The sequence below is a fragment of the Microtus oregoni genome, unplaced genomic scaffold, assembly GCF_018167655.1.
Source record: "Microtus oregoni isolate MIOR12 unplaced genomic scaffold, Mior012 000013F_ref0000133, whole genome shotgun sequence".
Classification (NCBI taxonomy): Eukaryota; Metazoa; Chordata; class Mammalia; order Rodentia; family Cricetidae; genus Microtus; species Microtus oregoni.
The window spans coordinates 4,999,385-5,070,906 of record NW_024543072.1 but is presented as its reverse complement, the minus strand read 5'-3'; the positions used below and the strand labels follow the sequence as shown (position 1 = coordinate 5,070,906).

General features: G+C 46.6%; 1 protein-coding gene across 2 annotated transcripts; it reads left to right on the top strand.

Annotated features, from left to right (window-relative positions):
* Positions 1 to 11,945: 11,945 nt before the first annotated feature.
* Wnt5a (Wnt family member 5A) lies at positions 11,946 to 32,751 on the top strand. Of its 2 annotated transcripts, none has more exons than XM_041662941.1 (5): positions 11,946 to 12,566; positions 18,263 to 18,396; positions 19,536 to 19,786; positions 24,308 to 24,600; positions 27,936 to 32,751. In XM_041662941.1, exons 1-5 carry the CDS (start codon positions 12,561 to 12,563, stop codon positions 28,392 to 28,394), a joined length of 1,143 nt encoding a protein of 380 aa, XP_041518875.1. In that variant the 5' UTR covers positions 11,946 to 12,560; the 3' UTR covers positions 28,395 to 32,751. The 2 variants fall into 2 exon arrangements, with proteins under 2 accessions (XP_041518875.1, XP_041518874.1); XM_041662940.1 differs by lacking the exon at positions 11,946 to 12,566 and adding an exon at positions 17,870 to 17,881.
* Positions 32,752 to 71,522: the final 38,771 nt, after the last annotated feature.

The window sequence follows — 71,522 nt, the reverse complement described above, 5'->3', positions numbered from 1 at the left end:
CATAGTCCTGAATGCGTGATAGTCACTGCGTCTCTCCCTTATGTGATGAGCACTGGCTGGTCCTTCCTCACCCCATGCTCCCCTCATCAGAACTTGTGCTCATCAAGAACCTGGCTCTCGGACAGCCACCCACTAACAGCCGCCTCATTCTGTGAGCCCTCCAGATTTAGGAAAATGACCAATCAGAAGGAAACAATTTTGTGTTGGGGATTTGTGCAAATTCCCACAGTATATTTTTCTGTCGTGACTGATTTACCCCAATCTCTCGACTCTCCAGATACAGTACTACACTGACTAAGAACAAGATTTACGCCAAATATTACACTGAACCCTGCCAGCGGGCTTTCTTATTTCATCCTTACAGAAGCCCTAGGAGCTGATACCTTTATTGCCACTCAAGGTACTGCCCAGTGTGTCAGTCAACTCCTGTTGTCTTCAAGATTTAAGTCACTTGGCTATTTCTCCAGTACCATGCCTGCCTGCATGCTGCCATGCTCCCCACCATGCTGGGCTGAACCTCTGAACTGTAAGCGAGCCCCCACAATTAAACGCTTTCTTTATAAGAATTGCTGTGATCATGGTGTCTCCTTACAGCAAGAGCAAACCCTAACTAAGACCCACTGCTAGCCACATACCTCACCGTGTGGCATTAAAAAGTCTTATTCCGATCACCATTACCGTGCGTGCCTGGATACTCATTTTACTTCTAGTCCTGAAGAGGAGAACCCCGGTTCATCCTCTCTGCATCACCAGTATTTACGTGTGTAGTAGATAAAGGATGAGGCACCTGGAAATCAAGATTCTCCCTTGGGTGACATTCTTCAAAGGTATAGCTACAGATGAGAATTCTATACTGTGAAGTGACACACCTCAGGAAAGTATGGCAAGCAGAAAGAAACTGAGGAATAGTGGACCATGTTACAACCACACAACTGGCTTAAAAGAAAAAGACAACCTAGTTCCAGCACCATGCATCCTTTGTCATGTGTATGAAAGACATATATGACTCGGGTTCTGACTTAAGCATCAATGATTGCCATCTGTAGTCATAGAGAAGGCAGCAGATGGACTTTCTTCCTGTACTCTCCTGGGGGGATTGTCTTGGTACCAGAATCTGTCCTACCTCCCCATATGTTCCTCTCTTTCTGCTTCAGCTCTGAGGAAGAGGGACTCGAGTTAAAGCTCTTGCAGCTCCTTAGGTGAGCTGCTTTCTTTACTTCTTTCAGCTTGCTTGCTCTGCTCCCCTGCGATGTCAGAGTGACCAAGGCTCTTACTAATTTCAGTGGTTGGAGATCAAAGACAGACTGTATGCAAAATGAGTGCTCCTCACAGATGAAAATGGGTATCTCTGGAGAAAAGCGGGGGGGGGGAGTTAAAGTTTTTGGTTATCTATCTATCTATCTATCTATCTATCTAATCTATTTTGAGACAGGATTTCTCTGTAACTTTGGAACCTATCCTGGAACTAGCTCTTGTAGTCCAGGCTGGCTTTGAACTCACGTATCTCACGTATATCCCCCTGCCTCTGCCTCCCAAGTGCTGGGATTAAAGGCGTGCACCACCATGGCCAAATTTTAATCAACCAGACAGATACACACACAGAGAGGAAGAGAGAGACCATAGCCATAAGTTATTCTCTATCACTAGACTGTTTCTGCTATGCCCAGACTACCATTTTATCAAAACCTTCTCTTTGATAAGTAAGAAACAATCACTCTAAAGATTCCTCCAAGGGCGTCAGACCCACTGTCTGGATGAACATTGTTTGGAAATTTTCTAGGGTTTGCCAGTCAACAAAGCAGGACCCCAATGATGAACTTAAACTGTGAACCTCTTTGTCCCCTTTCCAGCACACCCCTCTTAGCTGTGATCTCAACCCAGCAGACATACCAATGGACGGTAGTATCCAGAATGTGCGTGCCCACTTCCGTGAGCTTTTGCCCCACCCATGCATCGGCAGCCTCCTTCTACAATTCTTTCCACCCCTGGCATCTAGTCGCTACTCAGTCATTATTGCTGGACTAAAGCGGCCAAGCCATGAGGATCTGGCCAACCCAGTCCTAATTCGACAAGGAGAGGCGTGGTATGCCATTAGAGCCTGATGAGCGAGCGGCTGCATATCTGGAGTATGTGCTGAGTTAGCTAACACTAAATACATGAATGGAGAGAGAATGGCACACCAATGGCATCTACAGCCATTTCTTCCCGTGGGTTTTAAGCTGCTCTGTGATTTATTTTTTTGTATCTGTAATACAGCCCCAACAAACTGACTCGCTAAATTTATGATTTGCTTTTATGTTCTGTTGCTGGATTTTGAAATAGAGGCTGGCTTCCTATGCATTGAATCCTGTTTTCAAATAGTCAAGAGATATTTTCAAACCTCCCTGAACGGAGTAGGCAAGACAAGGGAGGGATGGCCCTTATGTACCAGCTAATCTCTGTTATGACATATCTGCATGAGTAAGGAGTGGGGGCCATGGGGGTAGGATCGTGCCCCTGGGCTGAGTAGAAGAGGCTTGTCCAGCGATGACACATGAGCGGAGCCATCGTGTTCCTGTATATACTCGGTAGATATATGTACCCGCCGGAATAGGTAAATCTAATCCTTTGCCATTTTTCATTTCACTTTCTTGAATTCTGTGGTCTTACCAAGGAGCAACTGCTTTTCTTCTGGGTGAAGTAGAGATCTTTGCTTAATTCAAAACCACTTACATTAATACATGCAGCCACACAGGGATCTTTTGCAGAGGGAATGTTAGTGATGCTTTTCAAAGTCAATGAATCGTCACTTGACCTTAGTGGATACATAGAGATCACTGTATTGAGGATTAAACTAAGTAGGAAAAAAAAGCAGCTTTAACTCAAAATTAAATTGTTTATTGATATATATTTGGGAAGTCATAACATAGTCTCATTTTTGGACACGACAATGGCAAAGTATACAAAATTAAAATGACTCAGAATTCATTCTGCTACTTAGAATTATGTGACATTCCTCCAAAGTAGGCTGGAAATATTCATATAAACTAAAAATGCTATTAAAATAACTCCACCTAAAATTCAATTAAATATGAACTTGATGTAATACATCATAATTTTAAAACAGGACAAGTTTTAAAATACAGTCTACTTCCTGGATATTTTGCATAATGTTGGGGGTCAAGAAGACCAAATATTTGACCCAAATGTTGCTAGTGTGTGGCCCTCTTTTAACATTTTTTTCTACAATGGACTTGGTTCCAAAAATTAAAGGTCGAGACTAGAAAGATGCTCATTCAAACACGAGGAGCCAAGTTCAATCTCCGAAACCCATTAAATGCCCAGGCACTATGCATCTGGAATCCTAATGGATCCCAGGGCTCACTGGTCGACCAGTTAGACTAGCTGAGGTTTAATGAGAGACCCTTTCTCAAAAAATAATGTGGAGATTGAGGAAGACAGCTGTCATTTTTGGCTTCTGCATGATTGGACCCCTTTTCACACACACACACACACACACACACACACACTCACACACGCACACTCACACACACACACGTGCGTGCACACACGCACACACACACACACAGAAATTAGTAACTGGAAGAGATATCTGAGCTCTTATGTTCAGAGCAGCAAAAAATAGTCAAGATACAGAATCAGTCTAAGTAGTCATCAGTAGAAGGGCTGGGGATGTTCCCCAAAGATATAGCGCTTGCTTAGTATGTGTGAGGCTCTGGGCCTATTTCCTAGTACTGTAAACTAAGAAAGAAAGAGAGGAAAGAAAGAAAAAAAGAAAGAAAGAGAAAAAGAGAAAGAGAGAAAGAAAGAGAGAGAGAAAGATAAAAAAGAGAGGAAGGAAGAAAGAGCGAATGAAAGGGTGCATACGTGCATATGGAATACCTTTCTGTCCTTATAAACATTGCCATTTGGCACAGGATGAACCTAGAGGTTGTCAGTCAGCCACAAAAGACAAAGAGCATATGATCTTACTTACATGAATATTGTTTTTGTAAAAAAAAAATCAGATTTCTAGAAGTACTGTGGAGAATAATGATCATAAGCTCTTATAATTTGGCTCCAAAGGTTCATGAGTTGAAGACATGATCTCCAGTGCAACAGTGTTCAGAGGTGACTGGACCTATCAGAGCTCTGACCACACCAACGTATTAACCTGTCATGGGCACAGCGAAATGGACCATAGGAAGTAATAGAAACTATAAGAGGTGAGGCCTTATCGGAGGAAGTAGGCCATTGATGGCCTGCCTGTTAGTAGTATATCTTGTCCTAGCCACCTGTGGTGGTTGAAAGAAATGACCCCCAAAGGGAGTGGCACTATTAGGAGATGTGACTTTGTTGGAGTAGGTGTGGCTTTGTTGAAGGAAATGTGTCACTGTAGGAGTGGGATTCCAGGTCTCCTATGCTGAAGCCATGCCTAGTGTCAATCACTTTCTGTTGTCTGAGGATCAAGATGTAACACTTTCAGCTCCAGCACCAGGTCTGCCTGTGTGCTGATATGCCCTGCCATGATGATAGTGGACTAAACCTCTGAATCTGTAAGCCACCCCAGTTAAATGTTTTCCTTTATAAGAGTTGACGTGGTCATGGTGTCTCCTCACAGCCCTGGAAACCTAAGATCCCACCCTCTCCACCAGCAGCTGTGATGTGAGCCGCTTTATCTTGCCACTCCCTCCCTGTGATGGCCTTCTTCCACCCCACCTCAGGCCTAAAGCAAAAGACCCACCCGAATATGTATGGCGCCCCCTGAAACTGTGAACCGAAGTGCAACCTCCTCCTTAGTTTTCAGACAGTTTGTCCTAACAATGAAAAGTTGGCCAACTTACCAGGCTTGAGGAGAAAGAGTAGCCTGGGGAGATGTCAATCAAAAGATATAAAATTTCTATTATACTGGGGAAAAAATTCAAGAGATACACCGTATAATATGTCAGTTATAGTTAATAATGTATTTTATGCTCTAAAATTGCTGAGGACAGATTGTTTTAGAGGCTTAGGCTGAGGTTGTAGCATGGTGGAGAACACCCAGCTAGCATGAGTAGAGCCCTGGGCTAGATCCCCAAAAGACCCAAAGGAAAACAATGATGTTTCCTGCACAGGAGAGAATGATCTCTCTGCACCTGCTACGTAGCTTGACTTAGCCATAACATACAGACACCACAACATGTATGCACTGCAACTGTGTACAATTTCTATTTGTCAATTAGAAATAAATAAAATTTAAGTCTAATATTTAGAGATTACGTCTCAGGAACGGGACTGGTGAGGAGAGACGCTCCTGTTCATCAGCACTGGCAAATGCCTGTCTCCCAGGCTGAGTCTGTTTCAGAGCCCGGTTTAGCATTCACTTCAGCTTGTCTCCAAGACACCTTGACAGGTAAGACGGGCCATTGCTTCCTCTGGGGAAGGGATGAATTTGACCTTTATGAAAATCTAGTTAGAACCAGACCGACACAGTCGCAGCTGTTTCCCAAAGAGTTCTGATGCTCCTGCCAGCTGGTGTCATGACATGTTCAAGTCAGAAAAAAATGTGAGATAAAGTCCATGTATCTTGATTTCCCTTCTAAAGAGGGAGCTTAACTAAATGGTAGAGCAACCTGCTAATACCTACCCAGAAGTGGCTATGTATTGGGTTTTGGGGGGAATGAACAGAATTTCTGAAAAAAGCTCGCCCCGACTTCCAAAGACTCATGGCACAGATATAGACATACAACACTCACAACAGGCTAACAACAAAATAGAACAAAATCAAAACCCAGCCTTTCGTTCTCTCTAAGAAATCCAGTGGAGAAAAGGACCACCCTCTGCCTGGATATGGTCAGTCTGTGCTTTCCTCAACTCAGCTGGTGACTTCTTGGTGGCCCCCAGGGAATAAGAAGCAGGTTGCTTTCAGCGGCCTCCCAGACACAGCCACGGTGTTTGCCTTTCGGAAGCAAATGCCAACTCAGAGGACAGACTCAGAGGTCAAGGTGATGAGACGAGCAAGTGGGATAGCACGTATCTGTAGAGGAAACTTATTTCTCTTAGTGGACTCTTTGCACTTCAGGGAAAGAGGCTGAGGGAAAAGCGGGAAAACATTTAGGGTTTCTGGAGCTCAGAGGGCTATCTTTGTCCTTATAAGGTAGATGATCTGTAGCCGTTATGTCCTTGTCTCTCAGGCCAACAGTCCTGAATGAATATTCATTCATATTTCAGAGCATGTTCACCAGGGCAGCCATGGGGAATCACAGCCTTGAGCAAGATAGAGACCCCTGCCCTCCTGCATTTGCGTTCTAGTGCAGGCAAATGGAAAACAGGCGAATATGCATGTAAATTAAATAAGGTTCTTTGTGATCAGGAGGGAGGGAGAAACCCATCCCCAGAGCAGAGACAGGGGTGGGAAGTCGTGGAGACAGAGACGACAGAGACTGCTTCAGATCAATAGGTCGTGGAGGAGGTGACCCCAAGAGAGTGAGGAAATCCACATAGGAAGCCACAGTATCTCATGCACGTGGAAGAGCAGACACAAAGGGCACACCCAGAGGAGACTTGTGACCTAGTAAACTTGTTTAGAGCTGATCCATAAGGTCTGGGGAGGCCCTGAGGAACTTTAAACAAGATAGAGACAGGGCCTGAGCTGCAGGATGAGAGAAAGCATCCCAACCCTGTCCCCTCCCCGCACCGCCAGGGTCACTTGCTGTTTCCAGAAAGCCAGGAAGAAAGGTAAGAACTCAGGGGTGGGATGGGGGGAGGGGACTGCTGGATCTGAGTGTGTAAAGGGAAAGGGAGTCCTGGCTTTCAAGTCAGCTAATTCCTGATAGAACAAAGCTCTGACACTGCCATAAAACTCAGCTGGCATGGGGGTGTGTGGTGGTTCTGGGGTGGCCGATCCGGTGTCGCCTGCAGTGAAGCGTGAATCAGAAGTTCCAAATCCTGCCCCTAAAAACGTGGGCTTTGGGGAATCTGTGACTTCCTTTGGCTTTTCCCTTTCTTCCTTCTCAGCTACTATGATCTACTTCCCGAAGAGAGGACAAAGTAAGGCGATAAGTATGAGCTGAGGCAGGACTGGCATCTGGCAGTGAGAGCTGGGTAAGTGTTCCCGATGGAATTATCATTCAGTGCCCACCAGTATCCCAGCACCTCTGCACTGGCCTTAGAGATGCCCCCCACCATGTAGCAGGCCACAAGATGCTGAAATGCCTGCAACATCCCACTCCACCTTCCTCAGGATGTCACCCAGCCACCATGGTGGTGTGAACTCACAGCATCTGCCCTGCACCAGCAGTCACCATTGGCACAGTGGGACAGAGGTAGACTGTGGCCTTCTGTACAGTCACAGTGGTCGGACCCACCTCAGTCCTGTTCCTTACTGTCCCTCTTTATATGTGAGGACACCGAGACTCACAGGGACATATGGCCACTGTTGGCCAACAAAAACCAGAACAGAAAAGTCACACTTTTTTTCTTTCTGTCCCTGCTATCCCCTAGAAACCAACAAGCCACAGTAACGAACAAACAGCAGCAATGCAGACAAGAACAAACTATCCATTCAAGGCCAGGGATAAGTACCACAAGTATAAGAAAGGGCTTCTGGAGAGGGCAAACAACATGTTCTTGTTTGTTTGTTTGTTTCGTGAAATAGGGTGTGTGTAGAGCTCTGGCTGTCCTGGAACTCTGTAGACCAGGTTGGTGACACAGAGATTCTCCTGCCTCTTCCTCTGCATCTGAGTGCTGGGTTGAGATATGTGTGCCTCCATGGCCACCAAGCCTGGCTGGGCTGGAGATTCTTAAGACATGTCCTTGAGTCTTCCCAGAGACCCAAATGGCCTCTAAGCTCAAGGGAGCCTTTGTCCCTCACAGGCCAGTGGCCAGTGGCAGCATTATGTGAGGGATTACTTTGACTGTGGCCATGTGGTGCTGAGGAAGCCTCCTGGCTCCTTCCGGCCTCTTTGTCCCCTCACACAGCCCTCCTGCTCTTGACTCTGAAGCAAAGAGGTGAACATCTTGGGGCCCTTTATTAGTTTATTTCAGAAGATGGAGCCTGTTTGTCCCTGGGGCCCAGCCCTCTTTTATGGCCTCAAGGCCCTCTTGACAAATTCTAGGGACTGGAGAGAAAACCCGCTTTCTACAGCAGATCATTAAAACACCCACCATAAACCCAGGGCCATAAAACATTATTTGCCAGGCATAAAAGGAGGGTAGATTTTCCCAGAATGACAACCCAGGTCCTGCTTTCTCCTGCTGGGAAAGGCGGCACACGGATGCCGTCCTTCATAAATTCCTTATCTTGCAACTGTGCTTCAGGAAAGGACCCTGTTGGGAAAGCAGCCAGAAAATATTGATTTATTTGTTCGACGGAGTCCAAAGCATGTTTAATGAGAGAAGCATGGTGATGCCCTGCCAGCATGTCTTCAGATGACTTAATCTGAGAACACACGCCCAGTGCAGGCATTGTTTGCCAAGAGATGCAGGACTTCCACACAGGCTTTCCTTCCAGAACCTTCCCAGGTCTCCACAGGTTTTCCCAGGCATTGATTTCTCCAGGTTCTATCTGTTTCCCAGTAACACTAACCAACAGCACCCATGGGGGAACTGGCTCTTAGGAGATCCAGCTTTCTACCCTAGGGCTCACAGGGGATTTCCGGTTTCTGTAGGCCCCATGTCTGAAGGATACAGCTAAGGTCCTGTGTACTTGGAGCTCAATGTCCCAGTGACGTAGCTCTCTGTGCGACCATTGAGTCACCAGCTAAGAAACTCTCATCCCTTTATCTGAAGTCATTGGGACCAGATAGGCTTGCTGGAAATCTTGCCAAATTTTTTTCTTGAGCAATAAAATATAGTATATAACTCAAATAGCATGGGTGATGTCTGGGGAAATAGCCAATAATCAAATGTGTTGTGTTTCTTCAGTGAAAAGTATGAACATTCTCTGGCAGTGAAGTAAGGAATAGCTAGAAATGGTCCAGTCAAAATTTGTATGCCACAAAGAGGGTTTGAAAACTTCAGTTTCTCAGAGCTGATTTTTTTTTTTTCCAAAAAGAGTCATTGTCTAGCAACAAGTCCTTTTGCTGCATCCTTCCTGCCCACTAATTGTCAAAGCCATCCTATCCATTCTAAGTGCCCTTTGAGTGTACCATCAAATTTCTGGCTGGTTTTGTTTGTGTGTGTGTGTGTGTGTGTGTGTGTTTCTCTCTCTCTCTCTCTCTCTCTCTCTCTCTCTCTGTGTGTGTGTGTGTGTGTGTGTGTGTGTGTGTGTGTAGGTATGCCTGTGTGTCTCTGTGTGCATCTTGGAAGCTATGGAGGTGCTTAGAAGTCTTTTGAGCAACAAGAAAGTAGCAGAGGAGGAACTGGGACTCCAGGCTTCATCTTCCACTGGAGGATCAAGGCATGAAGCACCGAGGCTGAATCTCACCCACAAAGGCAACTGTAGAGAATCAAGCGATTATCCAGGTAACTCAGACAATAGCTAAGTAAAACAAAGAAAATGCTCAGGACTGAGAAGCCAGAGTTTTTGCTTTGACCCTGTTCATTTATGTAGCCTGTGTCTGGAAATCAGGGCACTTGGGTGCCAGGTGGCTTCAGTGCCCTTTGGGAAGCTCTGTTCAGAGTTCATAGCTACTCTCTGCTTGTTCTCAGCAGCCACTGGAGAGTTCTATCCTGGAGATGTGCTACCCCAGGGCAGAGCTGGGGACACCTGGACTGGGGGAGGGGGCATGGGAATATCTTTGCAGCTGCTACAGAATGGAATTGCTGGAAGGGGAGTGAAGGGAGGAGCCGGCGCCTGGAAGCAATTCTCCTGATGTAAAAATCCCCCATTTTTATTCCTTTTCCTCAAGTGTGCAAAATCTAAAGCTACATGAAAAAAAATTGCAAAATGCCCGCAGATCAATAAGGAGTGAAAGCTTAGAAAGGGTTGGAGGAAAGGAAATCCAAGAGGTGAGGGGAGTTTTCAGATCTTCTGGCTTTCCTTGGGGTTTCAAGCATCCTTAGCAAAAGAAAGCCAGTAAGGGGCTGGGGGCGGAGCATATCCCTCCATCTCAGGCAGTTTGCATACCTTACAGAACAATGTTTGCATTCCCAGCAAAGGAACCGGGACGAAGTGATGGGGAGGCAATCAGTGGGTACAAATATGACTGGGCTGATGGAGGTGTGGTCACCTATCTGAAACTGAACATCTCTGGCTTTTGTATGCACAAAGATGGGCTGCCAAGGATGTGGGTTGGGTGTGGAACCAGAGCAGCAAGCTCAGACTGCCAGTGCCAAGGGCTCAGGTCAAGGGCAAGCCTGGGGATGAAGAAAACTGACTCTGCTGTGGTGTGTGTGTGTGTGTGTGTGTGTGTGTGTGTGTGTGTGTTCCCCCTTGGCCTTTGGAGATGGGAAAGATGGAGGAGATAAACAGCACTATATCCCCATGAGACAGACACTGATGGTGACACCCGTGGCATGCTGTAGGCTAGGGTGGAGCACATCCACCAACTCTGCTCCGAAATCTTAACGTTTCAGATATCTAGAAGTGTCTAGAAGTTCCCGAGTCCAAATCCCGGTTCAGTTCAACTTTGCGGTCTTCTCACCTGAAAGCAGCTACGTGGGCGGCGGCATGACCTTCTATTCTTGCCCGGCCTCGCAGGGTCTCAGGCAGAGAAGCAATCCTGTCTACTAAACCCTGAGGACACCGGGGGACTTTGCTGGATGCGCGAACCCACCCTACCCTTCTCGCCCAGGCTTTAAGGACCCTTCCCCGGGCGTAGGAAGGAGACAACCCTAGGAGGGTCTACATCAGGGAGGTCGTTTCTGCTGTTTGGGATAGGTGAGCCAAGGGTCTGGCTCGGAAAGTTGGGGTTCAGGTTCCCATACTGGTCGATAGCTTTGGAAGAACCAGTCAGGAGGCTGGCAGGCAACAGCGGCCAAGTGGACGTCGTTCAACAGACGCCTGGGGGATGGGGAGCCTTGAGGAGGGGGCCCAAGGAGGGAGCGTACCCCGCCTCCCAGCACCCCGGGCCCGTAGTACAGCTTTAAAATCCTGCGAAGTTTGTCATAGGACAGCCTCACCACGCATGCGCATAGGCAAAGTTGACTTTTTTCTCCCCCCCCCCCCATTTGCCTCTCCAGCCGGGTTTGGTTCTGCAACTTTAAAAAAGTATATATATTTTTTTCGGTTGAGTACACCAGGGGAAAGAGGAGTCTGGAGAGAGGGAGAGCAAAAGTGAGGGAGCTGGCAGGGAGTGGGGGGGACACGGAGTCCCCGAGCTGGGGCAGTCAGTCTGCGGGGCACCGCATCGCAAGGAAAGTTGCTGCAGGCTCAGAGGCGCCGCCTCCGCCGTCCGGAGTCCAGTTTGTGCGGCCGCTGCTTCTTGAGCTCCTTCCGCCGCCTCCTCTGGGCCCCACTACCGCCTCTCGGACCCCATTCGCGACCGAGGAGGTGGACAGCCTCGACCGCCATGGACCTCTGGAATTGAGTCGCCGCCGGCAAGCTCCTCGCCCACCGTCCCCTCGCTCTTCTGGAAAGGCTGGGGTTGGAAAGAAGAAGGTTAACCCGAAGAAAGAAAGAAGGGGACCAAAAGGGGGAAGCCAACGTTCCTCACCGGCTAGCTGTCCATTAACGGCTCAAGCCACCACGCGGCGGAAAGTTCAGGGCGGACTTGCACCCATTTTACGCCCGGTTTGTGCCAGACCTTAAAATGAAAGGACAAAATTTGGCGCTGACTCTTGCAGCTCTGATGGCGACTTGTGCGATTTCCGCGGCATCTCCCAGAGAAAAAGCCATGCGTGCCTGATTGTTCTGTGGCCCCAAAGCTGCTGTTGCTGCTGCGTGTGTGTGTGTGTGTGTGTGTGTGTGTGCGTGTGTGTGTCTGTGTGTCTGTGTTTGCGCGCGTGTGCGCGTGTTTGTGTGTGTCTGTGTTTGGGTGTGTGTCTGTGTGTACATAGACGTCCACTAGCTAACTCAGCTGCAGGAACAGCCCCTGGAAGCAGACGTTTCGGCCACAGACCCAGAGAGGAGGAGCTGACAATCAGGAGGCGTGAGCCGCCAAGAGTCGGCAGAATTCGTGGTGTGAATGAACTGGGGGCACCTTGGGCACAGGGATCGCCCCCCCCCTTTCCCGCCTCGGGCCACAGTTGAGTAGTGGGGCATTTTTTTCATCCTCTTGTGAAGAATTTTTTTTTATTATTTGTTGTAAAGTCTTTTGCACAATCACGCCCACATTTGGGGTTGGAAAGCCCTAATTACCGCCGTCGCTGATGGACGTTAGAGAGGGAGCGCCTAGCCGCGGAACAGTCGCCTGCGCGCCCTCGTCGGACCCGCGGCTCCTGCACCGTGTACCGGCTCGGCCCTGCGCTTGCTGCTGGCCCGCGCGCTGCGCCCCCTCGGTTCCCGGACGCATCTCCAGGCTATACCAGCTCGACAGCCGGAGCCCGGGCGCCAGTGCTGGCTTCTGCTTCGGGTCGCTGCGCCCACCCGACGCGCCCAGGAGGACTCCACAGCTCTGCTCTGGTTCGTCCCCCTAGGCTTAACCCGGCGTCTCCGCTTGGATTCCTAGGCCGCCTTCGCTCGGGTGGCGACTTCCTCCCCGCGCCTCCTCCCCCTCGCCATGAAGGTAAGTGTTTTGTGCGCACCGACGCTCGCTACTTTTTTTTTAAAGTTAACTGAACTCCATCCATTTATTCCTACCCCCTCCATCTCTCCGACCGCCTAGAGAAACCTAAACCCCAACAACGTTGGCAGGGACTCCTGATTCTTCGTCCCTTGCCCTGGGGACACTGCCTCTGCGCCCTTGGAGACTTTTCGCACGGGCTATTCTTCAAACCTTTTCAACTATGGAGAAGAGCAAGGGCAGGAAAAACAGTAGGGGTCACAGACGGCGTTCCTTTTTATCCCTAGAACCTGGAGTGTAGTTTACTTAGTGTGTTTCAGCAACAGGATAATGATTCGATTCATCAAATATTTATCAAACGCTCACTTCACGGGCACGGGGAGACTGTGGCTGGAAAATTGAGGGGCAAGAGGACTCCTGGGTTAGGAGAAACGGTTTCGGGGCTAGGGAAACTAGGGGCCACCAATCCCCCCCCCCCCCCCCCCCAGCAATGCACTTCCCACTCCTAACCTCCGACCAGGGCTGGGTTCTGGGCCATCCAGGTCAAGTAACCCGAGCGTTCCAGGCCCCTGTGCCTTTAAGAGTGCCTGGCGGGGGGCCAGCGCGCACCCAGCGCGGGGAGCAGGGTCGCGTTATTAGCATTATTAGCGGCCTCTGGGTGAGCTCAGGCCCTTTACTGCAGCAGTGGGGGCGGGGAGTAGTGGTCCTAGTGGCTTTAATCCTGACCCCCGAGCAGAGTCAGCCCGGTGCTTTAGAGACTCAGGGCTTCAGCGTTGCGAGAGCGGGCGGGGGCTAGTTTGTGAACTCGTGTTTGTTTTAATTGTCAGTTGTATGTTAAAGCCGAGTCACACACTCTGAGGGTCACCGAGAGTTCACTTTTACAAAAAAAAAAAAAAGTTAACGTTTCGTCTTGGAATATAACTAGCAATTTTCCAAACTTTTCCTCTGTCTGCCCTCCATATCTCAATAACAAATTCCATTTATACTTCCTATCTCTCGTTTCCAGCTTTCTAGAGAATAAGATAAAAACTGGAAGGAAGATGCTTCCTAAAAGCAAGTGGCCTTCTTCCCTCAAAGAAAGGGATTTAAACCCTGGTGCTCCAAGGCCCCGTGTTACCTCCATGCCCTGTCCAAACCACTGCTCCCGGTCGTACTTTAAAAGGACTACTTGCTTTTGGGGAAATAATCTGGGCCCTGTGGCGAGGTCGCAACTCCTTAGCCTTTGCCCTCTGGCTGATATTAGCACATCCGCCGCTGTCCTAGCCAGATTTGATTTTAAGACCGTTTCCATCAAGGGAGATTTGGGGGGGTCAGTAGGAGGAGACAATTGAGTACCCAACAACTGGGAAGTGATGGAAAGTGGAGTTATGGGTGGACACGTGGGGACCCTTGCTCTGCTTTAGAGGGTGGGGGGGGGCAACTGGAGATCAGTTGTTCTAAAGTCTTGGACAAGCTGGCTTTAGTCTTCTCTGTGGTTCGGCTCAAGATCCTCCGGAGGAGGCCCAGCCCAGGCCCCTGGTTTTCCCCTTCAGAGGGTTCCTGTGCATTCAGGGGTGCGCTTTGAGCCCGCAAAAACTCGGAGCCTTAACCCGGCCTTTCCTAACCGACCGCGCGGTGCCGGCTGCCCCCTGTTGGCCATCTGGAAGCAGGGCGCCTCCGAGTTCCATTCCTTGAGTTTGCATCCCTGGCGACCACTAGATCCCTCTCACCCACCATGACCCCTCTGAGATCTCCGCCAGGGGACAATTTGTGTTGCTTAGAGCTACGAATAGGAAAGGGCCATAGGTGTAACCCAGCAAAAGGGCCTCAGGAAATTGTACGAAGGATTTCTACCCTTTCTGGTTACTGGAGAGGGATTGTCACAGTAAGAGGCCTCGGGTGTGGCCTTGGTCGGTTCAACAATTCTTTCTGTGGTGCTTTCCCTACCTCAGCCTGTTTCTTAGTCTATTAAAAAAACCTGTCTTTGTCTATAAACTTTGTCTATTTAAAAAAAATCCCCGTGAAGATTGGAGAATGAACTGATCTGTAGTTTCTCACTCTCATGCTCGACCTGAGTCAATACTCGGCTCATGTTTGGACTGAGTCCTTGCTGAGTTAGGAGATGTATTTGTGTATTGGTTCATCGCTCAGGCTCAGGAAATGGAGGGGAATCAAGCTAGAGTAATCTTCTTCTGTGTTATCACGGTTCCCGACCTTCTAGTCAGTATTGGTGGCTTCGGGACTGTTCAAGTTTCCTTGTCCCATCTGCAGCTCCAGACAACCTCTGACTTAGAGCATTGTCTGCGTGCCTGCTGCACGCGTGCATACACACACACACACACACACACACACACACACTGCCCTGGTCACACATTCTCCGTGTGGGGCAGCTATAGCTCATCTGGGCCCAGGCCGGAGAGGTGGGGAGCAATGTTTCCTTTGTCTAGCCCCCTTAAGTAGACTCCCTACTGGTCATTCTTCAGGGTCTTCTCTCTGGCTGCTCCTGAAGCCCAGGAACCAAATTTGTGTCTGCAAGTTTCTCCATCCCTCGTCTTGCGTCAGAGAAAGAGCAAACCGAGAAACACAGTTCATTTTCCACCTCTTCAAGAACGGAGATCTTCTGGGAGTTTCCCATCTTGCTTTTCGCTACCAGGAGCCTGGGTCACTCTCTTCCGCCTAGTTGGCATATCTCATCATTTCCACTCCCAGACGTGGGCCCTAAATGTAGAGTCTAGTAGAAGGCAATGACTAAACAGTGAGGTACGGGCGTGGGGGGTGGTGAGACTCTGCCTAGCCTCTTTAGTGTTTGTCTTGAGGGACCGCCTGTCTCTGCACTTGATGACTGGATTTTTTTTTTTTTTTGCCTTCGTCCTGAATCTCTAGACCGAGGAAGTCTCTTTTTCCTTAACTTTCTTCTCCCTCTCCTGTCGGCGCCTTTAGAACAGCACTTACAGTCTGCACCTTTGATCTAGTACATCCTGAAGGCTTTGGGGTTCGCTTATGGGGAAACAGCATCATCGAGATTCAGCTATCCTGGCTCCCAGACCAGCGAACGCCTTTCCTTTACCTCACCCACCCCTTCGTTTAAAAGCCCGCAGCTTCCTCTGCACGCGCACAAGGACAGATACCCGGCTTCTCAGTCTGCTTTCCCGGGGGCCCCTGTTGGAAAACATTTTGCTCATTCTCTGGATAAGTCTGACCAGAACTTTTGTTTTAGCCCCGCTGCGGCAGTCTCACGAAAGTTCTCCTTTCAAACCGTCTTCTTCGCTTCCGATCTCTGATAAACACACCCGGACGGATGTTTTACTCTCTAACGTGGAGGTGTTCCTTAGTGCGTTCACTGTGAGTTCCTTGAATTGCTCAAATTGGTGGGGCTGCGACAGAGTGGAGAGGGAAGAAAACCGAGGTGTTTCCAGGCAAGTGCAGGGGGTCCAAGGCAGAATCTGCTCTCGGGGCTCTCCTGTCGATCTCATCGGGACACCCCTACTCTGGAGCTGAGGAGACAGGAGTTGAGGAAACCGGGTGGCTCCACTCGCAGTTGGCGAGGGTTCTGGGAACTGTGGATTTGCCTCGGGGGCGTCAGGCCGGGAGAGGGTTCGGTTTGTGTGGTTTCGGCTCTAACAAAGAGATTCCCTGTAATCCGCCGAATCTGTTATCAATTTCTCCTCCACCCGCGCCCCGCCCCGCGCGCCCCGCCCGCTGTGAAGCTCCAAAAGTGAGTGAGGCCCGCCGCGATCTGAGAGCTGGAGCCCTTCCTTCGGAACATTTGTGTCTATGCACGCGTGTGTGTAAGTGTGCACAACGGGTGTGTGTGTGTGTGTGTGTGTGTGTGTACGCGTGTACGCGCGCGCGCACACTCTCGAAAATGGTTTCAGCCTCCTCTCTAGCCAGTGTAGCGGGGGCTGTGCGCAAAAACAGACCCCGAAGCCCACCCCTCCCCTGGAGGAAACTTGACACTTCAGGCGGGGGTAGGGAAGGAGACTGAACCTTCTCTCCACGACTGGGGAAACTCCAGATTTCCATTCTTCAGGATGCACCCCCTGCTTTGCGGTGCTTTGGGGACCACCGGGCCGCAGTTTGGAGCACTGGTTAGCCGGCGCTGGGAAGCACATAAGCATTTCCTCTACCAGGAGCCCGGAGGTGTCCAAGCCAAAGGGGTGGCCCGCAGGGAAAGCTACCGCTTGTTCCAGGGCTCCGTAGTGTTTCTACTGCCGACAGGGTCCCCTTCATCCGTTTTACGGAGCTGACCTCGGCAGGGCCCTTCCATCGCCTGGAGAAGGTTCACCTTTCTTGCCTTTCCAAAGGAAGGGGCTCCTTCGGGGGCTGCGGGCATCGCAGAGTTACACTTATCAGAGATGTGAAAAGGGACGTTGGAAACCTGCTCCTCCTTCCCACACTCTCCTTTCTCCGCCACCGCCTGCAGGTGGAAAAGTCACCAGTGGGAACAGCAACTGAACTTTCTGTCCCCCGAATATCTTCAGGAAGGGAACGTTCTCCGCCCGGCTTCTTGCGCCATGGAAGTCAGGGACACCGCTTATGCTTCGGAGCGTACGCATCTCTGGCTCCGCTTGGGGACCTGTCCCTTCGGCCGGTTTACCGAAGAGTCCGACTTGGGCCAGAGAGGCTAGAGTGGAGGAAGGGTGGCATTGTAACTTCAAGGCACAGGCTCACAGTGGTGCGATGGAAACGTGGGGGACAACTCCAAGAGAAACACCAGACCCTCTGTGGTCTCCATTCCCCACCCCCAGCAGCTGCTTGACCTGGGGGCCAGAGGGAGAGGAAAACGTCAGAATAATGGGGTACGAGGAAAGGGAAAAGAACCGAAGCTGGCTGGACCCGTCTTTTCATGGGAGACCTGTATTCCTCCTCTCCGACTGAGGGGAGGCCGCTGGCTGGCAGGAGGGGGCAGGCTTTCCGGTGTCCCTGGATGGGGGACGGACCTGTCTTCCCATTCATTATCCCTTACCCCCAACCCCATCTACTTCCCGCCCCAAACTGGCTGAAGCAGATCCTAAAGGAAACCCAGGCTGCTCTTCCCCATCTGGAAATGGCTTTCCCAAAATCGGCCCGTAAACTGATTATGAAACATACGATGTTAATTCGGAGCTGCATTTCCCAGCTGGGCACTCGCGCGCGCGCTGGTCCCTGGGGCCTCGCCCCCACCCCCTGCCCTTCCCTCCCGCGTCCTGCCCCCACCCCCACCCCCGTGTCGGCCACCCCGCCTCCTCGGCAGCCTCCGGCAGTGCGCTCCACTCGCCTTCGCTCTCCTCTCGCCCGTGGAATTAATTCTGGCTCCACTTGTTGCTTCTGCCCAGGTCTGGGAGAGGATGAGGGTTGCGGTGGGTTCCTGAGTGAATTCCTGAGGAGGGACCCAGCGCAGCGGGAGACTAGAGGGAAGCGTGGGGGGGGCGGTGTGCGGGACTGGAAGTCGCAGGAAACCTGGCACCCAGGCTTTGACTCAAACAGCATTGAGACATGTTTGTAATTGCTGGCGTGTCCCGCGCGCAGGATCCCAGCGAAATAAGATTTCCTGGTGAGGTTGCGTGGGTGGATTAATTTAGAAAAAGAAACTGCCTATATCTTGCCATCAGAAAACTTACGGAGAAGCGCAGTCAGTCAACAGTAAACTTAAGAGACCTCGGATGTTTCCGTTGTTTAAATTTGTATGCTTGAAAACTATCTGAAGGCAATAAACGTCTGCTCCTTTCTTCCCTCTCCAGAAGTCCATTGGAATATTAAGCCCAGGAGTGGCTTTGGGGACGGCTGGAGGTGCAATGTCTTCCAAGTTCTTCCTAATGGCTTTGGCCACATTTTTCTCCTTCGCCCAGGTTGTAATAGAAGCTAATTCTTGGTGGTAAGTTGATTCTGTGTGCCTACTCTTTCCGTTTTTAAACTGTAACAAACATTATGCTACAGGGTTGAACTTTGGAGACTGAGCATGGGTACATTTATCTAATACAGATACGTATATGTTCTATGTGCCTTTTAAATATGAATTTTCTTGTAACCTGCTAATTTTACAAATCACATACTCAGTTCCACGGGGGAAACCCGAATCTATAAATCTGAACTTTTTTCTATGAGGTCCTTGTTGAGCTGTGGGCTTCCAGTACCTCGTGTAATAAAAGGGAAATACACTTCTCTAATAATTGTAAGCATATCTATAAAGTTGACTTTTTGCCACCTCTAGGTAAAATAAAAAATAATTAGTTTCCCTTTTATTTTTCTGTCATTTGAAGTTATTAATCCCCAGTGTCAGAAGTAGAGTCCTAGAAGACAGCTAACCCCCAAGTAGAGACTTTTGCTCTTGAAATCTGATCAAAAGGCAATGAACTTGAAGTAGTCGAATGTCCCTTAAATGAGGGCTGCTCTCTGAATTGCAAACTACCCAGGGGGTTGTGTGCGACAGCTCTCTGGATATTTTCTCCCGAGAAAGCAGTAGCATTTCTCTGACTGTGACCTCTGGACATTGGATTTTGTCTTAGTTCCTTCCCTTTTAATGTGTCTGAAATCATGGGTGATTTTCTTCAGTCTGTGTAAACACCTCTCTGTTCCTCCACTCATTGGAGGTACTGCTGTCTCTCCGCTTTTGATGTTCCTGTATTTTAAAGGCAGATCCATGCACTGTGTGGGGACTGAGTCACTTTCTCTAAAGTCAGTGGCCCGTCTCTGACAACCATTTCCCTCCTTTTCTGAGTGACTCTTAGAAATATTGGTTCAAATATGTGGTGACCAGAAAGGAAGATAGTCAAAATACCAATTGAGGGAGCCAGATGGCCGGGTGGGGACTACACAATACCTCTGTTTTCTTAGTGCAGTTTTAACAGAGGAGTTTTATGAAACCCTTCTCAGACTTTGTCGTGAGGACACGCAGAGAAAAGGCATCTATATGCTTCAAGCCCTGTATTGCTGACATGCTCTCGGGGAGGTGGGGGGAGCTACCTCCAGAATTCACGTAAATCTTGAATGCACATCTCCCCCTCCCCTTTGCAGGTCTCTAGGTATGAATAACCCTGTTCAGATGTCGGAGGTATATATCATAGGTGCACAGCCTCTCTGCAGCCAGCTGGCGGGACTTTCTCAAGGACAGAAGAAACTCTGCCACTTGTATCAGGATCACATGCAGTACATTGGGGAAGGTGCGAAGACAGGCATCAAAGAATGCCAGTACCAATTTCGGCACCGGAGATGGAACTGCAGCACAGTGGACAACACCTCTGTCTTTGGCAGGGTGATGCAGATAGGTAAGGAAACACTTGAGATGCCACCCGCTTTGTCCTATGCCCTTATGCTCAATGGGGTGTCCACTTTACAACTCGGTGATGGCTTGAAGAATTTTGTCATTATCCAGAACAGAATTAATTCTGATGCCACCTTTGACCATTAGTTTCTAAACTTCTTGAAACAATTCAGGAGGGGAATGCCACAGATACCACCATTCCCTGCAACTCCTCCTCCTCCTCCTCCTCCTCCTCCTCTTCTTCGCATTTTATTTAAAGTAGAAGAGCAGGGGCCTTGATTTGAATTATCAAAAGTAGATGGGGGAAGCCAAGGCCATTGAAATCCTTTTAAATCCAAAGGCGCTTGGGATGGTTAGAAGTGGCCGAAGCCCAATCCAGTGCCCCCAGTTGTCAGTTTTTCAGAACGCTGGCAATGCCGGCAGTAAGGTTTTAATTTTCCTAATATAGACATTTCCTGAGGCTATGGAGATATATAAAGTTAAAAGCTTTATTTTTAGTCCCAAAAAGAATTTTAATAAGAAGTGATACAATTTATGTGTGCGATTTTTGACTATCGGCAGAAAAGTACACACTTGCTCTTTCAACCCAGAAACTTTGAAACAGCAGTTTAAATGTTTTGCTTACAGCTTGAGTTTTAATGTTAAATATGGTGTTGAATTTGTTGGTCCATTCAGGGAGGAGACAACATTTAAATCTGACCAAGAAGGAAAAAAATAAAACTCAGTTTGTCTGTGGTTTTCTGCAATAGCCTAGAATCCTACTTGACAGATGGGCCCTGTGTCTTTCTAGTGTGAATATCGTGGGTCTCTTTAGTTTTATGCAAACAAGCCCTTGTAATTAATATGACTGCGTTGACTCCAAAAGTAAGAAGCAATTTATCAAGGCACTTAACTGTTTATATTGACCAGAGATAAAAAGTTGGCTTAATATCCATCACAGATGGATAAAATACTTTTGAAAGAAAACTCTGAAAAATGCTTTCATTGAGAACAAAAAAGAGTTGTCAGTGGATGCCTGAGCCAACGGGGCTTCATAAACGCACACAGGTTTGGAAGCCACTCCTCAGTCTAGTGGGAGAGCAGCCTGTAGCCCAGCCTGCAGGGTTCATGGGGCTTTGTCCTTTCTGTCAATGATTAAAATGTGCTATGTATATCCTGGGGTTCCACTGGAGCAGCTAAGCCTGGGGGGGACTAAGAATGGTCCCTGGACACAGGCTGTCTTAAGGTAGACACATGGGGCTATGGTGGAGACTTTTCTGCCTTCTAATACTGTAAGGAAGGAGCTAAATCCTCCTTCTAACTCTCTCACAATGTCAAGTTTCGGCATTCCCTCTTGTATGCAGGGTGATAGCCTCTTAAAGCCTGGGAACGCTGCTTTCTCACAGGGACAGTGCCTAGAAAAAGCCAGAGGAAGAGGGCAGTTGGAAGTACTCTACTGTGTGCTCACTTGCATTCAGATTTGATTTAACATCCCCTCCTCATCCTCAACATGGCCCGCTCTGGCCCACAGCATACTGAATAAACTCTGATTTGATGAAGTACCTCATTACTGATGGAGATTCATTTTAAGTGTGGCCCAAGATTCAAAGTGCTTGTCTCCTCAAGGCCTGATACTTTAAGTACCTGCATTTAATTGTCCCTTGCTAGTGTCCTCTTTGGTCCTTATCTTGTGGCACTCAGTGGTGGGGACTGGGTGGTGGGGCTTGTGTGAGTCCCATCCTCTCATAGCCTGGCGGGGAGGAAGCAGCTGGTGCTACGGGTAGGGTAGGTCATCTGATGCCCCAGGAAGCACAAACTGTATCCTCACTGGCCAGAGGTCCCCTAGGACCTGGTTGTCCTAGAGAAGAAAGCCACCTGGAAGATTAGGTGGGACTTTTTTTTTTCATAACTCTCTGAAACCAGAGAAGGAGAACAGGAAAATTAGAATGGATTTTTCTCGAAGAGAAGGGACAGGGACTGAACTCCAAGAACAGAAAATTGTCTTTACCTTCTTTTTCCTAACTCAGGCTTTGCTTGAAGTCAATGATCTTGGGGAAATTTCGCTGAAAATATCTTTGGTGCCCAAGGTGTGCCCATGTCACTCCAAAACTCCCAGTACTCCAGGGACGTGGCAAATGAGACTTGACTGTGAGAATGTGACCCTGTGAGAGGCCAGAGTCTGAGAAGCTCCTGCTGCCACCTCTGACCCTTTTCTCAGCTCATTTTTCTAAGGTGCCACTTGCCCTGGAGGCCCTGCGCACAGTTGCCTCTTGAAGGGCCCAGGCCTCATGTTGGAAACATTCTCATTTTTCATCGTGTTCCCCTTTCCTTCCAGCTTTTGTCTCTCGATTGTCTTTGTTTCTACACTGTGAAAAGATGTCAGGAAGGCACCATTTTTAATGGACGTGAGGATTCAAGTCAGAATAGATTTCATGGAGAGGGAGACCCAGTCAATGAGCCAGCACGATGACGAGATAGATGCTTTGGCAGCAGCCAAACAGCATGTTTTAAACTGATGCTTCTGCACAGCCAACAGTTAGCTTAGAGAGTCCTACCAGGTTTTCTATTCTGGGTGAAAATGGAAATGCTTGAACTAGACCTATGAAAAAGAGTTTGGGTGGTTTGTGTTTTTAAAAAGGCCCTTTATGCCCTGCATGCTCCAAGACAGTGCCTCACCACTCAGGATCACTTTGTCTCCTCTTCCTCTCTCCACAACACTTTATTCCACAGTCCTGCCCTGGCCATAGCATTTTCTTTATTATCAGTGTTAATCTTCAAATCACTCCAATCTGTCCACCCTCCTCATTTATTTCCACTGCCCCATGGACTCTGCTGTCTAATTTGAACTAGACAGATAGAAAGCCCCACTGGAACTTTCTGCAAAGATTCTCCTGCCAACCACCAACACACTCCTGAAGTTATTTATTTTTTAAGTGCGGGAGGGGAGAGTCTGTGTGAGTTGAAGCCATGGTCCTTTCTGGGGGTCACAAATGGCCCCCGTGAGCTGTGGGGCAGAGCTTCTCCAGGGAGAGGGGAGAGGGTAACCAGGACAACAGGACATCGCTCTTGGACAGACCTTCTCCTTGGGGCTGACTGGGTCCTGCTGAGATCTGCTGTCTTTGTGCTACCCCTACTCCAGAAAGATGCCAGCAAGATTTCTCACTGTACGAAAACCCAATCTGGTACATGGGCTTTGAGCATCAGAAGAGACCTTTATTTCATGGGCATCGATTTCAATACCCTTATTTTACAGTTGATTTTGAAAGAAAGGCCCCTTTGCTTCATTCAGGGGGCAGATCGCTAATCCTTTCCCTCTCATGGTGCAGTTTTTATCAAGTTGCTTCTTGTTACATGAAATACAGAGAAATTTCTCGGTATGCAAGTCAAACTTAAGCTAGTCTCTGCTAACGGGGCTCCTGTGAGTGTTTTCTGGGGAGGGAAGAACTCTTTCTGTTCCCCACCCTCATTTCCCCCAATTCTGTTTGCTCTGAGGCAAAGGCAGGAGAGTTGGGGATGGTGGTGGGGTGAAGGGAAGTTGTAGAGGTGTGCCAAGGCCAACCAGGAGGCTCTTTCAACCACCCATTCTCAAATGAGAGATTTCAGGGCAGGGGTAGAACCCTTGTAGGGGTGACAGAGTAGAGAGCCTAAAAGGTGGTGCAGGGGAGGAGAGGTTGTAGCTACCCAGGGAGGAGGTGAAAAGTATCTGTGGCCCCCAGGCAATGTCTGGCGGAGGATGGGAACCTGAGATTCCTAGAAGCTTCTGAGCCTAGAAAATTCTGTTCTGTTCAAGATGGAAATAATATCAGCATTAGAACAAGCATAAGGGAGTCTGGTCCGGTTCTGAGCTTTCTTTTAGTGGCTTCTTTCGTGTGCATTTTGGGAAATAAGGCGTATTGAATATCTTAAAAAGTGTTTAGTGAAAAATCAATCCAGCAGCGCTGAAGTCCTGACTAGGCTCTGAAATGTCCCAGTAGATGCAGGTATTTCTGTCTCCTTTGTTAGGTGGTGCTTCTGTGTGACCTGATCCATTCTTCTGAGTTTGCTTCAAGGTGGGCCCAGGGCCTGCGTGTGTGTTTCAGGGTGGGGTTCAGCGTAGGGCGTCAGCTTGAGGTTTATCTCTGCCTGTTTGCTCTAGTAGTAGGCATGTGGGGATGCTCTCTTTTACCAAATAATCCCAGTTTGCTGTGTGTTGGAGGTTCCTCTTCTCTCTCTCTCTCTCATGGGCTATTATGGGGGAGAGGGGTTCCTGCCTTCAGTGGTCCTGAGAATTGCTTGCTCCTGTGTTTTGACAAGTGGTTTGCCACAGCCTCCACAATTGGGTTCAAGGCCTTGTGTGCTGGAGCATCCATCTCCTCAAGAATTGGTGTGTGTTGGGCTCTCTCAGTCTTCTCCAGCTGCTGCATAGGCCAGCATGATGGAGGTCTTCTTAGTATCACCTCCCACCCCTCCCCCCTTTACACCCGCGAGCGCGCGCACACCCCCTCCCCCAAAATCTAGGCCTCTGCATGGGCCAGGCTCTCTGGTGACCCCTAATCCTCTCCCACAGGCAGCCGAGAGACCGCCTTCACGTATGCGGTGAGCGCAGCTGGGGTGGTGAATGCTATGAGCCGAGCATGCCGCGAGGGCGAGCTGTCCACCTGTGGCTGCAGCCGTGCTGCGCGCCCTAAGGACCTGCCTCGGGACTGGCTGTGGGGCGGCTGTGGAGACAACATCGACTATGGCTACCGCTTCGCCAAGGAATTTGTGGACGCACGAGAACGGGAGCGAATCCATGCCAAGGGCTCCTATGAGAGCGCGCGCATCCTCATGAACCTGCACAACAATGAAGCAGGCCGCAGGGTGAGTTCTTTAGTCTCCCTGCCACCTCTCCTCTCGGCCTGTGCACAGGAGCTGGGTTCTCTCTCCTGGCACCATCACTCAGCTCAGGTTTCTGGGAGACACTCATACCTTGGGTCTCTGTGCAGGCTTGGCTTCCTCTATCTTCCCCTGCACCCCTGTTCTCTCAGTCTCTTTAATTTTCCTTAAGTCACTTCCCTAATGGGGCCCCTTTGGAGAGAGGTGAACATTCCAGAAAGGCCTCCCCCTCCAGGGACCTGAATGGTACCATTAATGGGTCCTGAGTCTAGGAGTTCCAGCTGTGCACTGAGAAGTATGTTGTGTTTCTTTGTAACTGGTCCCCACCTATGGTTATCAGAGCTCATGCACTCGTGGCCAGGTTTCAGTTAGGGAGAGCATTAGGTGCTCCGCTTAGCAAGGCCTTACCTAGCTTTGGACCCTCCTTTCTTTCTCCCCATCTGCCTTGTGAATAAAGAAGACCCGATGGGCTCAGAGTTTTTTCAAAGGGCTTTTGTTAGGGAGAAGACAGAGGTTGTAGCAGTGTGCTGTTGCTTCAGTCTGAGTCCAGGGTGGCTCTTGAGAGTCTAGACACAGAAAATCTGTTCCCAGCCTCCCTGAGCCTCTTGTTCCCTCTCTTTCCCTATCCTGCTGGAGATATGAAAAGCTACTCCAGGATATATTTTTAAAAGACCCCCTTTTTCCCCCTGCGGTTAAACACATGGCACTTTATGGCAGCTTTAAAATGAAGGGGTGAAAATGTTTAACTTTGGCAGCATTGAAAACCAGGACCATTATTTTTTTTTTTTTCCTCACAGAATCCAAGGTAGGTGCCAGGACTTTCTGGTCACAGATTTCACTCTTCTATATTTTGGGGTGAGGAAAGAGGAAGATAATCACAGTGTAGACCCGAGGACGCTCTGGTCCTACAGCCTCATCTCACAGACTGGGAAACTGAGGTCAAGGGGAACTCTTAGTGGCCATGTAAGACAGTCAGTGGATCTGTGTTATAAATCTCCATTACCTTGCTGTAATCAGAGCTTAGGGCCCAAGAACTGCACTGTGGTACTAGAGATGCTGGCGTTAGATCAAGTCTGTCTCTCTTAGTTTCTAGGCCTCAGTTTCCACATTTCCATACCTTTCCATGGCCATGGCAATGGCTCCCACTCAGAGTCATTGTGAAGGTGAAGTGAGGTCAGGTGTTAGGGTATATATACCATGGGAAATCCGGCCTACAACGATGTTGCCTTTGGGTCCTTCTCAGGTTTTAACTCAGTGTCAGTCAGTAGTCAGTACTTGAGAAGTGATAAGTTAATTATTAAACATTACAGAATAATAGGACATAGAGAAGTCAAAGATTGTGCAGATAATTCCAGCTAACTTCCTCTCAAATTGAAGGGTAAAGAGATGAGGGGGACAGGGAAGGACTACGTGCAATGTGATTTTGCTTATGCTTCCCCGAGGGGACGCGTGCTTGCTGCCCTTGCTCAGGCCTTCCACCTCAGGGACTGGTCCTCTCTCTAGGTTGTGGTTGTCATGGGTCCTCATGTCATTGCAGGGGAGGGGTCCAGCTCCATTCTCTGCAAGCCCCTAAGAGTCCATTCCCAGGGTGCCACCCTCCTGACATCATTCCCCTCTGTAGGACCTGACTGGTGCATCCAACCAGAAATGTTCCAGGCTATCTCTGGGATGCCCTTATCACTTCTTTCCTAGAAAGAACTCCTGCAGGGCTTGGCCACTGACAGAAGAGGGTCAGGCATTTCCAAGTGGCGAGAGGGACCCCTGGAGAAGTTGAGAAGTGGCTTTGATGTTTTTGTTGCCCTTGATATTGATACTTTGATATTGTCATATGTTGATGTGTGACATTTATTTGGTTGCAGTCTAGCATGGGACTGATGAGCTAAAGGAAGGATTTGGGTCGGTGAGATGACACAGGAACCAGCTCTTCTCTAAGTTAGGGCTTGGGACCTTTGAGAGTTGTATACTATGCCAGGAAACCATATTAAAATTTCTTTATGTCATTAGCTTTTGGTTTTCCTTAAAAGGAAGCAAAGAGTAAATATATTTACAAAACCTTCCTCAGACTGAAAGTCTTTATGGCATGAGGATGCACTGGGGCTCCTTTTCAAAGAAAGTCCTTGTGAGTCCTTAGAGGAGGAAGGTGGTCGTTTGAGCAGAAATGACTGGGTACTGGACAGGCCCTGGCTAGCACTGCCACACCATGGTGCCTTTGGAAGGTTGCTGGCATGAGGAACTGTGGGCAGTCGGGACTATAAATAGTCAGCCACCACCTCCCAGACTGCTGGGCATAGTGCTGTGAGGGCAGACCTATGAGTACTGCTCCTGCCCGAGGTGACTGGGCAAAAGCCCAGGGCCATGGCCCCATCACCTTGGTGAAAGACCAGGTTTACTGAGTGGGTTTGGAGTGCCAAATGCTCCCTTGCCTTCCTCATCTTTATCCTCCCAACTGTGTAGGAAGTTGGTACCATCCACAGGTGGCAAACAGACTTAGAAAGGAAGAGCTAGTTGCCTAAGTTCAAGGGCAAAATCAGACATCCTACATTCGTGACTGCAGGTTGGTCCTTGAGACCTGGGATGGGACAGGACAGAGTAGGGGCTATAGAGTGGATGGAATGAGCATAACTGAGACCCAGACCAAGTTCCCCTACACCCTGGTGTGTGACCTGTGTGAGCCACCAGCTCGCCATGTCACATGTTTCTGTACATGCTACACAGCTGTGAGTCTGAGTGGATGAGATCGCAGGTGTCAGGGCTGTTCCGAAGTTAGAAGGACACAGGGATATGGTAGGATGGGAGAAGACTGGAACACGGAGCCCTCTAGGGATGGATCCAAGTCATTGTAGGAAGGTTTGCTGTCTGGATATAGATCCTAGCACTCTCTACTTACCAGTGGCTGGGCAGGAACTCATCTCTCTAGCACTCTATTCCCTTCTCTGTGAGTGGAAGGATAACAGCCCATCTTTCGGAAGCTTGGGTGTAGGTCTGCATTCAGGGAAGACAGGCAAGAAATGGACTTCATGTGGTATTGGTGACATTTCCCTGCAAAAGTGGAGGCCACTGGAATATTGTGGTTTTTTTTCCTGTTCCCATTTGAATGCGGTGGTTGTAGGCAGAATGATGGAAGCTAAAGAGCTGTAGGGTTTTCAAAGGTAACAGTATTTCCCATGGTGGGGAATGAAGAAGTGAAACACAACTCTTGATTCAGCCAAGAGACATGGCTGCCCCTAGAAAGCTGAAGACAGCTTCGTTCACCATGCTCGTGCCCGAATCTCAGCTCCTCCAAGAATGGGCGCAGTAACCTTCTCCCTTTCCTCCTGCAGACAGTGTACAACCTGGCAGATGTAGCCTGCAAGTGCCATGGAGTGTCTGGCTCATGTAGCCTCAAGACATGCTGGCTGCAGCTGGCGGACTTCCGAAAGGTGGGCGATGCCCTCAAGGAGAAGTATGACAGCGCCGCCGCCATGAGGCTCAACAGCCGGGGCAAGCTGGTCCAGGTCAACAGCCGCTTCAACTCCCCGACCACGCAGGACCTGGTCTATATTGACCCAAGCCCGGACTACTGTGTGCGCAATGAGAGCACAGGCTCGCTGGGCACACAAGGCCGCCTGTGCAACAAGACCTCAGAGGGCATGGACGGCTGCGAGCTCATGTGTTGTGGCCGTGGCTATGACCAGTTTAAGACAGTGCAGACTGAACGCTGCCATTGCAAGTTTCACTGGTGCTGCTATGTCAAGTGCAAGAAGTGCACGGAGATTGTGGATCAGTTCGTTTGCAAATAGTGGTGTGCCTGCCCATCACTGAGCCCACTCCCAGGACCCACTTATTTATAGAACGTGCAGTGATTCTGGTTCTTTTTATTTCCCCCCAGGAATTGCAGCTGGAACTATATTTTTTCTGTTACCATCTAAGAACTCTGTGGTTTATTATTAATATTGTAATTAATATTTGGCAATAGCGGGGAGGAAAACCAAGAAAAATATTTATTTTACGAATCTTTGCAAAGTTAGTACAAAATTTCTCTCTTCTAATGCTACAGGATAAAGGGGAAATAACACATATTCTGATTTAGCTGCATGGTTGGGGTTCACATCTAGAAGGTATAGGAACTATTTTCTTCTCAAATATGGAGTCCTATGGAATGGGTGATACCCTAGTGAAAGAGGATGGTGCAGACCCATGAGCGACTCAGTTCCTATGGTCAAAATAAATTGCAGATGCTCTGCTACAAGACAAAAGAGCTTAAATCTAGATATAGTAAATACACACACAATATATATATATGTATATACATACATATATATACATATATATGTGCCAAAAATACAGACTATGAGACACTCCCCATTCCAGAGGTTAGCAGCCTGCTTTTTGTATTTTCAGAATGATCTCTTAGAATGTAAGAGTGAGAATCTTCTATCTTCCTAAACAGGCATATCATGTTTGTTATTATAGCCCAGCTACAGATACTCCATTTACGGATATGCCTTTTTCTAACAGTTCATGAAACTTGGGGAGCTGGTAGGCTGCAGGGGCAGGATGTCCCCAGAAATTAGAAAACTTGAAATTTCCTGCATGGAGGCCACATCTAATTCTAAATACTGGACTTTATGTCTGGGAAGGGATTTTGACTGAAAAACGATCTCAATTTGGAAGCCATCTTACTGTCTTAAAAATGAAAATTACCCATGAGTTCCATTTGCAGACCCTCTGCCCAGATGACAAGGAAATCACATGTAGCTGAGCACTGCAGAAGGACAGAATACCTCGTTGAGGAGAAACTGGCAGCCACCTTCCTAGTTGACCCCAAGCTCTCTCTAGACTCTTTGCCCTTATGGGATGGGATGCTGGCCATGCTTGAAATGGTCACTCCCGAGGATGCTCATGGCTCGCTGGGCAGGAAATGCCCATGATGAGTTATGCTCAAACCAGCTACTTAGGGATTGCGTCTTTCTCTAATAGCTTTTCTTTGGAAGTACAGTAACTTCCTGGGTTTTGCTGATATTACTCGGCCCAAGGAGTCCACAGAGGTGTTGCAACCGTTATAATCCTGTGTTTAGACTATCCATTTGTGCTTTTCCTATTATCCTGCAGGCGGACGCTCAAACTGTTCCTAGTGTACTTGAACAGTTGCATTTATAAGGGGGGAGGGAGTGGTTTAATGGTGCCTGATATCTCAGTCTTTTGTATATAACATATATATAAATATACATATATAAATATAGATATAATTATATCTCAGTGCAGTCCGTGGTTTAGATTTACACTTTGCTCTGGGCTTGCACTCTGCCTGGAGTATTGTCCTTCATTGAAGTCCAACTGGGACTTCTTTTTTCCAAAATTTTGAGTCTTGACATTGGCACGTGACTCTCTGGGATCCTACCACGAACACCAGGAAGCAAGCTAGACTCTGAAGAAGCCTTCAGGGCTGGTGTCCTGAAATATATGTTGGTTAGAAGGTGGCCCTTCTCCTTCCTGCCCACCCTCAGTTCTCCACCCTCTCTTTGGTATCCTGGGCTGGCAGGGCATTGCCGGCTCGTCACAGCTGTGGACCTTGAGAGGCACTCAGAGCCCAGGAGCACCAACCTGGTCTCGATTTGCTTAGCTCATTTCTCAGTGAAGCCTTGCGCTTGTCCTGTCTGACAGGACTGAGCTGAGTCCCTGAAGCGAATCAGCTCACCGCATAGTTAGCTAGTTTAAACAATGTTTTAAAATAAGGGCACCTCTATTTCCAAAGTGGCATCTGCTGTGTTGTTGTAGGACCTGATGCTGTTCTTCAAGGTATGAAAAGATGTCTGTCTCCCTTCGTCGGCTTGGTGGCCTTCTGGTTGCCTCAGCCCCGTGGCTCTTAACTTATTGCCCCCAAATATTCATTTCCCCTCAGCCACAGTGAATCGCAAACGAAAGATCTTGAAATGAAAAAGCACTAATTTAGTTTAAAATGTCACTTTTTTGGTTTTTATTCTACAAAAACCACGAAGTACGCTCTTTGCATTTGCTAACTAGATCATGTTCTCTTTAGTGACTCATGTTCATGAGCAGAGTGGAGTTTAACAATCCTAGCTTTAAAAAAGAAAACTATTTAATGTAAGATATTCTACGCGTCATTCAGATATTTTGTATATCCTCTATGGCCTTTATTCTGTACTTTTAATGTACATATTTCTGCCTTGTGTGATTTGTATATTTCACTGGTTTAAAGAAACATTGAAAGGCTTATGCCGAATGAAGATAGAATATAAAATAAAATGTTACTTGTATATTGGTAAGAGGTTTCAGTTGTCCTTCAGCTAATTCACGTGGAGAGCTGTTTTCAGGAGAAGACACAAGGGTAGTTTAGGGCTGCTATGTGTTCGAATACTAGAAGAGCAGACAAATTTACCAAAAGCAAACTATTTGGAAGCTTCAAAAGAGTTCTCTATATGCAACAGAACAAAAACGGAATTCTCTTTTCCTATATATGTTCCTTCAAAAAGAGAGAGAGAGAGGAGTCAAGCAGATGGCGTAAAGCTGGTCACAGAATTGCTCACATACTTTCGGCATTATGCATGCGACTTAATTGTTTTAGAGTGCGTTGCTCTTGTAACATCCCAGAGATGAACCAAAGAAGCTCACGCTTTCGTCCATGTCTGCCAGATTTTGAGCTCTCTCACACACATATATGCACGTGTGTATGCATGTCTGTGTATATCATTGTGTTTACCACTGCAAATGTAAACACTAGGCGAGTTTACCGTGGGCCGTGCGGGGCATCTCTGTTCTCCGTTTGAATGGGTGCAGTTTTTATGAAAAGAAAACTGCAGCGAGCAGGAACTAAAGGTTCCTTGTGTGACGTGCAATTAATAAAAGGCCTCCAGCTTTCTGGAAATGAATCCCAGAATCTGTTCAGGCCTGTGCAGACTGATACATTAGCTAGCCTTTTGCCCTTCTCTTTTTCTTTCTGGATAACCTTGTAACATACTGAAACCTTTAAAGGAAACCAAGAATGCATTATTCCACCAAAAAAAAAAAAAAAAAAAAGAGAAAGAAAGAAAAAACAGTAGACCAACACATAGAGTGTTTAAAATAGCATTTCTGGGCAAATTCAAAGGCTTGTGGTTCTAGGAGTCACATCTGTTTCCGTTTTTCTTCAGTTGTATATTGACCAGTGTTCTTTATTGCTAAAACATATACTCAATGTAGCAATGTCAGCATCTTTTTTCTTCCCATCCTGGAGAGCATTCAAAACCTTCCCAGTACAGGAACATCAATGAAACAATTACACACAGGCTGTGGCAAACAGAACTGTGTTTAACATGGTCAGTATTGGGCTCCAGGTCAAGGCTGTATTGTTCCGGTCCTGGTTCTTTGTGCTCTTGACCTTCCCGGCTGCCACTTCCTATGACAGCAGCTGCCTGCCCACTTTCGTTCTCAGATGATTTGTCTCAATAGCGATTTCCAATGTGTTTTTCTGCACCATCATTCAAGCGACTGGAACCTTCAGATAGGGGCCTGAGAGCAGGATGCCACACCTTGGACAAGAACCGTATTAACTGACTAGAGCGACCGTTAGCAAAAGCTACCTAGCAACACTGAAGTATAAGCAGGAAACGCAGATGGCAAAGTTGCTTGTGACTCCTAGTACATATTTCACGCCAGCAAGCATGGAGGCCCGCTCCGAAGCACTGCGCTTTTACTGTAAAACGTGATTTAAAGTATTGATTTTTCTGGAAAGGTCGATTCTAGTCTTCACCTCTGGGTGAAGTAGCAAACAAGATGCCATGTTGTGAAAGGGAAGAGAATAATGTTTTTTAAATTGCACAAACATTTAGAGACATAAGATTTAAAATTTAGAAAAGGGATCTTTGAATTTGCCTGTTAACGTGGACTTTACGCTGAAGTCTGATGATTGGATGATGTTCTGTGTTGGAGAAACATCTTGTTAGCCAACTTTATAAAGAAGATGTAAAGAAAAGTTGGTGTGAGCCAATCTAGAAGGCTGAATAAAAGCTCTTACAGTGTTGCCAAACCAAGGAGGGACTTGCATCTTAGACCAGTTTTTACATGATTTTCAATTTGGCGGAGATAGAAAGGAGATAAAGATTATTTATTTTTGTTCGTATCTTGTACTTTTCTATTAAAATCATTTTATGAAACCCAGCCCACTCTTATGTGTGTCTGTGTATTTAGCAGAGAGGGGCTGAATTCATTTGAGTCTGTTGTGGGCTTGGATACTGGTTTAGATCTTCGAGGAGTAAAAACCAAAACAAACAGCAACAATAAACAAGAACACTAATATATCCGGCATGAGAGGTCTTTATGCTTGAACCTCAAGGGTTTATTCTGTAGATTTGTACTGGCCTTTTGCTGGCCTCTGCTAATTGTCCTCTTATTTGTTCTCTGTGGACCCCTGTGAAACATTCTCCCCTGGAGACATTTAGCATGGAGGGAAGGGATTGCCATACCGTTCTGGGGTGGGGGGAAAAGAGCTGAAGAGAGAAGTAAATGGTGTTTAAATGAGCACATGGGATCAACTGGAACGTTTCGCTGGTTGCTTATTTCAGGACACAAAGGTTGTCATTAGTTTCTTAGCTAGGGGTTCCCCCAACCCGGTACCACTGGAATTTCAGGCTCGGTGTCTCTCAGGAGTGGATCTCCCCTGTGCAGGTTTATCAGTTCTCCTGGCCTCCACTTACTCCATGTCCAAGGCCACCTCTCAGTGGCTGAAATGTCAGACAACGTCCTGGGAAGAACACTCCCAGTGAGAAAACACGGCTTTAGGTGTGGGACTGGGGTTCTGAACACTTAGGGAACTTGGGGTGACCAGACCGCAGCAGTGTGCTGATGCTTGCGTGTTGTGGCCCCAAGAATGAATAAAATCCCTTGTAGATGTCTCTGTTGAGACACCGGAGCTCCAGCAAGCTGACTGTCCCCTTAACAGATCTGAGGCTAAGAGGCGGGGCTCAGATTCTAAGGCGGAAATTTTCTTTGCCACTTGGAAAAGCTGTGGAAGGCATTGTGACTCTGAACCCCTTGACTGTATACCGTGAGAGGGCAAGCTACTTAGCTCTTGGAGCTGTGCAGGAAAACCCACACAAACAAGATTCTGTTGCATCCTAATGGCAGAGCAAATGTTGTCTGGGAGGGGAGGAGGTTAAGGCGAGGGATCCTAGAAGCCTGAGGGGTTCTCTAAGCGGCTGAGTCTAAGGCAACATTAGACTTGCTCAAGGTGGGGGCTGCCTTTCTCCAGGCAAAACTGTAGCCCTGATGTGCAGTGCCTCCACATTTGTTTTGTTTAACCTGCATGGTAGAATTTTTTAAAAGAATGCAGCTTAATTGTGGACTCTTAAAGAGGAAGCAGTTTCGCATTCTGGCTTGAAAGCCAGGAAGAATGGGGGCTGGGCTCTTGGGTAGCAGCTGTTATTCCTGTGGCCTACCTGGTTCCCAGTGTTGTTTATTTTTTGTTCTTATTCTTTTTTTTTTCTTTTTCCAACAGAGCGCTCCCCACCTCAGGGACTCTTCCGTTCATCCCAGTGACATTTTGGTCCAGGTGATTCCTATGAGGGTCTCTTACACAGCGCAGAATATTTTCCTCTGCTAGATGACGACAGCACTCTCCAGCGTATGACAATCAAAGTCGTGTCTCTGGACAATGCTAGATGTCCTGGGTGGTGAGGCACCCCAGGGTGGAAGCAACAGCAGTTGCTAGTAAAAGTGTGTGTTGAGATGCTTGCCAATGAGGTTGAAAGTGGAAATGCGCCCAAAACGCTGGACTCCCATGTGAACACACGTCTGGTGTGCCCCTCAGCAGATGCCCATGGAGTGGCCAGAAGCCCTCCCTTCCCAGGCTTGGCCCTGCCACTCGCCTGCAGTGTCTTCTAGAACCTTGATGATCTCAGCCCTCCCGGTGGAATAAGGGTGGAATAAGGAACAACCACCTCACTAGAGTTGATATGTAAATGATGGTGGCCCCAACCCCATCACCACCCAAGGCTGCCTCATCCCCACTCACAAAGGTGAGATTAGCTGAAAAACAAAGTTGGTATTGTCCAACCATCCTTCCCCTCGTCCATCTAGCTCCACGGATAGCTCCATGGCCCCTGTAGTAGCTGAGTAGAGGCACCCAAAGCACATTCCGTTCCTCAGACTGTAGAGAGCTGGGCAGGAAGTGCTCCTGGCAGGGACAGGCCCTGGCCCTTTGGAGGATTCACGGTGTCATTAATGTCGGAGAGGGCAGTGCGGCAGCTGGACAGCAGGTGGGACAGAGGGCTGCTGCTCAGCTCCTCCTGGTGGCATGTGTCTCTGTGTAACTGTTACCTGGGCAGGTTGGGAGGCACCTGCGTTGGAAGGTAATATTTAACTCCCTCCCTCTCTCTGTCTCTCCTGTGTCTCAACAGACTCTCATTCATTATGTAGCTAGGGGTAGCCCCAACTTTGCTGTCCTTCCGCCTCCACCTCCCAAGTTAGAATTCTGGGGTTATGGGTATGTGCTGCTCTGCCTGACAACGTTTACTCTTCTCTGGCACTAATGTTTTGTTTTTCTTCTTCTTCACGTAGTTTAATCTCTCAAGGGCCCTCTGAGTTAGTACTTTGATTTGTAGATGAAGGGATAAATAATTTAGGAAATTTGAGTCTGCGCCAAGTGTCCTCTACCTACCACCTTCTCTTTTGCTGTAGCAGGCTGGTGGTGCTACGGGAAGATGGTCTCCTAACGGGACACTGCTTTGCCAGAGCCTCTGCAGGGATGACCAGAGGACTTTTGTTCTGTCTAATGGCGGAGTCTGGGAGCGTTGTGGACTTCAAGATGAGGAGCCTGAGGTCTTGAAAAGTCACTGTGAATTCTCTCTTTCTGTCACCCACCCTGAATACCAGTAGTTGATGGGGCCACAGTTTAGGGAGGTCTGGGACCCTGGCTTACTCCGCGGAGGAGAGTCATGCATCCTCCAGGCATTCTTTCTGTGGTTTGCCTAGACACTTCTACTGAAAGTTGTTGTGGTTTACTATTTTAACTACGTAAAGATGTGTTACTTTGGCTCATGCTGCAGAAAGTGACTGTGCTGTGTAAAGGTGTGTTGCTTCTGTTTAATTAGGTAGAGATGTGTTGCATCTGTTTCACCTTGCCTGCCCAACGTCCCTGATTGGTCCAATAAAAAGCTGATTGGCCAATACCCAGCCAGAGAAAGGATAGGCATGGCTGGTGGGTAGAGAGAATAAGTAGGAGGAGAAAATCTAAACTCAAGAGGAGAGAAGAAAAAGAAATGGGGAGAAAGAGAGGGACATGCCTGGGGCAGCAGCCGGGGAGAAGCCAGCCAGCTGCCAGCCAGATGTGGAGACAGCAGGAAAGTGAGATGCACAGAAAGAATGAAAGGTAAAAGCCCCAAGACAAAACGTAGATGATAAAAACAGATTAAAATAAGAGCTAAGCTAAGGTCACACATTCAAAATTAATAATAAATCTCTCTATCATGATTTGGGAGCTGGTTAGTGGCCCTAAAAGAGAAAGCTTGGTACAGTAAGTCACTGAGATTTGGAATTAGAAATTCCATCCGACATGTTGGCTCTCCTGGTACTTTCCCAGGCCTTCGCTCTATCCCTAGACTCCATGTGGGTCTTCTAGTCAGAGGAAAATGCAGACCAGGTGAGTCGCTGGTACATACTGGCATCCCATCTTCAGGATATATGGGCCCCTGGTAACTCCAGAGGAAGAGACATATAGGATGTCTGCTTACCCCCATAGGAGAGGCATGGATAGACCCGAGAAAGATGCCATCCATGTCCAGCCTGGTGGGCTGATGCCTAGATACGGGGGCAGCTTTTGCAGTGGCTCTGGCGTACGTAGGTCCTACAGAGAGGCAGAGCTGAGATAGACGTGGCTTCACTCATAACTGGGCAGGTCGTGAATTGAGTGTACTTTCTTGGAGTGTGACCTTCCATCTCCAGTGAAGCCGCCTGGGCTCTTGGAGATGTCTTGAGGCCTAGATTATGGCTTTTGTTGCATTCGCAGGCCTGAGGATAACTAGAATTCAGAGACTAGGGGGAATGACTCATTTACTCCCACATACCCACCATAGGCATGGTAAAAGGGAAAGACAAAAAGCTTAAAGATAAAAACAAAAGACCAAACAAACAAACAAAGCAAAAACCCAAAACAACCCTGCTCCAAGATTTGCTCATTAGCTGTGCATCCTTTGGCCACGTACTTAACCTCTCTGAGCTTAAATAGTTTCATCTATAATATAGGCGACTGTGATTGTGTTATGGGTGATAGTGAGCACTGACGATTCTGCTAGCCTAACACCCACCAAGTGCTTTTGCAGCAGCCGGCACAGGCATCTGAGAAAACAGCCTCTTCTCCTCACCAGGGTGAGGCAACTCAAGAACCTCTGGATCTCACAAACTCAGGGCACTCCATTGAAACGACTCAGTGGAGGTCCACAGGCATGCCCAGAAGGCTTTTCCCTGTTCCAGGAGAGATCACCCCCACTGGGCAGTATGAATTCACCAGCTCCACAGCGCAGGGTGGAGGCTGAGGAGTAGGAGACCAGGTCACCAGGAACTGAGCAGGGTCCCAACCCTGGCCCTAGCATCCTAAGCATGAGCTGCGGCCACCAGTTAAGGCCCTTGGGCAGACTCTCGACCTCCTCCCGGCTTCAGTCTCTTCCTCCATAAGCCCAGAGACAGCAGCACAGGCTTCTGGACCCCAGTGGCATCCACTCACTGTGCCCAGGCTGTTGGGCCAGGAGAGAAGAGTGGAGATCACAGCCTGACTTTTGACAAGGACTCTTGTCCAGGAGGGGTCACCTGGCTGTTCCTCCTTCTTCCACCATTGGGGGGCGCCATGATCAGCAGGCAGGGAATTCTCCTCTGCATGCCAGTCAATGGACATCAGAGCTCTAAACCCAACCCATCTGGTCTGCATTCTGACCTACCACTGCCTGCCATTTTGCTGTGTGGCTCTGGGCCTCATTCTTCAATACGTGAACAGCAGTTTGCACCGAGTCACTAAGCACTTGATTTCTCCTTCAATTAGCCTTTGTCCAAGAAGCCGCCCTTACTCTGAGATGGGAAACATCACCATCCAATGAAGCAAAAGGAACCTGGACTCCATTGGTTGGCCCTTGTCCTTCCGCCCTTCTGCCCTCTGCCCATGGGCCTTGCCCTCCCCTTCCCCTTTCCAGGTACTCCCTTTCTCTGTAACAATCTGAAATTCTGAGTTTCAAAAGCACCCACACAGTCTTGGCCCACTTCTTGGTTTTCCTGGGGTCCCTCCTGCCCCATTTGCGAAAGGGGTAAGTCCCGTCCATTGTGCAGATGGCCCCAGAAGTGGCTTTCAGGTGACCAGCCTGGATGGTGATCACTCAAATGCTAATCAGCAAGAGGGGCTGTGGCTGAGCCATTTGCCAGGGCAGGCACAGCTGGTGATGCTACTGAGTGGTGGACAAGGAGCGGGATGGAGCTGGCGGCTTGCAACCGTGTGGTCTCCAGGCTGTTTGCAATGTAGTGGGCCCAGGTCTTGCCTAACAGGCTGCTTTCCTGGAGGATTCCCTGGCAGGCAGGCAGGTGAGTTTCCTCTCTCGGGTCCTCTCCTGAACTCCTTGATCCAGGCTGGCACCTATACTCTCTAACTTTATTTTTCCCCCTCTGCATTTCTTCAGGGCCTCTACCAGCACAATCTTTTGCTGGGTGAAGAAATCACTAAACCTTTCTATTGAAGGAAAGGGTTCTGACTTAGTACCATTTGGGGTGGAGCACCAGAATGAAAGGACCTAAGAGGGTGCCCCTAGACAACAGGAAATCCACATCCCCTGCTTTTTTTTTTCCATGAGAAGCTTTAACCACTTGAATTTGGGGCTTGAAACCCAAGAAAGCAGCCCTAACTGTTTGCACCTCTCCTGCTGCTTCTTGCTAAATTTCATTAGGGCTAACAATTTGTAGAACACTTACAGTGTAATGTGATTTGAGTGGCTGGCCCTAGCTGCGTGAGATGGAGGCTCCCCTGGGCGTGGGAGCCCAGGCAGCGGTGATGGGGCCTCCCTGAAGTGGGGTGTGGCGCCGTGAGCTGTGAAGGCAGACAGCATCTTGCCAGCCAGGGTAATCACCCTCAGAGTCAGGAGGGGCGGTCTCCAGCCTCCCTTCCCTCTTTGCCCTGCAATCACTTTTGTTCCTGGAGACTGAGCAATCTTAGAGCTTCAGCATGCAATAAAACATGCTCAACCACAGGCCTCCGTTCAACCAGGGCTGCCGGAGCTGCCCGCCAAGCCCGCTGGCCAGCAGTCTACATGGGTAGGCGGAATTGATAGTGTGGGTCCTGCCTCTGGCTTTGCTTTCTGTTTTGGCTTTGTAACTAAAACAGAGCTGGTGCCTGAGCGATGGGACGGCCCCGTTTTATTTTTATCCCCTATCAAAGTTTCACGCCCATGTGTGTAAGTGTGGAGTAGTTATGGTGTCACAGATTCGGTTTGCTTTTGGATCCCTGCCCTGCCTCATCCTGTGACCTCAACCATGTCGTTTTCCATCCCCAAGTATCAATTTCCTGGTTTACTAAACTAAGCCGGTGTTTCCTACCCTGTACAATTAATTAGGCAAAGTATCTAAAATAGCATCCTCCATGAGAGCCATCACCAGCTGTGGAGGGTTCGCTTGTTGCCGTGAATTAAAGCATTCTGTTCTCCAGTGCATTGAGCCACATATGGGGGGGGGGGGGTTTCAATACCACTACACTAAATGACGGCGTAGCTCTATGGTTTCCCATCAGTATGGAAAGTCTGGGACCGTGCAGGCTTAGAACCCCACCTGCACACACGAGATGCCCAGTAAGTGTCCAGAAGGGAACCAAGCCTTCTTCACCTTCCACCAGTAGAAGAGGCCTGGGGACCAGTGCTGGCTTCAGTGAGACACATGCATGACAGCAGTTGGCTCAGAATTTAGGATACGGAACTCTGAGACTGGCTGTCTTAGTGTTGGGCACTCTGTTGTCGCCGGACCCCCACCCCTGTCCCATCTTCTTTTTATTTTCCTTCATTTTTGAGACAGGCCTGGCTTCAAGCTGCACTATACCCAGTTCCCTTTGATGGTGCAACATTGAAACAAGGATTTTCAAGGAGTTGGGAGGCAACAGCGGTCAGGTTGCAGAGCCTTGGACTCTGCAGGCGGGACTCTGCACATTCTCCCAGGACCTGCTGGTCTGGATGCCTTACTTCCAGACTGCCAGTCGGGGTGGGCTGGGGTGCGGGGAAAGGGTGCAGTTTCAAAGTGATGGGAAAGCCAGCCTGAACCTGAGGAGCCCTGAGGGAGTCTCTGGGGAGGATCCCAGAGCAAGGAATTCACGAATTAACCTTCACCATGGTTTCTAAGTTAACAGAGGACATCAGTGAAATGCAGATCTAGGGTTCTTCCTTGGTCATTCAGATTTATTGTTCTGGCAGAGATTCCCAGGGAGTCTGTTTTTCCTTAGGCTCCTGGGGGACCCCAGCACTAGAGAATGTTAATAGGCTCAGGTCTTGGGAGGGTCACTTGTGGGCAATCACAGCTTCTCTGATCTCAAGATGATAGTGGGCCACAGGGTGCCTGGAAGGCAGTCATTTGCTCTTGCTGAATACACACAAGTCCCAGTGAGAGGACTTGATTGTCCATTGTCCAATCTGCACACTTTGGCTGGGGTGGTAAGGTGGAACACTGGGCCTGCAGCTTGGCTCCCAAGGGAAGTTCCTTCGGCTAGCCCATCGCCTACCTACTCTTTCACATTCAATTCAGATTGTTGCCAAGACTACTGGAAAACAGTGAAGACACAGAAGCCACCTCTGTGCGGCCGATGGACAGACCACGGAGGAGGGCTGGGTACAGACAATGGAGTATTAGTCAGACTCAAGGCAGAAGGCCATCTTTCTGTGGGAAGGGATGCACATGAGTCTGGAGGAAATTAAGCTAAGTGAAATAAGCCAGGCGCAGAAAGACAAATACTGGATCCAGTTGCACTCAGAGAATCTAAAATTGCCACATGTGTAGCAAGGGTAGTAAGGGGTGGCCACTAGGACTTTGAGGGTTGGTGGAGAGGGGGGGTGTGTGTGCCAAGAGTGAACAGTATGATAACGCGCTCTTAAAAACCCGCGGATGGTGTTATGTTCTGAGGCAGAGGGAGGAAATGGTGGGGGTGGGAAGAGGAGAACTGAATTTTAATGATTTGCAAAGCCATCTCCTTTGGCAATGTCGTTTTTGTTGCTTTGTCTAGGGGAGTCTGGGGACCAGCAAGGTCTTTTGTTCTGGAGTTTCTTTTCCTTTCCAGAAGGCATTTGCCTTAGCCATTAGTGTGTGTTGGTTGTGTGGCGGCTAATAAAGGCTTTATAGTTAATCCGGTGACTGTGGGATGTTTAAGGGTAGTGTTAGGCATCTGACTTGATGGTCCAGGGGTCTTCATCCTTTTTTGTACTCAGATTTTATCTCTTACTTTATAATGGAAACAAGCAAGCAGGAAAATCTTGTTCCGTGTATTTATGAAGAAAAATTAGTGCACAGTGTTCCTAGCCATTATCTCGAAGTGGCAAAATTAGTGTTTATTTTCATTGGTCTTTCTGATGGCTATAAATTGCTTTTGCATGAATTAAAGCCTTTTAAAAAATATAAATATGGATCATCCGGACACAAAGTAATGATCAGCATGTGTTATGTGACTTGTCCTGGGGGAGATGTGAATCCTACCTCCTCTAGGACAAGGCCAATCCTTTTCATATGTACCCCTTGTCTCCACATCCATTACGGATGCTCACTCCTCCTTACGTCCCTGCAGTCCCTGCAGGCCACCAGGACTCAATCAGTACCTGGACCCTGAATTTACCCAATCACCTTAGAAATGGACCAATAAGTCTCCAGCTGAACAAGGAGCCTCTGATTACTCTGTGTGGTCACCCAAGGAGACAGCCTTGGCCTCGCTGTTAGGGAAGCAGCTGGTCCGGCACCTACCCAATGAGATCGGCTTCCACAAGCGGCTGGCCACAGGGATCACCTGCACTTCTTTTGTGAACTGTTCAGGCTTTAAAGCCTTCCAGAAACTCACAAATACAGGGCTTGGCTCTCTGTCAGGTTTTCCCTAGGAAGCCTGGCTCCATACCAATCTTGCCACATTTGCTTTCAAGTGACCTGGACAGCCCCCTTCATCTGCCTTTTCTTTTTCTCTTCTCCTCTTGATTGCTTTAGTAACTTTACAAACCTGATTTACACGCTAGTCTAAGCCACTCAGATCCACCAGAGCCTTTCCCACCTCATAAAGATCATGACCCACTAGGGGTCTTGGAAGCCCATGCCAGCCTGAGGTCTCTGCTGAAGCTTCTCCCTTCCTCACTCTCTGACAAAGTTCTGTCTGGACACCACACAGAGGTTCTCTCCTGCTCAGCTCACTCACTGTCGCTCCTACCCATTATCCTGGTTCCCATGGACTCCAACAGTTTTTGGATCCTAGAAAGGGCTATTTAGCACAGATTCATTTGAGGACTCCTTTCCTTCGTCACACCCTGGCTGTAAGAACCAGCAAAACAAGATCCTCCATCTCTCCTCTCCTTTATCTCATTTACTTACCAAATCATAGGCTAATATGGAGAATGATCCTGGCGGTCTTTTCCCCATAACTGCTTCCTTATGTGTGCAAACTCTGGGCAGACAGCTAAGGTTCAGCTGTAGTCTTATCACCCGAAGCAGGGGCATGACTGCCTCTTCCACAGCTCCAGCAATCCCATTCCTCACGTGCTACTTCTAGGGATTGCAGGATGCTCTCTGGTCCTCAGCCATTCTTGGGATCTCAGCGTGTTCCCACATTGTCCTGGCTGCGCACATTTATCAAGGGGGTGCGCCATTCTGTGCAACACATGGGATTTCCACCAGGGGCATTTCAGCGTCACACACAACAGCCTCAAGTGAGAGTCTTTTCACTCGTAGCCAAGGCAATGCAGCATGGAAGGTGGCCTATACCACCCAGGGAGGGACAGCTGCATTGGGATTGTACCACAGCCGCTTTACCTTCCATCACATGCCTTACTACCCACGGTAGGGCAATGGGTCTGCTCTTCCAAAATGCATCTCTTATTCTGCTCTATCCCTGTTCAGGTACCAAGTGTTATGTGCTTTTTCGGGGGAGACACAAGTAAATAGCTATTCACCTAAGACTGAATAACAATGGCAGACCAAAGAAATGAACCCACACAACTCCAGCTTGGTGAGCCATTGAGCTTATAGGACTTCCATAGAGGAACATGGAAGATTGTTTAGAAGAACATGGGTAAACTCCCCCAAATAGTTGCTTCTTTGAAGAATGCCACCCTAGAGGTCATGAGTGACGGCTTTCTCACAGCTGCACAGATAGAGTTACCCCTATCATTTACCACTCTGACGGACAGGGCTCATTAATCTTTGGCCATGGTGACATGAAGCTGGACCACATTCATAGCTATCCGAGGATACACGGCCACCTGAGCTGCACACTGAGTACACCTGCCAGTACCACGAGAACCCCCGCACAGCTGGGTAGAATGACACGCTACTGAAATGGGTGAAGTGCTATAGTCTTGGGTGAGACTCGGATGACCCTCTGCTCCTCTAGGGAATAGCAATCAACCTCAGTCTTGGGACACTAGCTTTCAGGTAAGCACAGTTGGCCTGATTTCAAAATAATAATGGCCATAGAGTACATAGAAGACAGTGTTCCACTATGGTGGCAATGGGGAGCCCATGTTCCTAGTACCATGATATGTCTTCAGCCAATGTGTGAGATTCTGCCTTGGAATAATGGCTGCTCACTTGGGATTTTTCTCCTGAAGGGAAACATAACACAGTGTGTCTTCATGCCTAACATGCACATAGCAAAGCTGGCTGGCTCCAATGAACATGCTTTGCTAATCTTCTTTGAGATTTGTCTCTTTCAATTTTGTTATTCAACTGCTTTGTGTCTTTAGGTTTTCAGCATTTGCTTTCCAATATCTAGAGTTTGGGTCTTTTTTCTCTTGACTGATTATGAGAATTATATCAGTGCGAGGATGAAATCATTGGCTCTGTTTGAGTTTTATATTTGTCCAGCTGCCTGGATGCTAAACAAAACAAACCAAGTAAAGTCAATAGCAGCCATCTTCCATTCATTTTCCACTGCTCGGCCCTTCCTAAATTGTTGCCAATAGGGCTTTCTACCCTGTCTCTCCTGGGAGTCTGTCTTTTGTATTCCCTGAATGTAACTTTAAAAGACAAAAGATTTATTTGTCTGAATAGAAAACCAGTGTGTTGCGTGTAGCTTTAAATCACTCCGATCAAGTGCCCGTTGGCAATGCCGAATGGTTTCAGATAGTTCATTCATTATTTTCCTCTGTGCCAGGGTTTAAGACATTTTGGTATACTGAGAGCAATCCCATTTGTGTGACAGAACACCTGGGACGTTCATACGTCATTTATGTCCTGGCGTACTGCCGTTGCCCTGGAGTTCTGGCTGTGGGTGATGCTCCCTTCAACACAAGCTTAGCCTTTACTGGGAATCCTTTATATGTAATTTTAAGTACATTTTAAGAAGTTTGGTGTGTACAAATGTACAAGATTATTTATGAACCCCTATCATTTTCTGTAGTTGTAACAACAATGTCGGTAAGTGCTATAGAGGTCCCCTCCTTTACTATGGGAGAATATCCTGATAGACCTGGTAAAATGAACAGATTATATGGGGGTTCCTTTGTCCTGTGTGGGAGAATTTCCTTGACATGATAATAGAGCTAGAGCACATGGCTAGCCTGGGCTCTGTTCCCAGCATGGTAAGCGAGTAAATATAAGCCAGCATTGGCTACATGTCTGATGTCACTTGTCCTTTAGACTGGGGCCTAGGCTGCAACAGCAGATGCTTGAATGATTAGGATTAATTCCCAACTCTCTCCCAGTCTTAGTTTCCCTGCATGCAGACCTAGGGATAACACTGCTCGTGGGATTAGAGAATGGACAGGAAGCCTGCTGGGAGGAACATGTTGCCTGGGCCCTCCACCAGAGGAGCGGCTTTTGTCTCATGGAGGAGGATCTGTTCTGTGAAGAGATGTCGCTCAGCTCTCCACCCCAACTGTTTTGCCGGCTCTAAGTCACTATTACACACCACAGTGCTTAGAATGACAAGTGCAACATTTCTTGAAAACTAAGTATTGAATCCTGGCTGATAAAGAAATTGATAGTACATTCTGCTTTTGTATTCTCTCAAGGCCAGGTGATCACAACCTAAGTCCCTGTGACTAATAGAGCCAAGATAATGCACAAAGGCACGCTACGGCACGTCACAACATGAAAAGAGCTAACACCCAGTGCTGGTAGGCATGTGGTGAGATGGCTTCACAGATGCCACTCAGTGTGGGGAATGAGCCATAAAAGCGCTCATGCAGTTACCCCAGGCTTCTACGGCTCGGAATCTCTCATAAGGGAATAATCAGGGATAGGTGGGTGCATGAAAATTTATGTAGCAGCATGTTTGGAGCGGCATTATTTACTGCTGTGATACCAGAAACTGCCTACACGTCTAACAATAGGGAAATGATTAAATACATTATGGAACAACCCAATGGTAAAATATTATTCTGCCCTTAAAATGTGGTTCACAAAGAATTTTAATGACAAGGAAAAACAGCTCTGATATGACCTTGGAGGGGAAAAGCTGGCCACAGCCTAGCCAATGTAGCATGAACTGAGTTCTGAAGGGATCGCACAGGTTTATTTCTTTAGACTAGCCCTCAACAATGGGGAATGAGCAACAGAACATTGCTCCCCTTTGACCTCTGCCAGAAGGATTTGCACATATTGTCTTTATTTGCTTTTTGTTGATTTTTGCAGTACATGGGGCGAATGAAGAGCTGTGTACCCATTAGTCACTGGGCTCTGCGTTCATTACCTAGTACTTGCATTTGTGTTGATGCTACCAACACTTGTTGTCTGGTGGTCCAGAACATTCTGACAGAGAAGTGGTGGTTTGGTAGAACACTGTCTAGCCTCCATGGGGTGTGGTGACTTTATGTAGAACATCACACATGGTCAGGGTCCAGGGTAACTGGGCCCCAGGTGGGAAGCTGATGGTGTGCATTTGTCATAGGGGTCCCTGTGAGGAGACTGATGTTTGAGGTTCTTGTGAGACTCCCTGGGCAGCAGCAAGCCCCAGCTTCTGAGCTTCGGCTACCTTAACAAAAGACCTTAACAAAAAGAATTAGGGCCTTGAAGAAAGGAAGTACCTTCTCCCAGTTAAAGAAGCAGACTATTTGAGACCATGTGACAGTAGGGTTTGTTTCTGGTGAGGGCTTTCTAACTTGCAGACGGCCATCCTTATGTGGGGACAGGGATGAAGCGGGGGAATCTAAACTTTCTGTTGTCTCTCTTAATAAGGGTGTGAACCTCATCACAGGGCCCCCACCTTTATGATTCCTTTTAGCTCTAGCTACTTCTTAAAGGCCCCATTTTCAAATACCATCAACAGGCAGGCTAGGACGCTAACATATCAATTCTGGAAGGATGCAGACACCCAACTTGTAAGATCTCTACCCCCCTAAATCTGTCTTGCTGTCGCACACCTTGTATACTTACAGAGACCTAGGTTGGGGAACAGGGAATGGCTCAGACCTTCCTCCCATACCTTTAAGAGTCCACAGTGAAGAAGAGGACTTACCACTATTGATAACTACCCTTGATTGGTGGCTCATGCCATGGTACCTGTAGTCTCTACTCTAAGTGAAAGTCTCACACCCATCCCCTGAATTTTCACAGTCCAAAGACAATTACTTTTATAAATGAATTAACTGAGGCATAGAGGCATCCAGAAGCCTACAGTGAAATCGGCTCATTGAAGAGAGGCTTGAGTGTGCACACACAGTGTGGACCAGCTCCGTCAGGCCGTGGACTCAGCCTGGGTGTGCACCCACAGGAGCTGGATCAAATAAAGTTGAAAGACACATACAGATAATAGAAGACCATCTAGAAATAAGAAAGCGCGCACTTTCTTTTGTATCTTTTGTAATAACAGAGAAAGGCCGGAAGGACATCATGGTGGATGAAATGTCAGGCAGCCACATCACAAACTGCCTGCCCTTATTCATGTGAAATCTATGCAAACTGTTGTATAAAAATAGGGAGAATGGTGCTTACCAGAGTCTGAGAAGGGACTGGGGCGTGATTGGCCAGGAGGCAGGACAGTGCTTTAGTTGGATAGGGGAATATGTTCTAGTGTGCCAGGCACAGCAAAGTGACTATGCTAACAGTCTGGCATTGAATATATCAACACAGCAGGGAATTTTGGGTGCACTCACTGTGGAGAAATGATAGAGTTTATGGTGAGATATATATATATATATATATGTTAATTACTTTGAATTGATCATTTCTCCGTGTATGCAAACTAACACTTTATCTTAGCCTGAAGTCTGAAAAAGCAGTGTATACATAAAGGAGACATCACACGGTATTTCACAAATATGTAAAGATACATCCACTAAAAAAAGACAACAGCATGCACAAAGCCACAGATTGAAAGCAGCACTGAGGTTCCAAACCTTGTCTGTCTGTGCTCTTCTGACACACTATGACCTGGAAGCCGGGGTCATGCAGACGACCCCTGTGGGTTCAGAGCCAGGCTGGACGATGCTGAGCAGGCTTCTCAGCCTGTGATGCCTCTAGTTTCAGTCTCCGTCTGCCGAGGCTACCTAGGATTCCTGCAGGGTTTTAACACTCCTGTGAGCATCAAGTACCCTCTGAGCAGGGGTTTTCTGTACCTCTGTTAATGCATCTGGTAATGGATGGGAACAGAGGATGAAGAGAAAAGTAGCCTGATTTGGCAGGAGAGTCCCAGGAGGCAGAGTGTGCATCACCAGAAAAGAGGAGAAGACACCAGCATGGAGATCCCAGGAGCACTTGCTGTCACCATTGGAGACTGGCAGGTGTGCGGCTCCAGGTGTGAGAATAGACTCTGGGTTCACATTTGTTGAGCATTAGTGTTAGGGCGAGATGGGTGTGGCTGGCCAGTAACCAACTTCAGACAGGAGCAAGTCTGGACCCATGTACCCTGCACCCAGGAGCCAGCAACTCATTAAAGAGGAAGGGCAAAGAACAATTAGGCAGAGACTTCTGAAGGGCATGAGCACGGGGAGTGGGGGCAGAAGTGGGAGTTCTCTCCCTGGCACCCTGGCATGCCAGGAGGGCGGAAGGCATAAAAGGAGACGGAAAGAGCTCCCAGGGTCACTTGTTAAGGTCAGGACAGTGCTGTGACTCAACCAGGGTGGCCAGGAAGGAAGAAAGGTCTGGCCTTGGGCTTGATGGAACCTGACCTGGGGAGCCTTGGTGAGCTCTGGATAAAGGGAGGGGCAGGCTTCCAGGAGGATAAAGGCAGCAGCAGTGGCTGTGCAGGCTGGGTTTGGGGTGGAGGAAGGAACAGCAAGGTCTGACTGTATCTAAAGTCTGACCCAAACCCAACTCTGTCCTTCATCCAGGATGGTGCTGTCACTGACAAGGGTGGTGCCAACCATCCATGCACTTTAACTTTTTCCTGGTAGCCTCTAATACACAGCAAAAGAAATTAACTTGAAAATTTATTTAGCCCAATGTAGCAAAGATATTTCCATGTTTAACACGAAAATGATTATTGACCCAGTTCACAGTTACCTTTGAGAAGGACTGGATGTCACCAAGCTCATCTCAGTTCTGATGAGTGATGCCTCCAGAGTTCTGGGTGGTTCCTGGCTGTGGGCTGGACGACATAGCCTATACCCATAGAGATTGTGTCAAGCTGACCTTTGTAACCATCCTTCTCCATTTCCACTTCTCTTTCTTTTTTCTTTCCTTCTTTCTTTTTTTTCAAGACAGGGCTTCTGTTTAGCTTTAGAGCCTGTCCTGGAACTCATTCTGTACTAGGCTGGCCTTGAACTCACAGAGATCCGCCTGCTTCTGCCTCCCAAGTGCTGGGATTAAAGACATGCACCACCAGTGTCTGGCTTCCAGTTCTCTCTCTACCTGTCTGCCATTGCAAGTTGGGCTTAGATGTAGGACTCTAGTCACTGGACACGGGGACAGGTTGAGGGACCAACCTAGCCTTTCTCCCCATGACTTTGTTGAATTTGTGGCTTGTTGTTAGGATCAGAACTGAATGATTGTAGAAGGAGCGGTGGGCCACTTCCTGCCACCCAACTCCCAGCTGCCTGGCTAGCTTAAGCCCCGAAATAACAACACACAAATTGTATTCTTTTAAACACTGCCTGGCCCATTAGTTTCAGCCTCTTATTGGCTAATTCTCACATCTTGATTAACCCATTTCTAATAATCTATGTAGCACCACGAAGTGGTGGCTTACCGAAAAAGATTCAGCATGTCTGACCTGGAGGCTGGCTCCATGGCATCAGACCTCACTTCCTTCTACCCAGCATCCTGTTCTGTTTACTCTGCCTACCTAATTTTCTGTCCTATCAAAGGACCAAGGCAGTTTCTTTATTAACCAATGAAAATAACAATAGACAGATGACCCTCCCACATCAAATGATAAACCAGGAATTCTCAGAGGAGATAGCCTAGTGGAGGGAGATTTTAAAAAAAAAGACAAACCCTGGAATTTATGCAGTCCCCTCTGTTTTGAAGGACTTCTGTTTTATAAGGGTAGGTGGCTGTGGAGTGACCCCATTGTGGCTGCTTAGGTTGTGTTAATTTGTAAGAGCGCTGGGAGATATTTCATTTGAAAACTAGACTTGGAGCTACGGCAGCAGGCCGAGGAGACTGAATTGAAAACACGGTCTCTGGTTGTCCCAGGGAGGCAGGTACCATGGTTATGGTTCACCTCTCCACCCCAGTTTCAAACTTCTGGATCCACTCGGTTTGGGAGAGAAGAAGGATTTCATGTCTAGAGATGGTTGGGTGTCTCTGGGGTTAGGGAGTAAAACTGTCCTGTTCTGGGTTTGCGTTTAGAGTCTGAGCACGGGAACATCAGGTTTCCTTGTCTATGATGCGCGAATATGGACATTACAGTCGGAGGGGTTCTTAGGGTACAGTAGGAGAGAATGTGTGAGCATGGGAGGTGAGCACAGGAGGAGGCCTCCTTTCTGGAGATCTGAGAGGTTGAATCAAAGGTCTCTAAAAGACAGGACAAGGAGGAGCAGCCTTGCTCTTGTCCTAGGCTGCAGATTCAGCACCCAGGCCATACCCAGGACTCCATCGAGTGCCATGTTTGTGGCCGCAGGTGTTTAGCTCCACTGTCCATGTCCAGAGTTAGCTTCCAAGCTGCCTTTCTGATATGTCCAGATGCATCTGTAACAAAAGAGAGATGATGGCTCAGTGGAAAGTAGCGAATTCTGTACACATTGGCCCTTTAGAAACAGATTACCCAAAAGGGCAAGTTCCAGGTGAAGTGAGAGACTTTTGTCTCTAAAAAGTGATGAAGGGGAGCACTAAGTGACACTCAATAGCAACATCTGGCACAAGGGTTCACACAGAAGTGCCTACACACACACACACACACACACACACACACACATACCATACACACAAAAATTAAAAAAATAAATTAGTAAATAATACATGCTCATAAATGGTGAATCAAAGCCCAAGGATGACTCCAAATGGCAGTGTGCATTTTGAATAAACCTTGCCTTACCTGGGTAGCCCTGAGGTTTGTACTTGGCAGAGAACTGTGAAGGGCCCTGGGATCTGTCTGTCCCCGACCCTCACTGCTGGGGTCAGAGAAGCTGACTGCTTCTCATGGCCTTTACGTGAGTGTCGTGGATCTGAACTCAGCTCCTCATGATTTTGCAGCAAGGGCTTTGCCTGCTGAGCCATCTCCCCATCCCCTAGGAACACTCATCAGTTGTGACTTGATTTGCATTTTCTGAATGCTTAGCAAATTAATGGTACTTTTGATCTTAGAGATTCTCTAAGTCTTAGGAGTGGAGCTTTCTAAGGACCTAGGACTATACTTTGGGAAGTGTTTGTTACAAAGGAAATTTGCATGTGTTATGTTGTTTCCAGGTAGTTGGCCTCTAAGCCAAAGAACTGAAAACAAGGGCTCATGTAGGTTTGCAAAATAAGCAAGATGAATTTATGTGGAGCAAAGGGATAGTGGAGATTAAAGAGAGGTACAGCTGTCAAGATTGACAGCTGACCACATGAGCGAGGCTACTCAAGGGCCTCAGGCTACAGTTCCAGGGTCTCCTTTTATGGAATCTAAGGGAAGAAGAGGCTAGTGTCTAAGAGAAAGTTGTTTGTGTAGTTCTCGATTTTGATTCTGATCAGTCTAGGCTATATAATTATTTTATGTTGCATGTCCCTTGCCACGAGCATCTGATTTTCATCTCATGCATGCTCAGCTGTGCATAGGCATAAGACAGTAAATAGGAGACTCTCGCTAAAAGGTTATTAGAGGACACATTTTTTACTTACTGCACATACACGCAAAACTAGTTCAGGCCAGATTGGCCCCTCTATTCCTTATAGCCGGGTACATGGAATATACCTGAATTGAAACTGTCTGAATGTGATTGTTGTCAGGGGCAGGGAAACTCAGTTCACTGTTCAGCGAACATATATTCTGTGCAGCTGGGAGGTTGAGAGGGTTCTGAGGTTGGCTAGCACATTGTTCCATGTGGGGTGTTCATGTCTTGTATGTGTAGGGAAAGAAACAATGCTGTCAAGAACATTATTACAAAGGTGTGTGTGTGTGTTTGTGTGTGTGTGTGTGTGTGTGTGTGTGTGCATGTGGTGTGGAGTCTCAGATCTGAATGGTCCGAGATCATCTGTTTCCTGTGCTTGCCTGCCTCACATGGCAGTATGAGAGCCTAAAATATAGCAATCTGACCCAGACTTGAGGACAGGAGGCTAAAAATCAAAAGAGGACCTAAGAACCCTTCAGACAAGATGATCGAGACAAAGGCCCGGTAGTGAGGGAAGACCTAGCATCCTGGAGCAGCTGAGAGAAGATGCCAGGAACCAGATTTGGAAACTCAAGTCAACAGACCATTCCAGCTGAATCTCTTTTGCTGTTGCTTATGTCTTACAGTGTCCTCCCCAATAAAAAGAATGATCACCACCCTACCTACTTCAGATGATGCTTCAGGGGGACATTACCTGGCTCACAGTCTCAGCCTTCAGACCATCTCCTGTCCCTTGTCATCTGTGCTCCTTCCCAGGGGCCTTGATGGAGGTACTCACGCATGCCTTGTGATGGTGAAGCTGCGACTGGGAAGGTAGGAGAACGGGAGAGAACAGAGCTGGATAGATTCCCCTTTGCTCTGGGCGAAGAATTAAAAGGGAGAAGGTGGGCTGGTCATTTCCCCCTGGAGATCAGAAAGACCAAGTCTCCTCTCCCTTTCCTACACAAACCAACTCCCCAATCCCTTCCACTCAACAGAGGTACCAGTGGCCTCATTTAAATTAGAAATCTGGCCTCCAGCTTTAACATTGCCTTACCATCTTCTCCAGCCTAGCACTGTGTCTTACGGGCTTTACCTCCTGAACCCGGCTTGTTCCTATTCCTTCCTTATATTTTACACCACCATTTCTGCAGGGCCATTACCCACTTCCCCAGCCAGCTCCAGCCTCTGAATAGCCTGGGCCACCTTCATTTTGGTATAGGACCACTTGACTAGGCAGCTGTCCCTTGCTAGTAAATGCTCCCTTTCTCCAATAGGACCTGTTGTCAGCAAATAAGCTCACTGATCGGGTCTTGCTTGACACCCATCCCTTAGTTTCACCCCTGCCCAACCATGAGGTGGTTTTCTGCCTCTCTCTTTAGAGTTCTAGTCCTTGGTACTACTTCTGACTATATTTTCCCTGATGGCCTCTTTGTTCTCCTATGGGTCTCAGTTCAGCTCACAGATATCAGGAAATAGCTTCCTTGACTCTTATCATTGCGACGTTCTCATCTTTTCATTCGGATCATGTGCTCCCTGCTCTCAGCTATTCTCTTGTCATTTTCTTCACCTCTTTAGTCAGTTGCCTATTAGAAAGGAAATCTTTTCAGTGGTTTCAGAAATGATCCGGCCTCTACCGCACTGTTCACCTTTGCTACCTCACTGTGGAAGAAGACTGTACATGAGTGGACAGGCCTGTGTCAATAAAACTTTATTTGTAAACACTGAGATTGCATGTATTACAAATACCATCTGACTTAAAAAGTTCTCCAATTGTAGGAATCCCTTGTTTCTCTCAGGCTCAAATGTATGTACGTATGCATATATTTAATATAAATATAAAATTTGGCCTCCAAGCTATAGATTGCTACCTCTGCTTATAATACAAGCCCCATGGTATGGGAGCTCCTGGTGGAGAGAGACAGCCCTTCATATACCTGAGGGCTGAAGGGAAGGAGACCAACTATATACATGGTGCTAGTTGAACATCTCTCAATCATGGCCCATCTTGTTTTGGAGAAGCAGAAAAAATGCAGGGACAAGAAAAAAATAAGACACTGGTAGTGAGAGGCCATTCAAAGTCTAGTTAAGAAGAGTCCCCAGACCTCTAGGTAGCCGTCTACCTCTAGCCCAAGCAACCTCCTTTGTCCTTTGTTTTCTAGACCCAGAGACTGTGAAGCAAAGGCTGAGCCACAGCTCCTGTGAGTCTTCTCCAACTGTGTGAAGGTCACAGGGGTTTTGTGCCAGCTCAGGGAGCTAGGAGCCGAATACATTGATATTTAATTGGAATTTGTCAATGCATTGACATTTAAGTGGAAAATTGTATCTGATCTTTAAAAAATGAAGATCCACCTTTAATTCCTACCCTACATTTATAACACCTGTCTGAATCCAGAACACTTTTTACCGTGGCCCTCAGGAAATAATCCTCTGCTTCTCTGTGACATTCATCCCCTTGCAAGAGCTTTGGGACAAAGTGCTTTTCTTAATATTCTCAGAGGAAAAATATCTGGCTCTTTGCTTTGTAACTTCAATGGAACCTGTTTGTTCCCTTGAGGTCATTCCACTGGACTCTGTGAATCACTGAGTGAGACCCCTTTAGGGTTGTTTATTTTATTGATGGTCACAGTCATTGGACTCTGTGGATCACTGAATGAGACCACTTTTGGGTTGTCTCTCTGGATATCAGTGGAACCACTTGGAGTTAAGAAAAACTTAAGCAATTGATTGAATTCAAGGAAAAATGTAACTAGAACCCATGTTTCATCTCATTACAGAATTCATGATAAGTCAGAATTTAGAGACTGCAACACCTCCAGACAGAACTGAGACAGAAATACAAAGACGAAGCTGATTTAAATAATCAAAATAAAAGATCAGGTCAGACCCTTCTCCACAATAGGAAATCATTAAAAAAAAGCAACCAATGCAGAAATGTTTCCTGGCAAAGCACAGAATACATAGAATGTTCTAATCACCTAGGGTGAGGAATCCCAACCGAAAACCACGTAGAGGATCCGTGGTATATATGCCTATGTGTATGCATGCATGCATGTATATGTATATATGTATGGATCCTAGTAGATCTAACAGGATTCCCCAAGCAATAAATGCCTTTCATCAACAAATACTTGGAAAAATATCCAATCTTATTAGTAATAAAGTAGTACAAATGAAGCATCCTGAGAAAGCCATGTTCTGTCAAATTGGCAAAGATAAAAGGCAAAAGAGAGCGAAATGTGTGCCCGGATGTCACGAGGACAACAAAGCCACGCAGCTCTAAAGCTCCAGTTCCCAACCCGCTGGGGGTTGCACATCCGATATCTCCATTGCGATTCATGGCAACAGCAAAGTTACAGTTATGAAATAGTAACAGAAATGATTTTATGGTCGGGGATGCCACACACGAGGAACTTTATTGAAGAGTCTCGGCAGTAAGAAGATTGAGAACCACTGACCTGGAGTCTCCAGCTCTGTTGGAGGACTTGAGATTGTTACTGTGTTTAGAGTTCCTCCATTATCCTATTAGGGTGAGCACCCTGACTGACTGAGCCATGAATGCCCTGCTTGGTTGAGGGACGAGACTGATGAATGAAGGATATGGTGAGACAGAGGAAACATGGCCAGGGAGTTCTAGCAGTAGGTCCACTGGGGACAATTTCCACTTTCATGTGTAGTATGTTACTTAAATACCAAAAATCCAGGGGGGCAAACCACCAGCTGCATGAATTGTCCAACACTTGGTTGACAAAATTGACATTAATGGTCAAAGAGAAGGCTTGAAGAAGGATGTTGTGCCATGTGTCCAGTGTTTGAATTCCATGGCACCTGGGCTAGAACACTGACTTTCAAGTTGTGTTTGGGTGGAGGCATACCAAACATTTTCTATGTTAAATAATTAAAAACATTTTTTTATTATCAGTTATGGGATTTTAAGACCTTAGTAGATTAATTATAAACATGAAATCAATTGCAGGTGCTTTTCTGAGTCTTTTCTGCAGTCAGAATTAATTACATAAAAGAATGAATAAATAAATAATTTAAAGAAACCACTTACAGAACAAATACAGTCTTCCACCTGAGTAGACACTGTACCCAGGTAACTGGACTCGAGGCCTAGAGTTAGCACTCCTGTCAAATGTCTTGGAGAACGGCATTCTTGTTTGAAGCAATCTAATTAAACTCCATGTTGACTTGATGTGGCCCCCAGTGGACAGATCAAAACTATTTTTAGGTTGCAAGTACTTCGAGAAGAAATATTTAATTAGAATGGGAGGGTGTTTAAATAGCTTTCTCCCTTAATGTTAGTGCCTGCCGGCTCGTTCCCCACCATGCCATTAATCACCAGTGAAGGGTGTCAGGAGTCACAGCTGAAATCCCTGTCGGTGGGCTGTGGGTCTTGTGACTCAGAAGGCCAACTCTGGCTGGATTTGAGCATTTTCCTTCAAGTGAATGGCACTGAGAGTTTCAGTAATTTAATTTAGATCATTTCTTCAGAAAAGCATTGCACACAGGGTATTTCTCCCACTGTGCTCTGTGCACCGCAGGGTCAGGTTCAGTCTAAGGGGGTAGAGAACATTCCGTGGTCCCCAGGCTATGAAGAACTTGAACTGCTAAGACCTTTATGAAGATTGGACTAAGCAGTAAGTGATAAGAGAGAGAAAGAGAGAGAGAGAGAAAGAGAGCTCTCAGGTTCAAAGGTTTGGGATGGAGCTCAGTGGAGGAGCTTTTGCAAGAACCTGAGTTTTCTCCTACCGTCAAAGCCTCCAAGCAACAAGCATTTCAAGCTTGCTTAGCTTGCTAACCTAGTATGCAATTACCCATTCTATTTTTTTGGGGGGGAATAAAAAATTGAAGTTATTTTTTAAATTCGTTTACTTTTATTTTAGGTGAATAGGTGTTTTGTCATGGGTATCAGGTTCCCTGGAACTGTACTCACAGACCATTGTGAGCTGCCCTGCAGTTCTGGGAACCGAACACGGGTCTTCTCGAAGAGCAGTCAGTGCTCCTAACCACTTAGCCATCTCTTCAGTCTCTGAAATTATTTTTAAAGTCAGACATTTAGACTTTATTTATGAACTTATTGTCAAAAGCGACAGAAATTAGACTCCACTCTAAAAATAACCTACTGAGTGCTTGGGAAATGGCGAGCAATCTTTTAACAGAGCTGTGTGTTTTCTACCCCGGGACTATATTTTAGCTCTTTAGTTATTAAGTCCATTTTACAGATAATGGAACTGAGACACAGAAAGGTTGTAGAACTTCCCTAAAGTGACTCCTCCTGGGTAGACTTAGGACTAACAGCATGGCTCAGGGGCTGGATACACAGCTGGGCTCTGATTTATTTGAGGGCTTTCTCTAGTCTGATATTTCAATAGGGCGTATCTCTCGGAACTTCACTTTTAGCTTTCTTTCCCACAAATTGTGACCATCCCCCAAACTTATAAGTTGTTAGAAATTCATTATTTGTGGTAGAGAAGGACACTTTGTACTGTTTTTTTGGGGGGGGGAGTGGGGAACAAAAATACACTCTGTCTGATCCTTTAGTGCAACTTCTTAAATTGAAATCATTTTTAAAATTTATTTATTTGTATTTTATGAGCATTGGTGTGTTGCCATGGGTATCTTAAATTGCTTTATGTTTGTGTTGTGTGTGTGCGTATGTTCAGGGTCCGTGGCTGTGGAAGCCTGAGGGTGTCTCAAGAGTCCTCCTTGCTTCTCACTTCCTTCATGCAGTACCCTTGCTTCCTCTCTCCCCTCACTCCTTTTTCCTCTCCCTCTCCCCACATAAAAAGTTACAACACATTTCCTTTCTATGGTAGATACACAGCTGTATAACCAATAAAAGCCCCTCTCCACACCCTCCCACCCAGTGCACACCAAAGCACACACACGGGAGCACATGAAACTGGCTCTCCAGCCACCTCCCTTTCTTGTTGGCCTAAGTAGTACTTGTAACACATCGGCTCAGCTCATCTTGGAAGCGAGGCATAGCAAGTCGAGGGCCTCGGAGACTAAGACATGTCTCACAGGAAGTAAGTTACTGGAAGTGACTTACATCAAGTTCACCTACCTGCTGGAGAACTAACCCTCTGGGCAGCAATGCTGAGAGCCTCATGTTTGTGGACATTCCCTTCTTGAGGAAGTCCTCCTCATTGACCCGGAGGCCATCAATATGGGAGCGCCTGACATTTACATGGGTGCTAGGGATGTGAACTCCAGCCCTCAGGCTTGTGCAGCCTGAACCATCTCCCCAGCGCCGGCATTTTTACTGTTGCAGATGTGCCCTTGAGAAGCTCCGTCCAGGAAAATGGTAACTAGAGATATTTTCTACTCTGCTTCAGAACCTTGGTGGTTCCTGTCATAGATTGGACCCCCAATGATGAAATATTTCAACGAATAGATTACAAATAAGAAGTCACACCTCTCCCCACCCCCTTTAGTGTCCACTCAGAGGATGAAATCGTCTTACACGCTCTCATGTATGCTCTGTAATCACAAACTGCACCCGAGAACAGCTTTCGGAAATTTAGCGAGAGTGACAGGCTCAGAACAACACTGATGTGGGATTGGGAGGACGGTGCAGAGGTTCAGAGCGCTTGCTGCTCTTTCCGAGAATGGCAGTTAGGTCCCCAACACTCATGTTAGAGAGCTCATACGTCATGTCACTCTCCAGTTCCAGGAGGTCCAATGCCCTTTTCTGGCTCCCACGGTCACCAGCACACATGAATATATATAACCTCTCCACATTAAAAAAAAAAATAAAAAGTTTAAAAGCTATTTTCTTCATCCTTACAATTTTGAAATTACTAAAAGCCCTCCCTACTCCCTATTAGTAAAGCAGTGTATTAAGAGTTTTAAGTAATCTGGTAGAATTTGTTTCATATACAGGCAGTAGTGACTGGCTGGTGGAAAGTGGTAGGTCTGGTTAGATACAGTGTGGTCTTCACTTACTTCATCCCCACGGCTTCCACCACTGAGGAAAATGTTATTTAAAGAGAACATTTAACTTTCAAGAGGAGAGCCTGGAGTTCAGGTCAGGACGTTTCTGGCTTCATGTTTTTGCGGAGTCTGCACATACATTGTGCACAGCCAGGCTCACCTGGACTGAGCACTTGGTCTTTTTGGTCTTGCTCTCTAAGTGCTAAGGTTGTAGGCTAAGACTGCCATACCTGGAGGCATTAAGACTGGCTGCCATCTCTGCTGCTTCACTGGGGTCCTTTGCCCTTTTGTTTCTCTTCTGCCTATGACCCTGGACAGCTTGCTGACCACGCAGAGCCCCTGTGGCACATGACAGACTTTTGGATGTTTCTCTACGAAGTAAACTAAACAGCTGTGAAGCATAATTTGTGTGATAAGGTGGGATTTTCCCCCATGCCCATCACCTCCAATAACCTCTTGTCTCCAGGCACCAACTCCTCACCCTGGGGCTGCATTCCAAGGCAATCCTCCCGACACAGCTGTTTTTATCTTGTGGAATTCATTTTACAAGTAGTGAGGCTGTCCTTTCCAGCTCCCACTCTTTCTTGGCTGTTCACATGGCTGTTCACATTAGTCTTCACACCACACTGCCTCCCCAGAAAGGGCCATCATGCTGGTCTGGGTCCTCAGCTGCATCCTTGGAGCAGCCCGAGAGGACACTTCGAAGGGCGGGGCAAGCTTGCCACTTATCACCAAGGGGACAGCCGTTGTTCCCCAAGAACTGCCACCTGGGCTAAACCAGATGTCGGAAAAGCCCAGATTGCTCAAAGAGGCTCCGTCTAGAGCTGAGTGAGAACTTCCTCAGGTCTGTAAGTTTGTTTTTAAAGTTCGGTTTCTTACCCTGTTTCTTCATTTTTACCATTATTTCAGTCTGTCCTAGATTGAACCAGACATAGATATAGAGTTTCTTGATTTCTTCCACTCTTCAACTTCTCTCTCTCTCTCTCTCTCTCTCTCTCTCTCTCTCTCTCTCTATCTCTCTCTCTCACACACACACACACAATTCTAGGCTCCCTGGTGATGACAACATAATGCCACATTTAAGACTGTCCCTAGTTCTACCCCAGCCTCCTCCTTTATAAAGTGCAAAATGTGTCTACCAACTCCCCAGTAGAAAAAGTTAGGGCCAGTGCTGAAGTGTCACAAGACTGGTGTGGTTCCAGGAAATCCACTAGACACAGAGGATAGCACCAGGGTAACCCACGCCCTAGGGGACCAGAGAAACCAAAACTCTACAAGTGTGTATGGGGCAAAGGTAAAAAGCCCCAAGGTAAAATATAGACAAAGAGAAACAGGTTAACTTAGAGAAAAATAATCTAGCCATAAACAAGCATGAGCTGAGGCTGACCATTCATAACTAGTGAGAAGTCTAACGTTATGATTTGGGAGCTGGTTGGTGGCTTAAAAGAAAAAGCCTGTTACAGGCTTATGACAAAGTCAGTGACTATTAGTTAACTTTTGGTTAAAACAAACCAACAACAACAAATTCAAATTCCTTTAAGAAGGGAATATGGGGAGATGACTCAGTGAGGAAGAGTGGTTGCTTAAGGAAAGCCAGAGGAACTGAGTTCAAATCCCCAGGACCCACATAAAAGCTTGGCCCTTCATGCCCGTAACCCCAGCATTGCAGGGTGGTGGTGGGGCAGAGACCAGAATGTTCCTGGAGTTCATTGACCAGCTCACCTAGCAGAAATGGTGGGTTTCGGGTTTAGTGAGAGACTTTGTCTCAAGTGACAAAGTGAAGGGTGATAGAGGAGGAGATAGGTATCCTCCTGTGAACCCCCGTGTTGGTGCATAGGTGTGTGCACGTGCGCGCGCACACACACACACACACACTCGAGAAAGAGAAAGAATATGAATATGAATGTTATTGCTTCTATTTGGTAAATTTCACTCAAATACACACAAGAAGAGCAGACTTCCTGCGGGTCTTGTTCTTGCTCCAACACCTCCTTTGATGTTTTTTAAATTTAAAAATGTTCTCATTAGAATATTTTTTGGGGTTGAAGATGTAGCTTAGCATTTCCTGGTTTATGGGAAATTGCAGATTTCATTCTAAACACTACTACCACTACCACACTAAGTTCCTCAACACTATGAAAGAAAGAATTCACCCAATTCAGAGAACAGCATGGAAGAGTATTTGTCTGATTTTGAAATGCTGAGAAGTCATTTCATGTTGCTCAGAGACTAGCAGCCAAATTCAAGGTCCATTCCAGGGCCTGGGGACATGGTGAGGAGCTGGTCCCTAGAGACAAGTGTTGCTAGAGGTGATGGGCACCAGGGAAAGATCCCACCCTGTCACATAGAAATAACCATAAGGCTAAGGCTGTGTGTTCACCAGCATTAAAGACTATTCCAGAAAAGACAGGATTCTGGGAAGTAAGAAGGATGTCAAGGGCTCTCCTGGTGAACCCTTTGTCCCCACAGAAGGTGACAAGAACACTTTTGCTCAGAACAGGACCTGGAGTTGGCATTTGTTCTTTCTCCTCACCCGGTGTGAGTGTGTTGGCTGTGGTGGGAGGAAGAACTGGATAGACATCATCTTAACGCCCTGGGTCAGAGGAACACATGTTCCATACGATTCAGAGTGTGGCACTCAGGATTTGGGTCAAACTCAAGTGTACAGCTCATAAAAGTCCAGAGCATACAAGTGAAGATGTAAAAGATAAAAGGGGGTCTTTCAGATGCCATAAACTCCTGTTTAAGATCATTCTTCAACCTCTACGTTTCCATTTTTATGCTGAAAAAAAAAATAAAAGGGCTGTTGAGTAGGCCGACCCAGCCTCAGGGTAGGGGCATTGCCTGGCCATTAGAGGCGGGCTCTGCTCGTAGTAACAGCCTTTGTGTCATTCTGAGGTGTGGGACTTGCTGTCTTACTTTGGAATGTGTTTGTTTTCTTGTGCCCAGGAGCCACTAATGCTTTAGTTCTTACAGGTAAATCCTGTGTTAAAAAGTAAGACGACATCCCAAATCCCTAACCAGAAGGCTATGAGTTTCATCTAGAGCTTACAGGGAGGCTTGGTGTCACTGGTAGCATTTGTGGGGAGCTCCTGGATATAGTTATGGTTAGACGTGAAGCTCTGAGCATCTACCGTGAATCCACTGGCTCTGATTTCAGTGAGCAGCAAAGGAACAGCTGACATGTCTGTGGTGTGTGCTGAGCGTCCAGTCCTACATCTGCCTTCCTGCCATCTTTTGCCAGTGCATTCCCAGGGCAGCTCCGTCCTGTAGTTACAAACAATGAAACTGGGATGTGTGGAGAACTGACTTGGCCAAGGTCAAACATTTTTCTGAGTCTATTTGGTTTGAGAATCTAGTTTCTTAGTCCCTTTGGGTGTAATACATTTTGTTAATTTAAAAGATTTCTTTTGCTTGGTTTTTATTATATTTTTTGGTGTGTGTGTGCATGTGTGTGTGTGTGTGTGTGTGTGTGTGAGAGAGAGAGAGAGAGAGAGAGAGAGAGAGAGAGAGAGAGAGAGAGAGAGAGACAGACAGACAGAGGAGGGACTGTGGGACTTGTGACCATGAAGGTCAGAGGACAACTTCCAGGGGCCAACTTTCTCCTACAAAGTGAGTCCCAGCGATTGAGCTCAGCTTATCAAACTTGGTGGCAACCACCTTTACTGGCTGAATCACCTTGCTGGTCTCCAAATGCTGAGTTTTTCTAAAGTGCCAATTAAAGTTTCTTAATCCTAGAAACTACATTTAAAAGTTGAACCCACCCTTGTTTTGACCCTGAGTTTGGACCACCACATTGCTGTAAATGCAGAGATGGTGGAATTATGAGAAGTGGTTTTATCTTTCTGGCTCTTCAGTTTCTCATTTGCAAGATGAAGAAAATGGATGAGCTAAATACAACCCAAGAGCTCCTTTCCTTCCAGCGTCCACTCATTTGTCATTTCAACAAATGTTTATTTGAATTTCAACTTAAGGAGAGTTCTGGGTGATATAATCATAATAATGGAATAAGGAGGTGTGATCTCAGAATGTGAAGGACTTTCAGTTTCACCAAGAAGGAAAATTCATGAACAAACCATCAGAATCCAGTATAGTTTGTTCTGCAAAGGACATGCACACTGTATACTGCATGCACAGTTACATACACACATGCCTGCAGACAAACAGACAGGGGAACTTGGGAGGTTTGTACAAGGGTGACAGCTCCGTGAGGAAAATCCGGGTGTAGCTCGAATTCTGGTGCAGCCCTTGGGCCTGATGGGCCAGCAAATATTTGTTGAGTGATTGCATATGTGAAAATCTGATAATCGAGTTGTTAAGGGCCAATGGCTGTCAATGGCTGGAAAATAGAGGGTAGAAGCCAGCAGGCACGGCAAGTACAAATTAGGAGGACACGCAACATTGAGGTGGGGTGAGGAGAATGTTGGGAGCTTGCACGAGAAGGGCCTGTCTGGGGTGTTAACAGAAGAGGAGGTAAAGGATGCACTTAGACTGGGTGAGGCAGAAGCCGTAAGGTTTAGCTGGTATGAACCTCTATAGAATCCTGCCAGTAGAACACTTTTGACTTGGGGACAGTTTGTGGTATTACCTGTTTCAGAGCTCTATGCCTTACTTACCCACAACTATTGAGACTCACATCATTTGATATGACTCATTCCAAATAAGTAGGAAGTCCACAAGGAAAAGGTAGTGAAGGTATGTCCATATTTCAAGAGAACAGCAATCCCATGAACTCTCCCTACTGGTCAAAGTTAAAGGAGAATTGCTGACATCAAACAGGTGGTCATGTTGAACTTGTGTATATAGGAAGTTGCCAGGAGGGTCCTGTTAACTGCCTTGGAGAACTGAGAATGTGATACATGTGTCTGGTATGCTGTGGTTTCTTGGCTCCACCCACTAGTTTTGAGTCTGAGCTGGCCTGTGACTTGAATCTGCTACTAGAATAGAAGCAATTGAATGCTAGTTTTTAGCCTGGACTGCGGAGCACTTGGCTATTCTCTCTCTCTCTCTCTCTCTCTCTCTCTCTCTCTCTCTTGTGGAGCACTTGGCTATTCTCTCTCTCTCTCTCTCTGCATATTTTCTTAGAATATTCTAATAGTGTTGAATGGATTTTATGACAATTTTATAGGTCTTTATAGTATACTTGATCCTGTTTATCCTCTTTTCCTTATAACACCATTGCCATCAGACGAATAAGCACAGGTTGACTGGCCGCTAGTCCCTGAGTTGAACACTAGCCTAGCTCCAGACATGTGTCTAAGGTCACCTTGGACCAGTCAGCCCCCAGATAACCTGCCAGTGGACTGCAGACATGTTGATAAACTCAGACCAGTATCATCTGCTGAATCCAGCCTTGATCAGCTGAGCTTCCCTGGCAACATAAGGACTGATAAGCAAGAATGAATGGTAGTTGGTTGAAAGTAAAGTGGTGTGTGTGTGTGTGTGTGTGTGTGTGTGTGTGTGTGTAAGAGAGAGAGAAACAGAGTTAGAGAGAAAGAGATTCAGAGATACAGACAGATAGAGAACATGAATGACGAATATGAATTTACCAAAATCTAGCATTTACTGTGAGTTAGAGTTGGGTCTTGGATGACTCTATCTGCCTTTATTTTCATGTTTGCTCAGCTCAATACTATCACTCACATTCATTGATGTATTAAATTCCCCCTTAAAAGAGCATGATTCAGAAATCTACCCTCTTGACTGGAAAAGCTGGGTGTTGTTAGGAGGATTTTGTATTTTATTTGAAGGGTTTTGGGTCAGACAAAACTGGCTTTGAATTGAAATTCCAACTCCTATAGGATCTTGGTAATATGTTTGACATCAGTGCAATTTTTATACTTGCAAAATGGGCTTAAATGGTAGTTACTCTCTTATGCTAGTGTTGTCTACTTGGCTGGCTTAACCTGTCACCAGCCCCAAACTCTCCAGGGTCTGGCAGTAAGAGTGCCATTCAGAGCCTCGGGGGTTTAAACCAGACATAAGCTAAAAGGAAAGACGTTCTCCACAGAGGTACCCATCATTTTCCCAGTCAGTGCCTGAAGGCCCTTGTGCCTGGTACAACCACTCTTGGGTATTCCAGGTTCATGCTTCATTTCTCTCTGGACCTCACTTCCTTTCAGTTAAGGCATGGTAGTGGAGTAAACGTGATGTGAGAAGTACAGAGTCAAGTTTCTGTCAGTTAGAAATAGAGCACGCAGGATCACAGATCTGCACACTGCACTTCCTGTGCACTGCTGGCAGCAGCCTGACACCTGTCAGGATCTGGCCGGATGCTATACATCATGGCTCTGAGGCTTGACCAGGATGCTGAGCTGGCTGGCTCTTCCTCTCACTTTGTTCCTGACTGAGCTTTACTTGGGCAAAGGCTGGCCAGCTTCTCCTGTTCCTGGGATAAATATTTGCTAAATGGATGGTTGTACTCCTCCTCCTCCACTCTCATGGAGACACAGAGCAAAGAGCCCACCCCTGCCACCCCCACCACCCTCAGTAAATCAGAGAAGTCTCTAGAACTAAAAGGGAGGAATTGAACTAAATGGTGTGGTTTGACAGATAAACACCAATCTCGTCTTAGCAGCTTGCCTCTCATTCTGGCTTTGTCCAGCTAGTCAGTCAGCATGAAAGGGGCTTTGTTACCAAGGGGACCGTGTCCACAGGCTCAGTTCCCACTCCAAAGCTAGATGGGGGTAGTGCATTTTCAAGTTCTTGGCTAAACTGTCTCTTGAGTTTCATGTCTAGTAGGCTATCTTTCTCAGTGCTGTGAAGAACTGGGGAAATGTTCTGAACACAAGGAGAGCATATAGCGAAGATTATAGATGGTGACTCGTACCAAGCCACCAAGCAGACACAACCACAGACGTGGAGTTGGGAATGGAGCAGGGAGCGTTATGGAATTAATGAGATGAATTTCAAATGGCGACATGGAGGAAGTGAACCAGCCATGGGTGGTATCTAATGTGCAGAGTCTCAGGCAGAAGGAGGCAAGTGCAAACGTCCTGAGGTAGAGACATGTTTAACATGGTTGAAGATTAGCTGCATGACCCCTGTAGCTGGTGAGGAATGAATTAAGAGAGAGCCATAGATGGCAGAACTTAGAGATCATGAGCCAACAGACATGGTGTGTGATGGGAAGGATACTGAAGCATTTGTTGCATGGACTAGAAGCCGTTTCTAAGTTAGGGCCCATTCATAGCTTTCTTTGATGGGGAGTACCATATAACAGCAAGTCATGGAGGGTCATCAGGCAAATACTTAGATGTCGAGGGTGCTAAGGTGTCTCACTGTATCCCACAACATTGTGAGAAAATGATTTCCTTCCTTTCCAGTCTCTGCTTATTGTACTTTAAGAAGCAATGTAGGCTTGGTGGCAATGCCTGAATATCTCTTTGATGTTTCTTCATTATTGAACCAGGAGATGAGAACATAGGCTCAGAGTTACAGCATATAGTAGTATCACGAGGGTTTAATGACGTGTTTTCACTCATTAAACATACCTATTTCTCCAATGGCATGTTTTAGAGGATTTTTTTATACATTGCTTTTTAGATCATGTTGATGAAGTACACAAAAAGAACCCCCACAGCATTTGATCTAAATAATTCACTAAGAACTAGGACAGTTGCAGATATTCTTGTGTTTGACTGGTTAATGTACTAAGGAATACTTTCAAATAAAAAGGAAAACACACAGCTGATGCTTTCCTACAAAGCTGTGTAGCTACCACTCAACACCCTTGAGCAGCTCACAATCTGCTTACAGTTATCCTGCATCTCTCCCAGCCGGGTCTTCCCCAGGCAGAACAGCTTTGATGACTTCTAACACAATTCACATGTCTGTAATCAACCAGTATGAGTTCTTCCACATTTCACATCTTGTGGGATACTGTATCGCTTAGGATTTCATGTTCACACTAATTGACTTCCCTGGACAATATTGTACTGTACAAATGCATCTCAATGTACTTAACCAACATAGGTAAACACTGTTGCTAGCATTTGTTTTGTGGTTAGAAGTAGTTATTGGCATTCTTTTACAATGAATATAGATACATATGTATTTATTTTTGTCAGGTACATAGTTCAGGTTTCTGGAAATAAAAGGCTACATCTCACTGTGGTTGAAAATTGGTAGTGTTTGTATTGGCTGAGAATTTCATGTGTTTTGATCAAGGTTGCCTTCCAATTTCTTCCTCACTGATTTTCCTGGCCTCCCCCACCCCCAGTTCCCATCTCCATTGCACTATTCCTTCCAAATTTCATTACTATTCCTTCCAAATTTCGTTAAAACAAAATAAAGTATCGAGTCTATTTAGTGTTGCTGGTATGTGCATGGTTATGGGCCCATCTACTGGATCACAGGGAGCCTCTCAGGGAGCCAGGTATTTGAGATAAACTGGTCCCCGCTCCCAGCAGTCATCAGTTACCAATAGCTTCCCACACAGGGGTGGGACTTTGTGGCCATTTTCCTTCTGCATGCTGGGATTTTGACTGGTTTGGTTTACATAGGTGTTATGCATGCTGTCACAGCCACTGTGGATTCGTATGTGCAACTGGCCTGTTGTGTTTGGAAAACTCCTGCTCCTCTGTAGCCATCCACTGCCACTGGTCCTTAGAATCTTTTCCACCTTTCTTCTGTGATGATCTCTGACGTGTGTGTGTGTGTGTGTGTGTGTGTGTGTGTGTGTGTTATAGATGTCCTGTTTCTGTCTGAGCACTCATCATTCTTTTATTCTCTGCATGTTAACCGGCCATAAATCTCCATCTACTGCAAAGAGAAACTACCCTGATGAGAGTTGGGTGATGTATTAATCTATGGGTATAAGTTGCTAGGAGTTGAGTTATATCAAGAGTCAGTTTAATACTGTATCTATTTCAGAATAATAGTAGTAGGATTCCTCCCTAGAGCCTATGACTTACCTAGTTACAGTTTCTTGGCCTCATTCATGCTCCCAGGCTTGAATTCTGCCCTGTGGAGCTGATCTTAAATCCACGTAGCAAGTGGTTGGTTACTCCTCTAACATTTGTGTCACTATTGCTCCAGTGTGGTAACTGGAGCCTACAGAGTTCCCAGCTGAGTAAGACTGATAAGGTGGCATGGCCAAGGGAGGCCTTTAACTTGTGATCCTCCAGCCTTTATCTCTACCCACGCCACAAGCACCACCACAAGTGGTATGGTAGGTTTCAAATTTTTAGAACTTTTGTTGAGTCTGAATTGTACTTCCTGTCACTAATGGAGTAGAACACCACCTTTTCTGCTTATTGGTTAATTTATAAAATTCGTGGTCAAATATTTTACCTATTAAGTATATCTGATTGATAGTTCTTTCCTAAATTGTTTTATACATTCTTTTATTTATTTATTTTTAATTTTTATTTATTTATTTTTTTGGACAGGTAACATCCCTGACTGTCTTTGAACTCACTCTGTTGACCAGGCTGGTCTCGAACTCATAGAGATCTGCCTAACCCTGCTTCATGAGTGCAGAGATATAGTACATATATCAGAGTTTAAAGTTAATTTATTAGTTTTTTTGTGTGTTATTGTCACCCAACTGGTAAATAATACAATTTTGTGAAGTTTTAATATTTCTAGACTTTCAAGTTTGCTATATTGGTCTGTTATTCTACTTTTACCATCTACCAGTACTACATTAGTGACTAATGGTTTAGAACAGTATTTGACAAAGAAGCTAAAATTATACAAAGAAAGAAAGAAAGCATCTTTAACAAATGGTGCTGGCATAACTGGTTGTCAGCCTGTAGAAGAATGAAAATAGATCCATATCTATCACCATGCACAAAACTCAAGTCCAAATGGATTAAATACCTCAATATAAATCTGTCCACACTGAACCTGATAGAAGAGAAAGTGGGAAGTAGTCTGCAACACATGGGCTCAGGAGACCACTTCCTATATATAACCCCAGTAGCACAGACAATAAGAGCAACAGTGAATAAATGGGACCTCCTAAAACTGAGAAGCTTCTGTAAAGCAAAGGACACTGCCATTAAGACAAAAAGGCAACCCACTGACTGGGAGAAGATCTTCACCAACCCCGCATCAGACAACCCCTGATCTCCAAAATATATAAAGAACTCAAGAAACTAGACATTAAAATTCTGAATAACCCAATTAAAAAATGGGGTACTGAACTGAACAGAGAATTCTCAACAGAAATTCAAGTGGCCAAAAGATACTTAAGGTCATGTTCAACTTCCTTAGCAATCAGGGAAATGAAATCAAACCAACTCTGAGATACCATCTTACACCTGTCAGAATGGTTAAAATCAAAAACACCAATGATAACCTATGCTGGAGAGGATGTGGAGTATGGGCAACACTCATTCATTGCTGGTGGGAATGCAAACTTGTGCAACCACTTTGGAAATCAGTGTTGCAGTTTCTCAGGAAACTGGGAGCCAACCTACCTCAGAATCCAGCTGATGTGGGAGTGTCATATATCAATCTGTTGATTTCATTGGTTAAGCAATAAAGAAACTGCTTGGCCCTGATAGGTTAAAACATAGGTGGGAGGAGTAAACAGAACAGAAGGCTGGGAGAAAGAAGCTGAGTCAGGAGTCGCCATAATTCTCCTACTCCAGGCAGACGCAGGTTAAGATCATTCCTGGTAAGCCAGCTCGTGGGCTACACAGATTATTAGAAATGGGCTAGTCCAGGTGCGAGAGTTAGCCGAGAAAAGGCTAGATATAATGGGCCAAGCAGAATTTAAAAGAATACAGTTTCCGTGTAATTATTTTGGGGCATAAGCTAGAGCTAGCCATGTAGGCGGCCGGATGCCGAAGACGCAGCCCCGCCGCCCCTGTTTCAACATCCAGCAATACCACTCTTGGGGATATACCCAAGAGATGCCCAATCATACTACAAAAGCATTTGTTCATCTATGTTCATAGCAGCACTATTTCTAATAGCCAGAACTGGAAACAACCTAGGTGCCCCTCAATGGAAGAATGGATAAAGAAAGTATGGCACATATACACATTAGAATTCTACTCAATGGAAAAAAAAAACAATGACATCTTGAATTTTGCATGCAAATGGATGGAAATAGAAAACACTATACTGAGTGAGATAACCCAGACACAAAAAGATGAATATGGTATGTACTCACTCATTAGTGGATTCTAGCCATAAACAAAGGACACTGAGCCTATAGCTTGTGATCCTAGAGAAGCTAAATAACAAGGTAAACCCAAAGAAAAACATATATAGATCCTCCTGGAAATTGGAAGCAGACAAGATCTCCGGGCAAAAGTTGGGAGCATGGGGGTGAGGTGGGGTGGGGGAAGGGAAGAGGGAGGAGAGATAAAGGAGAAGGGGAGGATTGGGGAGAGCTTGGTGGAGTGGAATGGTTGAGATGGAGGAAGGGTGAATATGGGAGCGGGGAAGAAGATATCTTAATTAAGGGAGCCATTTTAGGGTTGTCAAGAGACTTGGCTCTAGAGGGGTTCCCAGGTGTCCAAGGGGATGTCCCCAGCTAGGTCCTTGGGCAATAGAGGAGAGAGTGCCTGAACTGGCCTTATTCCATAGCCACACTGATGAATATCTTGAATATTCATAGAACCTTTGTCAGACGATGGATGGAGATAGAGACAGAGACCCATATTGGAGCACTGGACTGAGCTCCCAAGGCCCAGTTGAAGAGCAGAAAGAGGGAGAAGATGAGCAAGGAAGTCAGGACTGCGAGGGGTTCATCCACCCACTGAGATGGTGTGACTGATCTAAGGGGATCTCACCAAGGCCAGCTGGACTGGGACTGAACAAGCATGTGATCAAACCAAACTCTCTGAATGTGGCTGACAATGGGGGCTGACTGAGAAGCCAATGATAATGGCACTAGGATTTAATTCTACTACATGTACTGGCTTTTTGGGATCTTAGTCTGTTTGGATGCACACCTTCCTAGGCCTGGATGAAGGGGGAGGGCCTTGGATATCCCACAAGGCAGGGTACTCTGCCCTCTCTTAGCACTGGAGAGGGAGGGAGGAGAATGAGTGGGGGAGTGGGAGGGAAATGGGAGGAGGTAGAAATTTTGAATGGTATTATTTATAAAGCAAAAATAACAGTATTTCATATATGATACATGTTATTTTTTATTTAATTTGAATAAATGTTTATTGAAAATCTTCATTTTTGAAAAGTAAGACCATTTTTTCAGACTTTAGTTGTAAGATCCCCTCTGTATTCTAGATGCTAGACACTTAAATGTGTGATTTATAAATACTTTCTCCATTCTGTGAATTTTGGTTTCAGTTTCTTGATAATGTCCTCTGGTATACAAAATGATTTTTTAAAAATATGAAATTTAATTATTTTCCTAGCTCTTGTTCTGTTTTTCTCATGTATTTGTGTTGTGTTTAAGAAACTATAGGCTACTATCTGACCATGAAGAATTATAGCTATATGTTCTTTAGAGTTCAATAGAAGTCTATGTGCAATATGTTCAATAGAACTCTTTAGAGTTCAAATGATCTAAGTTAGGTGTGGTGGTGCTTGTCTATAACCTAGAACTTGTAAAGTAAAGGCAAGAGGATCAAGAGTTTAAGATCAACCTGAGCAATGTATCATGTTTGAGGCCAGCTTGTGCCATGAGAGACTTTGTTTAAAAAAATAAAGCAAAATTAAGACAAAACCATGACAGTTTTCTAGATCTAGTTTTTTAAAAGTTCTTTTGAGACACATTTTGAATTGAATTTATTTGATGTAGAGGTATTGTCCAAATTCACCTCTTTATAAGTTGGTCCCATCACAGCTGGGAAACTATTCCTTCCTTCACTGAGTAGTTGGTGGTTTAAGAAGAATGACCCCATAGGCATACATACTTGAATTTGATCCGCAGTTGGTAGAACTGTTTGGAAAGGATTAGATGGTGTGGCCTTGGAAGATGTATGTTATTGGGGGTGGGTTTTGAGGTTTCAAAATCCCATGCCATCCCAGTTAGCTTGTTCTCTGCTTCATGCTTGTGGAGCAGATGTAAGTTCTCAACTACTGCTCCAGTACCATGCCTGCCTGCCTGCCGCATGTTCCCTTCCATGATAGTCATGGACTCTAACCGTCTGGAACTGCGAGCCACCAAATCAAATGATTTCTAAGTTGTCATTATCATGCTGCTTTGTCCCAGCACTAGAAAAGTAACTACGACAGGTAGCATTGACAATTTTGCTGATAGTCTATTGATCACAGAAGGTCTTCAGTGTTCCATTGGTCTATTTGTCTATCATTAATTCAAGTACCACACTGCTTTGCTTGTGTAACTTTGTATAAATTTAGAAGTTAGAACATGTAAATATTTTAATTTTGTTCATTCTCTGCAGGGGTTGTTTTGGCTATTCAAGGGCTTTCTGTATTTCTATATAAATTATAAGGTCTGCCTTTTCATTTATGAAAAGAGGCAGTTGCAAGTTTGATGGGGTCTATGCTGAAACTAAAGATGAATTCAGGGAGCTTGTTGATTTTAACAACATCTAAGCTACTAAGGCATGGAAAGTACCTTTTTGTCTACTTAGATAATCCTTAATTTCTTCTAAGAGTGTTTTACCATTCGCAACATACAACATTTATATTCCTTGCTTCAATTTGTCCCTCAGCATTTAATTTTTGTGTTATTGC

Excerpts from the sequence above, each read along its gene's own strand:
- Wnt5a (XM_041662940.1), top strand. Across the intron at positions 19,787-24,307 it reads TGGCAGGGTGATGCAGATAG|GCAGCCGAGAGACCGCCTTC; the intron begins GTAAGGAAACAC and ends CCTCTCCCACAG. Across the intron at positions 24,601-27,935 it reads ACAATGAAGCAGGCCGCAGG|ACAGTGTACAACCTGGCAGA; the intron begins GTGAGTTCTTTA and ends TTCCTCCTGCAG.